Below are 72,089 nucleotides of genomic sequence, written 5' to 3'. Positions count from 1 at the left end.
GCGCCTCCTCCCCTGTCATAAGAAGTGCAGCCCCGTGCGCCCGCGCCCCCCTTCCCTTCCCATCACAAGTGCGGCCCCGTGCGGCTCCGTCCGCGCCCCCCCCCCCCTGTCAGAAGTGTGGCCCCGTGCGCCCACGCCCCCCCTGTCATCAGAAGTGCGGTCCATGCGCCAGCGCCCCCCCTCCTCATCAGAACTGCGGCCCCGTGAATGACAGCATCTCCTGATAATAATACCGAAACGTTGATCGTGAATGAGACTCTTGTGTTCAGTTATTTCAATTGAATGTCAGTCCTGTGCGGGCCACCCGCACTGCTGATATATTCCTAGAATGAGAGATACTGTATATATATATTAGTTCTTAGAGGGCCCCCTTCGGCACTTCTGCGCATGCGTATGCGGTGCAATGCGCACGCGCGACGTACTTTCACAACAGCCGATGCAGTTTCACACAAGGTCTTGCGACGCTTTTCAGTCGCACTGCTGGCCGCAGAGTGATTGACAGGAAGTGGGTGTTTCTGGGAGGTAACTGACCGTTTTCGGGGAGTGTGTGCAAAAATGCAGGCGTGACAGATACAAACGCAGGCGTGCCTGGGGAAACGCAGGCGTGGCTGGCCGAGCGCAGGGCGTGTTTGTGACGTCAAATCAGGAACTAAATAGTCTGCAGTGATCGCAAGGTAGGAGTAGGTCTGGAGCTACTCTGAAACTACACAATCTTTTTTTGTAGCCGCGCTGCGATCCTTTCGTTCGCACTTCTGCTAAGCTAAGAAACACTCCCAGAGGGCGGCGGCTTAGCATTTGCACGGCTGCTAAAAGCAGCTAGCGAGCGAACAACTCGGAAAGACCACCTAAACCCCCATGTTTTCTTCTGTCAACTTCATAGCGCGGCACCCACGGCGACCCCTACACATTTTGTACATACACTAGCCAGTGCCTCACCAGACATTGACCTCACCGCACGCCACTGAATTTATCTAACCCATTCTTAAAGGGTTAATCGGCCATTACAACTCCCTCAGACAGGGAATTCCAAACACGTATCGTCCTTACCGTAAAAAAGCCTTTACGCCGTATTGTGCAGAATCTCCTCTCCTCTAACCTGAGCGAGTGTCCACGAGTTCTCTGTGTTGATCTCTCCAAAAACAGGTCCTGCGCAAGATCTGTATATTGTCCCCTTATATATTTGTAAATGTTGATCATGTCCCCTCTTAATCTCCTCTTTTCCAGTGTAAACATGCCTAGTCTTGCAAGCCTTTCCTCGTATTCCAGCGTCTCCATACCCTTAATTAGTTTGGGCGCCCACCTCTGAACCTTTTCTAGCTCCAGGATATCCTTTTTGTAGTAAGATGCCCAGAATTGTACACAGTATTCAAGGTGTGACCTCACAAGTGATTTATATAATGGGAGTATAATACTCTCGTCCCTAGCATCAATTCCCCGTTTTATGCATGCTAATATCTTATTAGCCTTCTTTGCTGCAGCCCTACTTTGGGTACTACTGCTTAGTTTGCTATCTATGAGGACACCTAAGTCCTTTTCCAGTACAGAATCCCCTAATTTTACCCCATTTAGTAGGTAGGTGTTATTTTTGTTCTTGTTACCACAGTGCATTACCTTACACTTGTCTGTATTGAAGCGCATTCTCCATTTTGCTGCCCTAGCTTCTAATTTAACTAAGTCATTCTGAAGCGACTCAGCATCCCCCTCCGCATTTATAACTTTACACAATTTGGTATCATCTGCAAAAATTGACACCATGCTCTCTAGACCTTCTGTTAGGTCGTTAATGAAAATATTGAACAATAGCGGTCCTAATACTGAGCCTTGCGGCACACCACTTAGCACTTCAGTCCAAGTTGAAAAAGATCCATTAACCACAACGCGCTGCTCCCTATTATCTAACCAGTTTTTGACCCAAGTGCATATTGTGCTTCCTAGCCCTGATTCTTGTAGCTTGTAGATAAGTCTCATGTGTGGTACAGTATCGAATGCTTTGGCAAAATCTAAAAAGATTACATCCACCTCTTTACCCTGATCTAGGTTTGCGCTTACTGTTTCATAAAAGCCAAGTAAGTTGGTTTGACAGGATCTGTCCTTCATAAACCCATGTTGATTCCTTTTAATGACCTTATTGACTTCAAGGAACTTCTGAATACTATCTCTTAGAATACCTTCCAATACTTTCCCCACTATAGATGTAAGACTAACTGGTCTATAATTACCTGGTTCAGCTTTACTTCCCTTTTTGAATATAGGCACTACTTCCGCTATACGCCAGTCTTTGGGAACCATACCTGATATTACTGAATCCTTAAAGATCAGAAATAGCGGTTTTGCAAGTTCAGAGTGAAGCTCCATTAGAACCGTTGGGTGAATACCATCGGGACCTGGTGACTTATTAATCTTTAAATGTTTTAATCGGTCACAGACTACTTCCTCGCTTAAATAAGTACCTATCAGTGGGATATTCTCATTATTGGGATTATGTGTTAGTCCCTGAATTGGGTCCTCTCTAGTAAATACTGTTGAAAAAAACTCATTTAGTGTGTCCGCTATGTCATTAGCATTTTTGCTTAAGACTCCCAACTTGTCTTTTAAAGGGCCTATACTCTCCTTCTTTAATCTCTTGCTATTAATTTATTAAAAGATTTTTTGGGGATTCGCTTTGCTTTCCTTTGCTACTAGTTTTTCAGTTTCTACTTTAGCCGCTCTTATTTCCTTTTTGCATATTTTGTTACATTCCTTATAGTGCTGAAATGACTCTGCTTCCCCGTCAGATTTGTATTTTTTAAATGCTCGCCTTTTCTTGCCCATAAGTTCCTTTATCTTTTTGTTAAGCCACATCGGTTTATGATTTTTATTCCTTTTTTTGCTGCTCGTAGGAATACATTTGAGAGTATTTTTAGCTAGCAGGAATTTTAGTACCTCCCATTTCTCCATAGTATTATTCCTAAAAACAAACCTTCCCACTCAATATCCCTGAAAAATACCCTCATCTGTTCGTGTATTGGGGGTAATTCCAAGTTGATCGCAGCAGGAATTTTGTTAGCAGTTGGGCAAAACCATGGGGGTCATTCTGAGTTGTTCGCTCGTTGCCGATTTTCGCAACGGAGCAATTAAGGCAAAAATGCGCATGCGCATGGTTCGCAGAGCGCATGCGGTTAGTATTTTAGCACAAAACTTAGTACATTTACTCACGTCCGAACGAAGATTTTTCATCGTTGAAGTGATCGGAGTGTGATTGACAGGAAGTGGGTGTTTCTGGGCAGAAACTGGCCATTTTCTGGAAGTGTGTGGAAAAACGCAGGCGTTTCAGGGAAAAACACGGGAGTGTCTGGAGAAACGGGGGAGTGGCTGGGCGAACGCTGGGCGTGTGTGTGACGTCAAACCAGGAACGAAACTGACTGAACTGATCACTATTTGTGAGTAGGTTTGGAGCTACTCAGAAACTGCTAAGAAATTTCTATTCGCAATTCTGCTAATCTTTCGTTCGCAATTCTGCTAAGCTAAGATACACTCCCAGAGGGCGGCGGCTTAGCATGTGCAATGCTGCTAAAAGCAGCTAGCGAGCGAACAACTCGGAATCACCCCCCATTTGCACTGCAGGGGAGGCAGATTTAACATGTGCAGAGAGAGTTAGATTTGGGTGTGGTGTGTTCAATCTGCAATCTAATTTGCAGTGTAAAAATAAAGCAGCCAGTATTTACCCTGCACAGAAATAAAATAACCCACCCAAATCTAACTCTTTCTGCACATGTTATATCTGCCTCCCCTGCAGTGCACATGGTTTCGCCCAACTGCTAACAAAATTCCTGCTGCGATCAACTTAGAATTACCCACATTGTGTTTTACAAGAGGTTCCATATACTTTAAGTGGGTATCATTATGCCTTATAACCAATGCAGGGAAATGGCGTTGATGAGCCCATTTGAATGTATGCATCTCTGATTTCTTTTTTCCCCCCAAGAATGTAATAGCTACATAAAGGGGATGAGGTGCAATCAGGGAGATTACTGGTCTACTCAGGGAGTGAGGGAGATTACTGCTATTTCAAGGAGTCTCCTGCAGAATGAGGGAGGGTAGGCAACTATGACATACAGTAGGCTCCGCATGAAAAAAAACCCACACACATTAGCTCCCACATGAAAATAAAACACATAGGCTTTGCAGAAAAGAAACACACATATAGGCCCCCACGTGAGAAAAACACACACACACACACACACACACACACACACACACACATTAGCACCCACATAAAAGTAATAAAACACATGGTATTTGCATGAAAAAAAAGAACACGTACATAGGGCCCCCACGTGAAAATATTAAAACCCCCAGACTAGTGACAGCCTCGGGCTGGTGTGACTCACAGTGAGTCAGACTGTGCCGACCTCCTGAGTCCTCTCATAAAAAGCCGCAGGCTGCCAGACACAGGCAGTAAGAGAGGAGGGCTGGATCAGAGGTTGTCTTGTAGAGGTCACACAATTGGACTTTGAATAATCCTGAAAAGTTTTCAATTGTGTGTTTCTGATCATTCAGATCAGGCCCCCGGTATTAGGCAACTCCATTTCATTACCCTCTTATTGAGCACATCTAAAGTTTTATCATACAATAAAGCACTGGCGTATTTATCATGGGTGCAGTGAGTGTAGTGTACACAGGCCCCCAGGGGCCAGGGGGGCCCAGACCACACACACTGGCCCCCGGTGTTTTGCGCATGCGCAGTAAGAAAATTACTGGGAAAATGTCCGCCATGCCATTTTACCAGAGACCTGCTCATGCTCACTAGACTCTGGGACAGCGTTAGGGTCCCCTATTGACCCTAGTGCCTGGAGTCTACAGGCTTGGCTAACCATTAGAGACCGGGGGTTTCCTCTGTGGGCCAGTCCAACCCTGGACGAGCCTCCTCCTCTCTAGAAGCGCCCCTGCAATAAAGTGTTATATTTAATATAGCTTTGTTTTATACTTGGTTTATATGAAGCTTGGCACACACTAGGAAGCACTGGGCATTTTTTCACTGTATTCTATTTGATATAACCCAGACAGAGTGCCCTGTCCTCCATAGCTGCTACTGTTATATATACAGATTGTTATAGCACAGCCCACTTTATTTTTCCCTTCTCTCTTTTCTTTCTTATTTCTTCTTTCTTTTTTCACAACAGTCACAGTGACTATGTCTGTGGGCCCCGGCTGATGGCTGTGCCTGCCACCTGTGTCCTCTCTTCCTGTGAAAAACTGCGTCTGGATCAGAATACCTGCCGACTTTGCTGCCCGCTCCTCCAGATGGGGGCAACCCAGTTGGTACATAGGGGGAGTGGTGAGCGCAAAAGTGGGGTTGCAAGCAGCTGGATGGAGGTGCAGGAGACTTACCCTCCTTTTCGGGAGGGTGGGGGTGCCACCTGATTTTCAGGAGCTTCCCAGCCATTCCAGGAGAGTAGGCAAGTATGGTCAGCAGGGATCTGGAGGCGCAGCCGGGCAGGCATGCAGCCACGGGTTGAACTGTCTGACAGGTCAGTGAAGCGGGCAGTGGCAGGAAATGGGGGCATGGTGTCCTTACAGCTTGGCGCCGTATGCTGCTGTGTACCTTGCGTAATGGGCCACCCTGTTTATCTCTCTCCTAGGCTTAGTTATTAGACCCCAAAGTACCAACCAATCATCTCCTGTCGTTTTTCAAACACAGCTTCTAGGATGGCAGTTAGGAGATGATTTGCTGGTATTTCATCACTCCCCGATAATCTCTATCCAAACTTTAATAAGTCTCCCCTGCTGTCCTTTATGAGAACCAGTCAGCTATGCACACCAGTCAGCTATGTCACCATTTTGTGGGCCAAACCAATAGTCTTGACATTGCAGCTCATTAATTCAATGAGGAACCAGTGACATTACTGACTATTAAACTGCCTTGGGGCTCATCTCGAGGTAGATGAATATGTCTGTGCACAGGATGTACAGTACATAAGGCGCATGTATAAAGACACGGGGTTCTATGCATGTGCGCTCGGGTATCTCACAATGGTGGTGTCACAACTGAGGGCCTGAGCTGACGGGAGGCAGCCTCAGTTGTAGGGGCTGAGATGTACCGGAACCTGGGAGGTTGTATCAGACCCCTGGACATGTAAGTAACATGAATAATAACTGCCCGAAGGCGTGACCACGACAACTTGGATAAAAGTCAATGATGTTTATTATGACAACTCCGCAACACAGCAGCAGTTAAAGAAAACGTAAAAGTCAGCAAAGAATAAATACAGTTCCTGGGTACTACAGGATGGCAGGAGCCACAGGGCACTGGTAGTGTGAGATAGTTCTTATGATCTTCTAGATGGAAAGTCCTTACCAGGCCCGACTGTAGCAATGGAGATAACCCAGGATTGTGCCAGCTGGTGTTCCAGGAAAAGCTGGGTTGCTGAAGATAAAACAGCTGCTGTGGATACTGGCTGGAACCAGACTGTTGTTAGCACGGAGTGGATACTGGCTGGAACCAGTTAAATAATAAATGAACTTGGGAGCGATGAAATATGAACTGAAATGTAGAACTTGAGAGCGGAGAAATAATAATACCGGTGGAGAGTGGTAAAGTGTAGAAAGGACACCGGCCCTTTAAGGGAAGCTGTACTCTGCTGGAAGCTGAGCTGGAAGCAGGTAATGTTGTAGCTGGAAACAGATGAATCCACAATGGATTGGAGAGTCAGGCTACACCGCAGGTGGAATGCTGGTGCGGGTCTCTATGGTGGAAGTCTTGAGACAGGAGCTGGAACCTGGAAGACAATCACAGGAGAGAGACAAACAGGAACTAGGTTTGACAACCAAAGCACTGACGCCTTCCTTGCTCAGGCACAGTGTATTTATACCTGCAGCAAGGAAGGGATTGGCTAGGCAATTATGCAGATTATCAATACTGAGAACAGATTGGTGGAAATGATCAGCTGACAGAATCCAAGATGGCTGCGCCCATGCAGACACTTGGAGGGAAGTTTGGTTTGTAATCCATGTGGTAATAAAAACAGTAATGGCGGCGCCGGCCACCGGAGACAGGAGGCGCCAGGCTGACAGATGCACATCCAACCACGCGGACACAGCGGAGGCCGCGGCTGACGTAATCGCCACCCAGATACTCTGCATGCAGAAGTTCAGGGACGGCGGCGGAGGCCGCGGGAGACGCCATGCCAGGTGTAATATGGCGTTTACTGTGACAGCGTCCCAGAGTGACAGGAGAGGATACAGGAATGTACACATCAGGATAACAGATGGAATCCGGTCCTGGAGCGCTGAGCCAGCCTTAGGAGGCATCTGATGGGTAAGAAATAGCGTCCAGATACCCGGATCGTGACAGCACCCCCCCCCCCTTTAGGAGTGGCCCCAGGACACTTCTTTGGCTTTTGAGGAAACTTGGAATGGAATCTCCGGACCAAGGCAGGAGCATGGACATCAGAAGCATTGGTCCATGAACGTTCCTCAGGACCATAACCTTTCCAGTCAATAAGATATTGTAGTTGACCGTAACGGTGACGTGAGTCCAGGATCTTGGCCACTTCATACTCAACGCCTCGTTGAGTTTGGACTTTCGGAGTTGGAGGAAGTGAGGAATGAAACCGATTCAAGATCAGCGGTTTCAACAGGGAAACATGGAATGTCCTGGGTATTTTTAAGAATGGAGGCAACTGGAGTCTGTAAGCAACAGGATTGATGACTTGTTCAATCTTGAAAGGACCGATATAGCGAGGTGCAAACTTCATACTGGGAACTCTTAACCTCAAATTCTTCGTGGATAACCATACCCGATCACCCACCTTGAGAGCAGGAACTGCTCGACGCTTCTTATCCGCAAACTTCTTGTACCTGAACGATGCCTTGAGCAGAGCTGATCGTACGCTCTTCCAGATATTGGCAAACTGATGCAAGGTGATATCCACTGCGGGAACAGAAGTTGCTGGAAGCGGTTGGAACTCAGGGACTTTAGGGTGGAATCCAAAGTTAGTGAAGAATGGTGTTGAAGCAGATGAAGAATGATACTGGTTGTTATGACAGAACTCGGCCCAGGGAAGTAATTGAACCCAGTCATCTTGAGAGGAGGACACATAGATGCGGAGGAAGGCCTCCAAGTCCTGATTCACCCTCTCGGTTTGACCATTGGTCTGAGGATGGTAAGCCGTGGAAAACTTTAGCTTGACTTGGAGGACTTGACATAAACTTCGCCAGAATTTGGCTGTGAATTGAACTCCTCGATCTGAGATAATTTCTTCAGGAAGACCGTGGAGTCGGAAGATCTCTTGTATGAATACTTGAGCCAACTTGGAAGCTGACGGAAGACCGGTGAGAGGAATGAAGTGTGCCATCTTGGTGAACCGGTCAACTACCACCCAGATGGTATTGAACTTGTTGCACATGGGTAAGTCTGTAATGAAATCCATCGACAAGTGAGTCCATGGTCGACGGGGAACGGATAGTGGAACCAGTTGCCCCGCAGGCGACTGGCGGGATACTTTATGTTGGGCACACTTTGGGCAAGATGCAATAAACTCCAAGACGTCCTTTTTCAGAGTTGGCCACCAATAGGACCTAGAGATAAACTCCAGGGTTTTTTGGATACCTGTATGTCCGGCAAAACGGGAAGCATGGGCCCAATGCATGAGCTTCTTCCTTAGCATCGGCTTCACAAAACTTTTCCCTGATGGGGGCGTAGAGTCCATCCCTACCGTGGAGAATGCCAACGGATTTATAATAGGATGCTTGTCTGAAGACTCTGACTCATTTTCTTGCTCCCATGAGCGGGAAAGGGCATCGGCCTTGCGATTCTGAGAGCCCGGACAGAACTGGAGTTTAAAGTCGAACCTGGAAAAGAAAAGTGCCCATCTGGCCTGACAAGGGTTGAGACATTGTGCGCCCTTCAGGTATAAAAGGTTCTTGTGATCTGTAAGTATGGTGATTGAATGAGAAGCTCCCTCCAACAGATACCTCCACTCTTCTAGAGCGAGCTTGATGGCTAGCAACTCCTGGTCGCCAATGGCATAGTTGCGCTCAGCTGGGGAGAACTTCCGGGAGAAGAAACTGCAAGGGTGTAAATGGCCATCTTTAGCCCTCTGAGATAACACCGCTCCTACTCCAACGGAGGAGGCATCCACCTCTAAGATGAAAGGAGAGTCGATGTCAGGCTGTTTCAGAACAGGCGCAGAGATGAACCTTTGTTTTAAAAGATGAAATGCTTGCATGGCTTCTTCAGACCACTTGGACGGGTTAGCACCCTTCTTAGTGAAAGCAGTAATAGGCGCCACAATGGTGGAAAAGTCTCGTATAAACTTTCGGTAATAGTTGGCGAACCCTAAGAACCTCTGAACCCCTTTGAGGGTTAAGGGTACCGGCCAATTTTGGATTGCTTGTAGTTTCTCAGGATCCATCTCTAGTCCGGAACCGGACACAATGTACCCTAGAAACGGAATGGACTTGACTTCAAAGACGCATTTTTCTAATTTGCAATAGAGATGATTGACACGGAGACGGGACAGAACCTCTTTAACCCAAAAACGATGTTCCTCTAAATCGTTGGCAAAAATGAGGATATCGTCTAGATAGACCACGACATGACGGTATAGAATGTCTCTGAAGATCTCATTGACAAAATGCTGGAAGACAGCTGGAGCATTGCTCAATCCGAAGGGCATGACGAGGTACTCATAATGTCCGTCACGGGTGTTAAAGGCGGTCTTCCACTCGTCACCCTCACGGATCCGGATGAGATTGTATGCACCTCGCAAGTCCAGCTTTGTAAAGATGGTAGCTCCGCTAACTCTGTCAAAGAGCTCAGTAATCAGGGGTAAAGGATAACGGTTCTTGATGGTAATGTCGTTCAAACCTCTGTAGTCGATGCACGGCCGCAGACCACCATCTTTCTTTTTTACAAAAAAGAAGCCTGCGCCGGCTGGAGAAGAAGAAGGTCGAATGAACCCCTTTGCTAGGTTCTCTTTAATATATTCCTCCATAGAATGCGTCTCAGGCAGAGACAACGGATAAGTTCGGCCTCGAGGTGGAACCTTCCCTGGAACGAGATCAATCGGACAGTCCCATTCTCTATGAGGAGGAAGGATATCAGCAGAAGCTTTACTGAACACATCCGTGAAATCTTGATATGGAGGAGGTGGAACATCAGACGACCTGGGGGAGGAAGAACAGACAGGCAATACTTTAAACAAACATGTCTCAGCACAGGAGGAACCCCATGCCAGGATTTGCGTAGTCGTCCAATCAATTGTAGGATTGTGAAGACGGAGCCATTGAAGGCCCAGGACCACAGGATGTGTGGCTCTTGGAATCACTAAAAAAGAAATAAGTTCGGAATGAAGAACTCCCACTCTCAGACGAACTGGTAGAGTCCTTAAAGAAATAACTGCATCAAAAATTTTGCTGCCATCCACGGCAGTTAAAGAAATGGACGAAGGAAGTCTCTCGGTGGGTAGGGACCACCGTTTAACATAGGCTTCGGTAATAAAGTTCCCAGCCGCTCCGGAATCAAGGAGGGCAATGACGTTCCGATAACGTTGAGCAACTTGAAGCGAGACTGGGAGATTACAATCTTGAGAAGATGGAGAGGAGATCATTACTCCTAGCCGGCCCTCTCCTTGGCGAGCTAGGATTTGGAGTTTCCCGGACGTTTGGGACAGGCATTAATGGTGTGAGACGGAGCTGCACAATAGAGACAGAGAAACTCAGAGAGACGTCTTCGGCGCTCAGCAGGAGTTAAACGGGAACGGCCAAGTTGCATGGGCTCATCTTTAGATGGTGACAGTTGACGAGGAGGAGGAGCAGAAGATTTTGGAGCAGATGATCTTCCACGCTCAGTTGCTCTCTCTCTGAAGCGTAAATCAACTTTCGTGCAGAGTGAGATTAGCTCATCTAACTTAGAAGGTAAGTCTCTGGTAGCTAACTCATCTTTAATACGCTCAGATAAGCCATGCCAGAATGCAGCATACAGGGCCTCGTCGTTCCATGCCAGTTCGGATGCCAGGATCTGGAACTGTATCAGATATTGTCCTACAGTACGTGACCCCTGGCGTAAACGGAGAATCTCGGATGAAGCTGAGGTTACCCGGCCTGGCTCGTCGAAGATGCGCCTGAATGTTGACACGAAGGCAGTGTAGGAAGATAGCAGGGTGTCGGACCTCTCCCATAACGGTGATGCCCAATCAAGGGCTGAGCCACTGAGAAGAGAAATAATGTAGGCAATTTTTGTACGGTCACTGGGAAAATTGCCAGGTTGTAGCTCAAACTGAATCTCACACTGGTTGAGAAATCCCCTGCAGAATCTTGGAGATCCGTCAAATTTTGCTGGCGTTGGAAGATGAAGACGTGGAGCAGAAGTGGGTAAGGTGGGTGGGGTTATAGCTGGAGTCACTGTGGTTGACGCACCAGACGCGCCTGATCCACGGAGAGTTGTCTGAATCCCATCCAGCCGAGTAGAGAGATCCTGGAGACAGCGGATGATGTGGCCCTGTGCAGCCTCCTGATGTTCTAGTCGGGCTGCCAGTTCTTGCATCGGCCTGGCCGCTTGATCCTGGTCTCCGGCTGGATTCATTAGGTCAGTGCTTACTGTCACAACTGAGGGCCTGAGCTGACGGGAGGCAGCCTCAGTTGTAGGGGCTGAGATGTACCGGAACCTGGGAGGTTGTATCAGACCCCTGGACATGTAAGTAACATGAATAATAACTGCCCGAAGGCGTGACCACGACAACTTGGATAAAAGTCAATGATGTTTATTATGACAACTCCGCAACACAGCAGCAGTAAAAGAAAACGTAAAAGTCAGCAAAGAATAAATACAGTTCCTGGGTACTACAGGATGGCAGGAGCCACAGGGCACTGGTAGTGTGAGATAGTTCTTATGATCTTCTAGATGGAAAGTCCTTACCAGGCCCGACTGTAGCAATGGAGATAACCCAGGATTGTGCCAGCTGGTGTTCCAGGAAAAGCTGGGTTGCTGAAGATAAAACAGCTGCTGTGGATACTGGCTGGAACCAGACTGTTGTTAGCACGGAGTGGATACTGGCTGGAACCAGTTAAATAATAAATGAACTTGGGAGCGATGAAATATGAACTGAAATGTAGAACTTGAGAGCGGAGAAATAATAATACCGGTGGAGAGTGGTAAAGTGTAGAAAGGACACCGGCCCTTTAAGGGAAGCTGTACTCTGCTGGAAGCTGAGCTGGAAGCAGGTAATGTTGTAGCTGGAAACAGATGAATCCACAATGGATTGGAGAGTCAGGCTACACCGCAGGTGGAATGCTGGTGCGGGTCTCTATGGTGGAAGTCTTGAGACAGGAGCTGGAACCTGGAAGACAATCACAGGAGAGAGACAAACAGGAACTAGGTTTGACAACCAAAGCACTGACGCCTTCCTTGCTCAGGCACAGTGTATTTATACCTGCAGCAAGGAAGGGATTGGCTAGGCAATTATGCAGATTATCAATACTGAGAACAGATTGGTGGAAATGATCAGCTGACAGAATCCAAGATGGCTGCGCCCATGCAGACACTTGGAGGGAAGTTTGGTTTGTAATCCATGTGGTAATAAAAACAGTAATGGCGGCGCCGGCCACCGGAGACAGGAGGCGCCAGGCTGACAGATGCACATCCAACCACGCGGACACAGCGGAGGCCGCGGCTGACGTAATCGCCACTCAGATACTCTGCATGCAGAAGTTCAGGGACGGCGGCGGAGGCCGCGGGAGACGCCATGCCAGGTGTAATATGGCGTTTACTGTGACAGCGTCCCAGAGTGACAGGAGAGGATACAGGAATGTACACATCAGGATAACAGATGGAATCCGGTCCTGGAGCGCTGAGCCAGCCTTAGGAGGCATCTGATGGGTAAGAAATAGCGTCCAGATACCCGGATCGTGACAGGTGGAAATTTACTAAGGTCCCGAATCCATTCGAGTTTGCTTTTTTTTTTTTAAGTGGCATCTCAGGAATTTACTAAACACAAATCTCGTCACCGTTGGGGCTATTCGTTTTGAGATACACTGCCGACCACACAAATACGACTCAATAGACCAGTGATATTCAACCTTTTTTTACTCGTGGCACACCGAACAATATTTTAAAATTGCCATGGCACACCATCAGTTCCCCACAGAAGAAAAACAAACACGCACATTGGCCCTCACAATAAAAACAAAAATCCACACATACATTGGCCTACACAGAAAAAACAATCACATTGCTCCCCATATAAATCCTATTGCTCCCCACATGAATTATTCACATTGCTCCCCCCATAAATCCATAAATACTTATACTCCCCACATAAATCCTATTGTTCCCCACAGGAGAAATAAAATAACAAATATCAGCCCATACCAGTCAGCTGTTCTCCTTCCTGTCCCTCATTGGCGGGGGTTGTTCATACTGGAGTGCTGAGAATACCGAACAGCGGGCGGTTGGGCAGGTGTGGATGTGGGTGGGAAAAGAAAGCTGTGTATGCAGGCGGGAACTGGAAGATGTGTATGTAGGCGGGTGGGCTGGCTGGGTGGTGAGACGCGGCAGCCGTGACCTATGATGTCACACCGCCACATCATCAAGGCATAGGTCACGGCGAGAGCACGACTGATCCTCTAAGAAGAGCCCGGGCTAACAGTTCACTCTGAAGGTGCAGGAAGCTGCTCTGGCTCCGCGGCACACCTTGCAACTGGTCGCGGCACACTGGTTGAAAAAGCCTGCAATAGACCATCGGTCAAACGCGGCTGTTATTTTATACAACACGGTAATTTACGAAGAATTCATATTCTTATTCACTGCCGACAATCACCGAACACTGCAGGTGAAAGCTTAGAATTCGTACAAAAATAGAACTTTCAAATAGAACCGCTTTTGGCTGGGGTGTTTGGAGAGTCATGCACGGATCAGTGATATCCGTGCATGCTTCCCTGTGTAAAAGTGTCTGAAATAATAAAAAATAAAAAAATAAAATTGTGTGGGGTCCACCCTCCTAAGTATAACCAGCCTTGGGCTCCTTGAGCCGGTCTTGGTTGTTAAAAGACCGGGGGGGAAATGCGTAGGGGTCCCCAGTATTTATACAACCAGCACCGGGCTCTTGGTCCAGTCCTGGTTCCAAAAATATGCGGGACAAAAGACGTAGGGGTCCCCCATATTTTTAAAACCAGCACCGATCTACACTAGCCAGGGACATAATGCCACAGCCGGGGGACACTTTTATATCGGTCCCTGCGGCCGTGGCATTACTCCCCTCCCCACAACTAGTCACCCCTGGCCGGGGTTCCCTGGGGGAGTGGGGACCCCTTAAATCAAGGGGTCCCCCCCTCCAGGCATCCAAGGGCCAGGGGTGAAGCCCGAGGATGTCCCCAGTACCCCTGGGCGGTGAGTGCTGGGTTGATAGCCATTAAAAGTGTAAAAAATATATATATATTGTCTTTTGCTGTGGAACTACAAGTCCCAGCAAACCTCCTCCGCATACTGGTACTTGGAGAACCACAAGTACCAGCATGTGGAGAATTAATGGGCCCGCTGGTACCTGCAGTTCCACAACAAAAGAAATACCCCAAAAATAACAACACACACGCCATGTCCACGCCACTTAAGGGGATCCATGTTTACACATGGATCCCCTTTCCCCAAATGCCAGGACCCCCCGTGACTGCTGTCTCTAGAGCAGCAGTGGCCAACCCGCGGCTCTCGAGCCGCATGCAGCTCTTTCATCATCCGCATGCGGCTCAGCCAGCTCCCTGCTCCCGCCTCCTGCTGCCCGACAGCCCGACACACTGTTTCTAACGACGGCAGCCCGTGAGCCAATCAGAGCTCGTGGACTGCCAGCTAACGCTTCTGATTGGCTGCTGGACCGCAAGCTTTGATTGGCCCATGGACTAGCACCTAATTGAAGATAGACACCTCCGCCGGAGATGCGCACACTGCGCTCTCCTCCCTGCCCTCAGCACGGTGAGCAGCACTTGGGGGGGCACTGTAGGGACATGTCTATCTGGCACTGGGGGCATATCTGGCCCTGTGGGGACGTGTGTATCTGGCACTGGGGGCATATCTGGCACTGTGGGGACGTGTGTATCTGGCACTGGGGGCATATCTGGCCCTGTGGGGACGTGTGTATCTGGCACTGGGGGCATATCTGGCACTGTGGGGACGTTTGTATCTGGTACTGGGGGCATATCTGGCACTGTGGGGACCTGTGTATCTGAAACTGGGGGCATATCTGGTACTTTGGGGATGTGTGTATCTGGCACTGGGGGCATATCTGGCACTGTGGGGACCTGTGTATCTGAAACTGGGGGCATTATCTGGCCCTGTGGGGATGTGTGTATCTGGCACTGGGGGCATATCTGATACTGTGGGGACATGTGTATCTGGCACTAGGAGCATATCTGGCTCTGTTAGGACATGCGTATCTGGCACTGTGGGGCATAAATGTATCTAGCACTATAGGGACGTGTGTATCTGGCTCTGGGGGCATATCTGGCATTGTGGGGACATGTGTATCTGGCACTGTGGGGCATATATGTATCTGGCACTGTGGGGACATGTGTATCTGGCACTGTGGGGCATATATGTATCTGGCACTGTGGGGACATGTGTATCTGGCACTGTGGGGCATGTATGTATCTGGCACTGTGGGGCATGTGTGTACCTGGCACTGTGGGGGCATATATGTATCTGCCACTGTGGAGGCACCCATTTTTTGGCATTTTTATATGTATGTGGCAATGTTCTGGGGCATTATATGTATGTGGCACTGTACAACATGACTAATAACAGGGTTATGAAACAATGTCACACTCCTACAAACATCATACCAATAGGTGTGCGCACAAAATGGGGTGTGGCTTTGTGGCAAGTAGGTCACGCCCCCATTTTTTGCGAAGGCGCGCACGATAGTAACATAGTAATTAAGGTTGAATAGAGGCAAAATGCCCATCTTGTTCAACCTGCATTCTGTATTAAGTTGAGTTGATTATAATGTACCTGCTGAAGTAATGTTTTATGACTAGTTAACAACTATAAATCATATTACACCCGGATTATGAACGTCAGTATTTTAAATGTTATAACCTTGGATATCATTTTCAATCAGAAATGTATCCAATCCATTTTTAAATGCATTTACAGAGTCCGCCATTACCACCTTCCCTGGCGGGAATTCCAAATCCTTATTGCCTTAACAGTGAAGAAGCCTTTCCTCTGTTGCGTACGGAATTTTCTCTCCTCCAGTCGCAGCGAGTGCCCACGTGTCCTAAACAGAGTTCTTTTAATAAATAATTCCTCTAATAAGTCTTTGTAATGTCCCTTTACAAATTTGAAGATATTAATAATGTCTCCTCTTAGATGCCTCTTTTCCAGTGTATACATATTCAACCTAGTAAGCCTTTCCTCGTAATCCAGTCCCTCTAGCCCTTTAATCAATTTAGTAGCACGCATTTGAACCCTTTCGAGTTCACCGATATCTTTTTTATACAGTAATGCCCAAAACTGAACACAATATTCCAGGTGCGGACGTACCAATGATTTGTACACCGGCAGGATTACATCCTCGTCCCTTGTCTCAATACCCCATTTTATGCACGCTAGCATCTTATTTGCCTTCTTTACTGAGCTTTGACATTGTATACAGTTATTAAGCCTATTATCAATGAGTACCCCCAAATCTTTTTCCAATACTGTTACCTCTAGACTTTCCCCATTTAATATATAGGATGCAAGTTTGTTTTTAGTTCCGAAATGCATAATCTTGCACATCTATTTCCAAATGAATTACCCTATACAGTTTAGTATCATCTGCAAAGATTGACACTGTGCTTTCCAGGCCTATTTCTAGGTCACTGATAAATATGTTGAACAGTAGTGGCCCTTGTGGTATTCCGCTGACTACTGGTGTCCAGCTTGAGGACTTCCCGTTGGCCACTACTCGCTGTACCCTGTTATCCAGCCAGTTACTTATCCATGTATGAACAGTTTTTCCTAGGCCAAGCTCCTTTAATTTGATGATCAGTCTCCTGTGAGGCACTGTATCGAAGGCTTTTGCAAAATCTAAGTAGACCACATCCACTGCTTTTCTCTGGTCAAGATTATCGCTCACTTCCTCGTAGAAGCTAATTAAGTTAGTTTGACATGATCTATCCCTACAAACCCATGCTGGTTCTTGCTAATAATCTAAGCGGTCTGTAGATACTCCTGTATGCTATCCCTTAGAATTCCTTCCAATATTTTCCCCACTATGGACGTCAAACTAACCGGTCTGTAGTTACCTGGATGATTTTTGGATCCCTTTTTAAATAATGGCACTACCCCAGCTATACACCAATCCTTTGGTACCATGCCTTATCTAATTGAACTATTGAAAATTAAGTATAGGGTCTTGCTAGTTGTGACCTAAGCTCCATAAGAACCCTTGGGTGAAGTCCATCAGGACCAGGTTATTTATTAATCTTAATTTTGCTTAGTCTCTCCCAGACTACTTCATCACGTAAACAAGTATCTAACCACGAATCATTACTGTCACTATCATTATGCAATACTCCCACCATCAGTTCTTCTCTGGTGAACACTGATGAAAAAAATTTGTTCAGTATTTCCGCTTTTATTTTGTCATCATTTATCAATGCTCCAAATTCATCTTTTATTGGACCTATGTTCTCCTTTTTTAACCTTTTACTGTTTATGTATTTAAAAAACTTTTTAGGATTGGTTTTACTCTCTATAGCGATTTGCTTTTCATTTTCCATTTTAGCTGCTCTTATTGCTTTTTTGCATTTTTATTGCATTCCTTGTAATACTGGAATGACTCCTCCTTTCCATTAGATTTAAATGCTTTGAAAGCACGCTTCTTTTTATCCATTTCTGCCTTCACCTTCTTGTTAAGCCACATCGGTTTGAGTTTAGTACTCCTGCGTTTACTGCCCATGGGAATAAATTTGTGAATATTGTTATCTAGCAACCCTTTTAAGGCATCCCACATTTCCGAAGTGTTCTTGCTATGAAACAAAACTTCCCATTCAATGTCGTTAAGTGCACATCTCAGCATACTGAAATTAGCCTTCCTAAAGTTAAATGTTTTGGTTGAACCCTTATAGCTATGTTTCCTGAAACTGATGTCGAATGTGATCATATAGTGATCACTGTTACCCAAAGTCTCCCCAACTTTAGTGTTTGATATAATGTCCACATTATTAGTAATTACTAGATCCAGAGTAGTTTTACCCCTAGTTGGGTCCTCGACTAATTGAGTCAAGTAGTGATCGTTTAACATATTTAAGAACCTGCTGCCCCTAGCTTTAACACATGAATCGTTACTCCAATTTATATCAGGGTAATTAAAATCCCCAATCATTAGGATGTCCCCCAATCCCGCAGCCCTTTCGATTTGCTGCAAGAGTTGTTCTTCCTCATGTTTGCTAATATCTGGCTGTTTGTAGCACGTGCCTGTGACTAGTTTTTTTGCATCAATACCCCGACTTGAGATTTCAACCCATAGTGACTCCACATTATCACCAGTCCCCTCATAAATAACCTCCTTTAAGTATGGTTTAAGAGATGGTTTAACATAAAGACCTAGACCTCCTCCTCTTTTGCTTGCCCTGTCCCTCCAAGTTTGCAACCCAGTCGTGAGAGTCATCCCACTATGTTTCCGTAATACCTATAATGTCATACTCAGCCTTTGATGCTAACAATTCCAATTCCCCCATTTTACCTGCTAGGCTTCTTGCGTTTGCAAGCATACATTTTAGATAAAGTTACAATAGTGTAGCTTGCACTGGCGCTCAGTTTTAAAGATGTATCCCTTAATTTCAATAAGGGATATGTGAACCAACAGGGAATTTATAACAAATAATTTGTTACAAAAAGAGTGTGTTTATTAAAACGCACAAAATCACTGACATTTACATACATAAAGTGCATAGGTGAATCTGGACCAGTTTAAAGTGACTGTGCAATAGCTGTAAATCTCTCACCATATTGTGGGATTGCGGTGGGCTAGCTTAAAGAAGCAACATGGGTCCAAGGCTGAAAATAGCCTAGGCACCACCGCAGAGGGTTTATTCAGCGTATCAGTCCTTTTGCTTACTTCACTGGTCCTTGCCACCCGGTTCCTCCGTCCAAGAACAACGCGTTTCGGTCATGTAGCTATGACCTTTCTCAAGTTTTGGATGGAGACTACCTCTTCCTAGGGGTGTATTTATACCCCTTCAGAGAGGTGAGGTTCCTGGCAGCGCTGCTCACATCAAACGCCTAGAGAAAAAGCAATTAGGAGCTACGGGGAAATGTTTAGACGCAGGAGCTGGAGGATGGTCTCTGTGCAGGCAGTCTGACTCTGATCATCAGATCATACATTTTAGTCAAGGACAAGATAGTGGATCTTGTCCTTGACTCAGATCTTTTCTGGCTCTTTGCCTCTGACTGGTTGGCCAACCCTGCACATGAGGACCCGGCAGCCAATCAAGAAGTGCTACATTATAGCACTCTCTGGCTGGTTGTGCGCTCCTGGCCTGTCAATCAGGTGGAACGCACCGGCTATAATGGAGGATCACAGTCCTCCATTATAGTCTATGGTGGGAAAATTGCGGTCTACGCCTACCTGCGAGGTTAATTAAGGTCACTCTTGTGAGTGACCTCTATTAACCTTGCGGTTAGCCGCAGACCGCAATTTTCCCACCATAGACTATCATGAACGACTGCGATCCTCCATTATAGCCAGTGCACTCCGCCTGATTGACAGACCAGGAGAGCACAGCCAATCGGGAGAGCACTATAATGTGGCGCTCCCTGATTGGCTGCCGGGTCCTCTAGTGACCGCAATCACGGGCGGTCCTGGCATTCGGAGAAAGGGGATCCATGTGTTAACATTAGTGGAGATAACCGGGTTTTTTGCAGTTTGTGTTTTTTCACCCTGTGGATGCCTACATGAACAGAAGAGGACCGATCAACACAGGATAATAAGTGAGTATATTGTGTTTCTCGGACGTCCTAAGTGGATGCTGGGACTCCGTAAGGACCATGGGGAATAGCGGCTCCGCAGGAGACTGGGCACAACTAAAGAAAGCTTTAGGACTACCTGGTGTGCACTGGCTCCTCCCACTATGACCCTCCTCCAGACCTCAGTTAGATTCTTGTGCCCGGCTGAGCTGGATGCACACTAGGGGCTCTCCTGAGCTCCTAGAAAGAAAGTATATTTTAGGTTTTTTATTTTACAGTGAGATCTGCTGGCAACAGACTCACTGCAGCGAGGGACTAAGGGGAGAAGAAGCGAACCTACCTAACTGGTGGTAGCTTGGGCTTCTTAGGCTACTGAACACCATTAGCTCCAGAGGGATCGACCGCATGGAACCGGCCATTGATGTTCGGTCCCGGAGCCGCGCCGCCGGCCCCCTTACAGAGCCAGAAGCAAGAAGAGTCCGGAAAATCGGCGGCAGAAGACATCAGTCTTCACCAAGGTAGCGCACAGCACTGCAGCTGTGCGCCATTGCTCCTCATACACACTTCACACTCCGGTCACTGAGGGTGCAGGGCGCTGGGGGGGGGGGAGGGGGGGGGGCGCCCTGAGCAGCAATAAAAACACCTTGGCTGGCAAATATATCACAATATATAGCCCCAGAGGCTATATATGTGATAAATACCCCTGCCAGAATTCATTAAAAAGCGGGAGAAAAGTCCGTGAAAAAGGGGCGGAGCTATCTCCCTTAGCACACTGGCGCCATTTTCTCTTCACAGTGCAGCTGGAAGACAGCTCCCCAGGCTCTCCCCTGTAGTTTTCAGGCTCAAAGGGTTAAAAAGAGAGGGGGGGCACTAAATTTAGGCGCAATATTGTTTATACAAGCAGCTATTGGGGGAAAAATCACTCAGTTATAGTGTTAATCCCTGCATTATATAGCGCTCTGGTGTGTGCTGGCATACTCTCTCTCTGTCTCCCCAAAGGACTTTGTGGGGTCCTGTCCTCAGTCAGAGCATTCCCTGTGTGTGTGCTGTGTGTCGGTACGGCTGTGTCGACATGTGGGATGAGGAAGGTTACGTGGAGGTGGAGCAGAGGCCGATAAATGGGATGTCGCCCCCTGTGGGGCCGACACCAGAGTGGATGGATAGGTGGAAGGTATTAACCGACAATGTCAACTCCTTACATAGAAGGCTGGATGACGTAAAACAGCTGTGGGACAGCCGGCTTCTCAGCCCGCGCCTGCCCAGGCGTCTCAAAGGCCATCAGGGGCTCAAAAAAAAAAAACGCCCGTTACCTCAGATGGCAGACACAGATGTCGACACGGAGTCTGGCTCCAGTGTCGACGAGGTTGAGATATATACACAATCCACTAGGAACATCCGTTACATGATCTCGGCAGTGAAAGATGTGTAACACATTTCTGATATGAACCCAAGTACCACATAAAAGGGGTTTTATTTTTGGGGAGAAAAAGCAGCCAGTGTTTTGTTCCCCCATCAGATGAGTGAATGAAGTGTGTGAAGAAGCGTGGGTTCCCCCAATAAGAAACTGGTAATTTCTAAAAAGTTACTGATGGCGTACCCTTTCCCGCCAGAGGATAGGTCACGTTGGGAGATATCCCCTAGGGTGGATAAGACGCTCACACGTTTGTCAAAAAAGGTGGCACTGCTGTCTTAGGATACGGCCACCTTGAAGGAGCCTGCTGATAAAAAGCAGGAGGCTATCCTGAAGTCTGTATATACACACTCAGGTTCTATACTGAGACCTGCAATTGCCTCAGCATAAATAGTGCTGCTGCAGCGTGGTCTGATACCCTGTCAGATAATATTAATACCCTAGACAGGGATAATATTTTGCTAACATAGAGCATATTAAAGACGTCGTCTTATATATGAAGGATGCACAGAGGGATATTTGCCGGCTGGCATCCAGAATTAATGCAATGTCCATTCTGCCAGGAGGGTATTAGAAACCCGGCAGTGGTCAGGTGATGCTGCCTTTAAAAGTAGGGATGTGCACCTGAAATTTTTCGGGTTTTGTGTTTTGGTTTTGGGTTCGGTTCCGTGGCCGTGTTTTGGGTTCGAACGCGTTTTGGCAAAACCTCACCTAATTTTTTTTGTCGGATTCGGGTGTGTTTTGGATTCGGGTGTTTTTTTAAAAAAACCCTAAAAAACAGCTTAAATCATAGAATTTGGGGGTCATTTTGATCCCATAGTATTATTAACCTCAATAACCATAATTTCCACTCATTTTCAGTCTATTCTGAACACCTCACAATATTATTTTTAGTCCTAAAATTTGCACTGAGGTCGCTGGATGGCTAAGTTAAGCGACCCTAGTGGCCGACACAAACACCTGGCCCATCTAGGAGTGGCACTGCAGTGTCACGCAGGATGGCCCTTCCAAAAAATACTCCCCAAACAGCACATGACGCAAAGAAGAAAAAAAAGAGGCGCAATGAGGTAGCTGTGTGAGTAAGCTAAGCGATCCTAGTGGCCGACACAAACACCTGGCCCATCTAGGAGTGGCACTGCAGTGTCACGCAGGATGGCCCTTCCAAAAAATACTCCCCAAACAGCACATGACGCAAAGAAGAAAAAAAAGAGGCGCAATGAGGTAGCTGTGTGAGTAAGCTAAGCGACCCTAGTGGCCGACACAAACACCTGGCCCATCTAGGAGTGGCACTGCAGTGTCACGCAGGATGGCCCTTCCAAAAAATACTCCCCAAACAGCACATGACGCAAAGAAGAAAAAAAAGAGGCGCAATGAGGTAGCTGTGTGAGTAAGCTAAGCGACCCTAGTGGCCGACACAAACACCTGGCCCATCTAGGAGTGGCAATGCAGTGTCACGCAGGATGGCCCTTCCAAAAAATACTCCCCAAACAGCACATGACGCAAAGAAGAAAAAAAGAAAAAAGAGGTGCAAGATGGAATTGTCCTTGGGCCCTCCCACCCACCCTTATGTTGTATAAACAGGACATGCACACTTTAACCAACCCATCATTTCAGCGACAGGGTCTGCCACACGACTGTGACTGAAATGACTGGTTGGTTTGGGCCCCCACCAAAAAAGAAGCAATCAATCTCTCCTTGCACAAACTGGCTCTACAGAGGCAAGATGTCCACCTCATCATCATCGTCCGATTCATCACCCCTTTCACTGTGTACATCCCCCTCCTCACAGATTATTAATTCGTCCCCACTGGAATCCACCATCTCAGATCCCCGTGTACTTTCTGGAGGCAATTGCTGCTGGTGAATGTCTCCATGGAGTAATTGATTATAATTCATTTTAATGAACATCATCTTCTCCACATTTTCTGGAAGTAAGTAACCTCGTACGCCGATTGCTGACAAGGTGAGCGGCGGCACTAAACACTCTTTCGGAGTACACACTGGAGGGAGGGCAACTTAGGTAGAATAAAGACAGTTTGTGCAAGGGCCTCCAAATTGCCTCTTTTCCCTGCCAGTATACGTACGGACTGTCTGACGTGCCTACTTGGATGCGGTCACTCATATAATCCTCCACCATTCTTTCAATGGTGAGAGAATCATATGCAGTGACAGTAGACGACATGTCAGTAATCGTTGGCAGGTCCTTCAGTCCGGACCAGATGTCAGCATCAGCAGTCGCTCCAGACTGCCCTGCATCACCGCCAGCGGGTGGGCTCGGAATTCGTAGCCTTTTCCTCGCACCCCCAGTTGCGGGAGAATGTGTAGGAGGAGATGTTGACAGGTCGCGTTCCGCTTGACTTGACAATTTTCTCACCAGCAGTTCTTTGAACCCCTGCAGACTTGTGTCTGCCGGAAAGAGAGATCCAACGTAGATTTTAAATCTAGGATCGAGCACGGTGGCCAAAATGTAGTGCTCTGATTTCAACAGATTGACCACACGTGAATCCTGGTTAAGCGAATGAAGGACTCCATCCACAAGTCCCACATGCCTAGCGGAATCGCTCTGTTTTAGCTCCTCCTTCAATGCCTCCAGCTTCTTCTGCAAAAGCCTGATGAGGGGAATGACCTGACTCAGGCTGGCAGTGTCTGAACTGACTTCACGTGTGGCAAGTTCAAAGGGCAGCAGAACCTTGCACAACGTTGAAATCATTCTCCACTGCGCTTGAGACAGGTGCATTCCACCTCCTTTGCCTATATCGTGGGCAGATGTATAGGCTTGAATGGCCTTTTGCTGCTCCTCCATCCTCTGAAGCATATAGAGGGTTGAATTCCCATATAGAGGTGGTACTCTTGCTTCAGATGATGGCAGGGCAGGTTCAGGTTTTTTTGGTGGTGCTCCAGTCTTCTGTACGCGGTGCCTGCACGCCGAAAGTGGCCCGCAATTCTTCTGGCCACCGACAGCATCTCTTGCACGCCCCTTTCGTTTTTTAAATAATTCTGCACCACCAAATTCAAGGTATGTGCAAAACATGGGACGTGCTGGAATTTGCCCAGATGTAATGCACGCACAATATTGCTGGCGTTGTCCGATGCCACAAATCCCCAGGAGAGTCCAATTGGGGTAAGCCATTCTGCGATGATCTTCCTCAGTTGCCGTAAGAGGTTTTCAGCTGTGTGCGTATTCTGGAAAGCGGTGATACAAAGCGTAGCCTGCCTAGGAACGAGTTGGCGTTTGCGAGATGCCGCTACTGGTGCCGCCGCTGCTGTTCTTGCAGCGGGAGGCAATACATCTACCCAGTGGGCTGTCACAGTCATGTAGTCCTGAGTCTGCCCTGCTCCACTTGTCCACATGTCCGTGGTTAAGTGGACATTGGGTACAACTGCATTTTTTAGGACACTGTGGAGTCTTTTTCTGACGTCCGTGTACATTCTCGGTATCGCCTGCCTAGAGAAGTGGAACCTAGATGGTATTTGGTAACGGGGGCACACTCCCTCAAGAAATTGTCTAGTTCCCTGTGAACTAACGGCGGATACCGGACACACGTCTAACACCAACATAGTTGTCAAGGCCTCAATTATCCGCTTTGCAACAGGATGACTGCTGTGATATTTCATCTTCCTCGCAAAGGACTGTTGGACAGTCAATTGCTTACTGGAAGTAGTACAAGTGGTCTTCCGACTTCCCCTCTGGGATGACGATCGACTCCCAGCAGCAACAACAGCAGCGCCAGCAGCAGTAGGCGTTACACTCAAGGATGCATCGGAGGAATCCCAGGCAGGAGAGGACTCGTCAGACTTGCCAGTGACATGGCCTGCAGGACTATTGGCTTTCCTGGGTAAGGAGGAAATTGACACTGAGGGAGTTGGTGGTGTGGTTTGCGCGAGCTTGGTAACAAGAGGAAGGGATTTACTGGTCAGTGGACTGCTTCCGCTGTCGCCCAAAGTTTTTGAACTTGTCACTGACTTATTATGAATGCGCTGCAGGTGACGTATAAGGGAGGATGTTCCGAGGTGGTTAACATCCTTACCCCTACTTATTACAGCTTGACAAAGGCAACACACGGCTTGACACCTGTTGTCCTCATTTCTGTTGAAATACTTCCACACTGAAGAGCTGATTTTTTTGGTATTTTCACCAGGCATGTCAATGGCCATATTCCTCCCACGGACAACAGGTGTCTCCCCGGGTGCCTGACTTAAACAAACCACCTCACCATCAGAATCCTCCTTGTCAATTTCCTCCCCAGCGCCAGCAACACCCATATCCTCATCCTGGTGTACTTCAACACTGACAACTTCAATTTCTCTATCAGGAACTGGACTGCGGGTGCTCCTTTCAACACTTGCAGGGGGCGTGCAAATGGTGGAAGGCGCAAGCTCTTCCCGTCCAGTGTTGGGAAGGTCAGGCATCGCAACCGACACAATTGGACTCTCCTTTGGGATTTGGGATTTCGAAGAACGCACAGTTCTTTGCTGTGCTTTTGCCGCAAGTCTTTTCTTTTTTCTAGCGAGAGGATGAGTGCTTCCATCCTCATGTGAAGCTGAACCACTAGCCATGAACATAGGCCAGGGCCTCAGCCGTTCCTTGCCACTCCGTGTCGTAAATGGCATATTGGCAAGTTTACGCTTCTCCTCAGACACTTTTAATTTTGATTTTTGGGTCATTTTTTTACTGATCTTTTGTGTTATGGATTTTACATGCTCTGTACTATGACATTGGGCATCGGCCTTGGCAGACGACGTTGATGGCATTTCATCGTCTCGGCCATGACTAGTGGCAGCAGCTTCAGCACGAGGTGGAAGTGGATCTTGATCTTTCCCTATTTTTTTAACCTCCACATTTTTGTTCTCCATATTTTGCGCACAACTAAAAGCCACCACAGGTATACAATGTAGATGGATGGATAGTATAGTATTACTTATACTTATGGACGACGAGTGACGACACAGAGGTAGGTACAGCCGTGGTCTACCGTACTGCTGCTTAGTGCTTATATATAAATATAATATACTGTATAACGGACCTGGTGGACAGTGTCAGCAGACTGCTAAACTAGTATGAAGAAAGAAAAAAAAACCACCACAGGTATACAATGTAGATGGATGGATAGTATAGTATTACTTATACTTATGGACGACGAGTGACGACACAGAGGTAGGTACAGCCGTGGCCTACCGTACTGCTGCTTAGTGCTTATATATAAATATAATATACTGTATAACGGACCTGGTGGACAGTGTCAGCAGACTGCTAAACTAGTATGAAGAAAGAAAAAGAAACCACCACAGGTATACAATGTAGATGGATGGATAGTATAGTATTACTTATACTTATGGACGACGAGTGACGACACAGAGGTAGGCACAGCCGTGACCTACCGTACTGCTGCTTAGTGCTTATATATAAATATAATATACTGTATAACGGACCTGGTGGACAGTGTCAGCAGACTGCTAAACTAGTATGAAGAAAGAAAAAAAAACCACCACAGGTATACAATGTAGATGGATGGATAGTATAGTATTACTTATACTTATGGACGACGAGTGACGACACTGAGGTAGGTAGAGCAGTGGCCTACCGTACTGCTGCTTAGTGCTTATATATAAATATAATATACTGTATAACGGACCTGGTGGACAGTGTCAGCAGACTGCCAAACTAGTATGAAGAAAGAAAAAAAAACCACCACAGGTATACAATGTAGATGGATGGATAGTATAGTATTACTTATACTTATGGACGACGAGTGCACTGACGACACAGAGGTAGGTACAGCCGTGGCCTACCGTACTGCTGCTTAGTGCTTATATATAAATATAATATACTGTGTGTATAACGGACCTGGTGGACAGTGTCAGCAGACTGCTAAACTAGTATGAAGAAAGAAAAAAAAAAACACCACAGGTATACAATGTAGATGGATGGATAGTATAGTATTACTTATACTTATGGACGACGAGTGACGACACAGAGGTAGGTACAGCCGTTGCCTACCGTACTGCTGCTTAGTGCTTATATATAAATATAATATACTGTATAACGGACCTGGTGGACAGTGTCAGCAGCAGACTGCAAAACTAGTATGAAGAAAGAAAAAAAAACACCACAGGTATGCAATGTAGATGGATGGATAGTATTACTTATACTTATGGACGACGAGTGACGAGTCGACACAGAGGTACTGTAGGTACAGCCGTGGCCTACCGTACTGCTGCTTAGTGCTTAATTATATATATAATATACTGTATAACGGACCTGGTGGACACTGCAGTGTCAGCAGACTGCTAAACAAACTAGCATGAAGAAAGAAAAAAAAAATACACCACAGTGTTTTTCAGGCAGACAAACGTATACTGGACTGGTGGTCACTGTCAGCAAAACTGTGCACTGTACTCCTGCTATAACTGCTCCAAAGGTCCCCACAATTAGGCAGTGTGAGCAGTGCACTCAGCACAGATATATCAAGCAGCAGTGCAGCACACTGAGTGAGCACAGATATGGTGGAGCGTTTTTTTTCAGGCAGAGAAACAACGGATTAAAAGCAAAACCCTGCACTGTACTCCCTAACAGCTGCTCCCCGTCCCCAATCCTCCCACAATTATAACTAACTAAGTTCTAATATAATACAACGGACTCGGAGAGGACGCCAGCCACGTCCTCTCCCTATCAATCTCAATGCACGTGTGAAAATGGCGGCGACGCGCGGCTCCTTATATAGAATCCGAGTCTCGCGAGAATCCGACAGCGGGATGATGACGTTCGGGCGCGCTCGGGTTAACCGAGTAAGGCGGGAGGATCCGAGTCGCTCGGACCCGTGTAAAAAAAAGGTGAAGAAGTTCGGGCGGGTTCGGATTCCGAGGAACCGAACCCGCTCATCACTATTTAAAAGGCACATGGAGATTCTGCCTTATAAGGGTGAGGAATTGTTTGGGGATGGTCTCTGGGACCTCGTATCCACAGCAACAGCTGGGAAGAAAAATTTTTACCTCAGGTTTCCTCACAGCCTAAGAAAGTACCATATTTTCAGGTACAGTCCTTTCGGCTTCAGAAAAGCAAGCGGGTCAAAGGCGCTTCCTTTCTGCACAGAGGCAAGGGAAGAAGGAAAATGCTGCACCAGACAGCCAGTTTCCAGGATCAAAAATCTTCCCCCGCTTCCTCTGAGTCCACCGCATGACGCTGGGGCTCCACACGTGGAGACAGGTGCGGTGGGGGCGCGTCTCGGGAACTTCAGGGACCAGTGGGCTTGCCCACAGGTGGATCCCTAGGTTCTGCAAGTAGTATCACAGGGATACAGGCTGGAGTTCGAGGCGACTCCCCCTCGCCGTTACCTCACATCAGCCTTGCCTGCTGCCCTCGGAGAAAGGTAGTACTGGCGGCAATTCACAAGCTGTACTTCCAGCAGGTGAAATCAAGGTACCCCTCCTTCAACAAGGCCGGGGTTACTATTCCAAAATGTTGTGGTACCGAAACCAGACGGTTCGGTGAGACCCATTCTAAAATTGAAATCCTTGAACACTTATATACGAAGGTTCAAGTTCAAAATGGAATCGCTCAGGGCGATTATTGCAAGCCTGGAGAATTTCATGGTATCACTGGACATCAAGGATGCTTACCTGCATGTCCTTATTTACCCTCTTCACCAGGAGTACCTCAAAATTGTGGTACAGGATTGTCATTACCAATTCCAGACGTTGCCATTAGAGATGAGCGGGTTCGGTTTCTCTGAATCCGAACCCGCCAGAACTTCATGTTTTTTTTCACGGGTCCGAGCGACTCGGATCTTCCCGCCTTGCTCGGTTAACCCGAGCGCGCCCGAACGTCATCATGACGCTGTCGGATTCTCGCGAGGCTCGGATTCTATCGCGAGACTCGGATTCTATATAAGGAGCCGCGCGTCGCCGCCATTTTCACACGTGCAGTGAGATTGATAGGGAGAGGACGTGGCTGGCGTCCTCTCCGTTTAGACACTTGATTTACTAATTTTGGGGAGCATTAGGAGTACTCAGTAGTGTACAGTGCAGAGTTTTGCTGATAGTGACCAGTGACTGACCACCACTTTTATTTATAATCCGTTCTCTGCCTGAAAAAAGCGATACACAGCACACAGTGACTCAGTCACATACCATATCTGTGTGCACTGCTCAGGCTCAGGCCAGTGTGCTGCATCATCTATTATCTATATATAATATTATATATATCTGTCTGACTGCTCAGCTCACACAGCTTATAATTGTGGGGGAGACTGGGGAGCACTACTGCAGTGCCAGTTATAGGTTATAGCAGGAGCCAGGAGTACATAATATATTATATAGTGAGTGACCACCAGACACACAGTGCAGTTTATTTAATATATCCGTTCTCTGCCTGAAAAAAGCGATACACACAGTGACTCAGTCAGTCACATACCATATCTGTGTGCACTGCTCAGGCTCAGGCCAGTGTGCTGCATCATCTATATATATATTATATATCTGTCTGACTGCTCAGCTCACACAGCTTATAATTGTGGGGGAGACTGGGGAGCACTACTGCAGTGCCAGTTATAGGTTATAGCAGGAGCCAGGAGTACATAATATTATATTAAAATTAAACAGTGCACACTTTTGCTGCAGGAGTGCCACTGCCAGTGTGACTAGTGACCAGTGACCTGACCACCAGTATATAATATTAGTAGTATACTATCTCTTTATCAACCAGTCTATATTAGCAGCAGACACAGTACAGTGCGGTAGTTCACGGCTGTGGCTACCTCTGTGTCGGCACTCGGCAGCCCGTCCATAATTGTATATACCACCTAACCGTGGTTTTTTTTTCTTTCTTTATACATACATACTAGTTACGAGTATACTATCTCTTTATCAACCAGTCTATATATTAGCAGCAGACACAGTACAGTGCGGTAGTTCACGGCTGTGGCTACCTCTGTGTCGGCACTCGGCAGCCCGTCCATAATTGTATATACCACCTAACCGTGGTTTTTTTTTCTTTCTTTATACATACATACTAGTTACGAGTATACTATCTCTTTATCAACCAGTCTATATATTAGCAGCAGACACAGTACAGTGCGGTAGTTCACGGCTGTGGCTACCTCTGTGTCGGCACTCGGCAGCCCGTCCATAATTGTATATACCACCTAACCGTGGTTTTTTTTCTTTCTTTATACATACATACTAGTTACGAGTATACTATCTCTTTATCAACCAGTCTATATATTAGCAGCAGACACAGTACAGTGCGGTAGTTCACGGCTGTGGCTACCTCTGTGTCGGCACTCGGCAGCCCGTCCATAATTGTATATACCACCTAACCGTGTTTTTTTTTTCTTTCTTTATACATACATACTAGTTACGAGTATACTATCTCTTTATCAACCAGTCTATATATTAGCAGCAGACACGGTACAGTGCGGTAGTTCACGGCTGTGGCTACCTCTGTGTCGGCACTCGGCAGCCCGTCCATAATTGTATATACCACCTAACCGTGGTTTTTTTTTTCTTTCTTTATACATACATACTAGTTACGAGTATACTATCTCTTTATCAACCAGTCTATATATTAGCAGCAGACACAGTACAGTGCGGTAGTTCACGGCTGTGGCTACCTCTGTGTCGGCACTCGGCAGCCCGTCCATAATTGTATATACCACCTAACCGTGGTTTTTTTTTCTTTCTTTATACATACATACTAGTTACGAGTATACTATCTCTTTATCAACCAGTCTATATATTAGCAGCAGACACAGTACAGTGCGGTAGTTCACGGCTGTGGCTACCTCTGTGTCGGCACTCGGCAGCCCGTCCATAATTGTATACTAGTATCCAATCCATCCATCTCCATTGTTTACCTGAGGTGCCTTTTAGTTGTGCCTATTAAAATATGGAGAACAAAAATGTTGAGGTTCCAAAATTAGGGAAAGATCAAGATCCACTTCCACCTCGTGCTGAAGCTGCTGCCACTAGTCATGGCCGAGACGATGAAATGCCAGCAACGTCGTCTGCCAAGGCCGATGCCCAATGTCATAGTACAGAGCATGTCAAATCCAAAACACCAAATATCAGTAAAAAGCCTCTTTTTTTCTTTGCGTCATGTGCTGTTTGGGGAGGGTTTTTTGGAAGGGACATCCTGCGTGACACTGCAGTGCCACTCCTAGATGGGCCCGGTGTTTGTGTCGGCCACTAGGGTCGCTAATCTTACTCACACAGCTACCTCATTGCGCCTCTTTTTTTCTTTGCGTCATGTGCTGTTTGGGGAGGGTTTTTTGGAAGGGCCATCCTGCGTGACACTGCAGTTCCACTCCTAGATGGGCCCGGTGTTTGTGTCGGCCACTAGGGTCGCTAATCTTACTCACACAGCTACCTCATTGCGCCTCTATTTTTCTTTGCATCATGTGCTGTTTGGGGAGGGTTTTTTGGAAGGGACATCCTGCGTGACACTGCAGTGCCACTCCTAGATGGGCCCGGTGTTTGTGTCGGCCACTAGGGTCGCTTATCTTACTCACACAGCGACCTCGGTGCAAATTTTAGGACTAAAAATAATATTGTGAGGTGTGAGGTATTCAGAATAGACTGAAAATGAGTGTAAATTATGGTTTTTGAGGTTAATAATACTTTGGGATCAAAATGACCCCCAAATTCTATGATTTAAGCTGTTTTTTAGTGTTTTTGGAAAAAAACACCCGAATCCAAAACACACCCGAATCCGACAAAAAAAATTCGGTGAGGTTTTGCCAAACGCGTTCGAACCCAAAACACGGCCGCGGAACCGAACCCAAAACCAAAACACAAAACCCGAAAAATTTCAGGCGCTCATCTCTAGTTGCCATTGGTCTGTCCCCGGCACTGAGGTATTTACCAAGGTAATGGCCGAAGTAATTATCCCGTACTTGGACGATCTCCTTATAAATGCGAGGTCCAGGGAGCAGTTGTTCGTCGGAGTAGCACTATCTCGGGAAGTGCTACACCAGCACGGCTGGATTCTGATTATTCCTAAGTCGCAGCTGGTTCCTACGACGCGTCTACTGTTCCTGGGTATGGTTCTGGACACAGAACAGGATAAAAATGTGTTTCTCCCTGGGGAGAAGTCCAAGGAGTTGTCGTCTCTAGACAGAGACCTCCTAATACAAATACAGGTGTCGGTGCATCAATGCACGCGAGCCCTGGGAAAGATGGTAGCTTCTTACGAAGAAATTCCATTCGCCAGGTCCCATGCAAGAATATTCCAATGGGATCTGTGGGACAAGTGGTCCGGGTCGCATCTTCAGATGCATCGGCGGATAACCCTGTCTCCAAGGGCCAGGGTGTTGCTGTTGTGGTGGCTGCAGAGTGCTCATCTTCTAGGGGGCCGCAGATTCGGCATACAGGACTGGGTCCTGGTGACCACGGATGCCAGCCTTCGAGGCTGGGGGGGCAGTCACACAGGGAAGAAACTTCCAAGGCTATGGAAAAGTCAGGAGACTTCCCTACACATAAATATTCTGGAACTAAGGGCCATTTACAATGCCCTAAGTCAGGCTCGACCCCTGCTTCAACACCGGCCGGTGCTGATCCAGTCAGACAACATCACGGCGGTCGCTCATGTAAACAGACAGGGCGGCACAAGAAGCAGGATGGCGATGGCAGAAGCCACAAGGATTCTCCGATGGGCGGAAAATCATGTGTTAGCACTGTCAGCAGTGTTCGTTCCCAGAGTGGACAACTGAGAAGCAGACTTTCTCAGAAGACACGACCTCCACCCGGGAGAGTGGGGACTTCATCCAGAAGTCTTCCAAATGATTGTACACCGTTGGGAAAGGCCACAAGTGGACATGATGGCGTCCCGCCTCAACAAACAGTTACAAAGATATTGCGCCAGGTCAAGGGACCCTCAGGCGATAGCTGTGGACGCTCTGGTAACACCGTGGGTGTACCAGTCGGTGTATGTGTTCCCTTCTCTGCCTCTCTTACCCAGGGTAATGAGAATAATAAGAAGGAGAGGAGTAAGAACTATACTCATTGTTCCGGGTTGGCCAAGAAGAGCTTGGTACCCAGAACTCCAAGAAATGATCTCAGAGGACCTATGGCCTCTGCCGCTCAGACAGGACCTGCTGCAGCAGGGGGCCTGTCTGTTCCAAGATGTACCGCGGCTGCGTTTGACGGCATGACGGTTGAACGTCGGATCCTGAAGGAAATGGGCATTCCGGAGGAAGTTATCCCTACGCTATTTAAAGCTAGGACAGAAGTGAACGCAAACCATTATCACCGCATATGGCGGAAATATGTTGCGTGCTGTGAGGCCAGGAAGGCCCCAAAGGAGAAATTTCAGCTAGGTCGATTTCTGCACTTCCTACAGTCAGAGGTGACTATGGGCCTAAAATTGGGTTCCATGAAGGTCCAGATTTCGGCTCTATCGATTGTCTTCCAAAATAGAACTGGCTTCACTGCCTGAAGTTCAGACTTTTGTTAAGGGGGTGCTGCATAGTCAGCCCCCGTTTGTGCCTCAAGTGGCACTGTGGGATCTCAACGTGGTGTTGGATTTCCTGAAGTCGCATTGGGTTGAGCCACTTAAATCCGTGGAGCTACAATACCTCACGTGGAAAGTGGTCATGCTGTGGGCCTTGGCGTCGGCCAGGCGTGTATCAGAATTGGCGGCTTTGTCATACAAAAGCCCTTATCTGTATTTTATATGGATAAGGCGGAATTGAGGACTCGTTCCCAATTCCTTCCTAAGGTGGTATCAGTTTTCATGTGAACCAACCTATTGTGGTGCCTGCGGCTACTTGGGACTTGGAGGATTCCAAGTTACTGGACGTAGTCAGGGCCCTGAAAAGTATATGTTCCAGGACGGCTGGAGTCAGGAAAACTGACTCGCTATTTATCCTGTATGCACCCAACAAGCTGGGTGCTCCTGCTTCTAAGCAGACTATTGCTCGCTGGATCTGTAGCACGATTCAACTTGCACATGCTGCGGCTGGACTGCCGCACCCTAAATCTGTAAAAGCCCATTCCACGAGGAAAGTGGGCTCTTCTTGGGCGGCTGCCCGAGGGGTCTCGGCTTTACAACTTTGCCGAGCTGTTACTTGGTCGGGTTCAAACATTTTTGCAACAGTCTACAAGTTTGATACCCTGGCTGAGGAGGACCTAGAGTTTGCTCATTCGGTGCTGCAGAGTCATCCGCACTCTCCCGCCCGTTTGGGAGCTTTGGTATAATCCCCATGGTCCTTACGGAGTCGCAGCATCCACTTAGGACGTCAGAGAAAATAAGATTTTACTCACCGGTAAATCTATTTCTCGTAGTCCATAGTGGATGCTGGGCGCCCATCCCAAGTGCGGATTGTCTGCAATACTTGTTTATAGTTATTGCCTAACTAAAGGGTTATTGTTGAGCCATCTGTTGAGAGGCTCAGTTATATTTCATACTGTTAACTGGGTATAGTATCACGAGTTATACGGTGTGATTGGTGTGGCTGGTATGAGTCTTACCCGGGATTCAAAATCCTTCCTTATTGTGTCAGCTCTTCTGGGCACAGTATCCTAACTGAGGTCTGGAGGAGGGTCATAGTGGGAGGAGCCAGTGCACACCAGGTAGTCCTAAAGCTTTCTTTAGTTGTGCCCAGTCTCCTGCGGAGCCACTATTCCCCATGGTCCTTACGGAGTCCCAGCATCCACTACGGACTACGAGAAATAGATTTACCGGTGAGTAAAATCTTATTTTTTATTTACAGGTACTCCATGGATTCTACATTGACAAGGGGACCGATGGGCTCTGTGGGACACTAGGTAAGCAAGTGTGAGTGTGCAAGAGTGAATGTTTGTGTAAATAAACTTGTACTATCACGGTGTGAGTGTTGTGTTTTTTTGGAGGGTATTTCTTTTGTTGTGGAACTACAGGTACCAGCGGGCCCGCTAATTCCCTGCATGCTGGTACTTGTGGTTCTCCAAGTACCAGCATGTGGTGGGAGGCTTGCTGGGACTTGTAGTTCCACAGCAAAAGACAAAATTCTTTTTTTTACACTTTTAATGGCTGTCAGCCTGGCACCCACCGCCCAGGGGTGCTGGGGGCAGCCTTGGGCTTCACCACTCCCCCAGGGAATGCCGGCCAGTGGTGACTAGTTGGGGGGGTAATGCCACGGTCGCAGGGACCAATATTAATGTGTCCCATGGCTGTAGCATTATCTCCCTGGCTAGTGGAGCTCGGTGCTGGTTTAAAAAATACGGGGGACACCTACGTCTCTTGTCCTCCGTATTTTTGGAACCAGGACTGGACCAAGAGCCTGATCCTGGTTGCATAAATGCTGGGGAACCCTACAAATCCCCCCCCCTGGTATTTTAACAACAAGGACTGGCTTACAGAGCCCAGGGCTGGTTATGCTCAGGAGGGGGACCCCACACAATTTTTGTTTTGATTTTTAAGTGTTTCACAAACTGTACACAATGAATCCCTGCACAGATCTCACTGATTCAGCCGGGCATCATTGTGTTAAGTCCGGCAGTGTTTTACTATTCTCTCCCATAAAACACTGCCCGACAATACGAATTACTTCGACATCAGTGGACTCGAATTGAAAAACCACGGTAGTTTTGTAAATTACTGTGTGTTTTTTTTACAAAAAGATTGATCTCGGCTGAAATCGGCAGAAATACGAATCTTAGTAAATATACCCCAATGTGTCAGGCTCAAATAGGGTGGTCTGCAGTATGCCGACTGACAGGATCCCGCACGCGCCACCGTGCCCGTAGCGTGGCGAGCTCAGCGAGCCCGCAAGGGGCTCATTTGCGCTCGCCACACTGTCGGTAAGCCGGCGGTCGGGCTCCCGGCGCCGGTATTCTGGGCGCCGGGAGCCCGACCGCCGGCATATCGTAGTGAACCCCTCAAATACACCAGGAGAGAGTAGCTACAGCGTGACTGTGCTAGTTGTGAACGCTAAAGTCGCATAAACCTCATTATACACAATAATGTAACTGAAGTGTCAAAAACACAAGAAAATGATCACCAATATTAATATAATTATTTCAAGAAATAAGTTTTATTAAAAATATAATTTAGAGCATATTCATCAATGTAGCAAAATGAACACCATAAAGAAAAGAACATATATACACTAACAATACAGTATGTATCCAGGTAAAATATTTAAACAAAAAAACAAACAAAACAAATCTAATTCTTCATTTAACTATTGTCTGAAACAAAATTTATTTCATTTCAAATAAAGATAACTTCACACTGGAGAGGTTGTGCCTGCTAGGACATACTCCCAGGCAGCAAAACAGGTACGTTTAATCCCATATTTATATAGTAAAAAAATATGAATGGATATCTACAGTATATGTATATATAGCACCTACATACAGCGCTGTAACAGGGCTCAAATGTGCCCCGTGATGGCCCGCCCTCTGAGCACCTGACTTCATGATGCACAAAAGGGGCGGTGCCAACAGCACTTGTAAGTGCAGGGCTGACCGGAGCGTCCTGGAGACACACTGATTGGCTGTACTGGCTGCAGGGTGCCTGTCTGAAGCGACTAGAGGAACGCTCTTGGTGGTGCTGCAGCAGACATGAGGTGGCAACGTTGACTCCCATAAAGCCCTGCGCTCTGTGTGGCGGAACCGGTCGCACACACCTACTTATAGCTCTGTCTACCCATGAGCCATACCAAGCAGTCTTTCAAGGAGGTGTTGATGGCAGATTTTCTAAATATATTTCCAAATAATGGCATTAGTAAACAGAAATCAATATTTACACTTTACACATTTAAAGGGATCGCTCCAGGGAATTATTGTGGTGTGTTTAAGCCTGAAGTTTAAAAGGCCAATGCATTTAATAGTGGAACACCCCATGGGCAATATGTAAGAGCCTGCAATGTGCAGGCTGTGCGGGAAGTTCTGCGAGTATGCCCGTATTTTTAAAGCGGCAGTCGTTTACAAGGCAAAACCAGGTCGGTTTTGCCTTGTAAATGATTACCGCTTTAAAAATACTTCCCGCACCTCTCACACTATTACATGTTGGCCCGTGTGGGCCCATGTTTCCTGTTAAAAGCATTGACCTTTTAAATTTAGGACTTAGGAGTCTGAACCCTTAAGAGTGATGTAATACCTTCCCATAATAGACAACTCTAAAGCAGCAGGCAAAAAAATAAAAACATAAAACATGGAAGACCCAATACTACATCTGGTATTACATAGTGTTCGCATGGCTTTCAGAGAGGGGTTCCAGGAGGCACTTGTTAAACTAAATTTGTGAAGTCCAATAGCAAAATAGACCGAGCTGACAAAGAAGGTATGTCTATATCAAGGTGTTATCAGACATTAAAAAAAAAATCACCGTATGCGTTAACGTTGGAAGTCCCCATCGTAACATTTTTTCCTATCGTTGTCTTAAAATGCTTTTAAAAAAATAAATAAAAAACTTGCTTGGGAAATTCATATCCCAAAATTTGGGATTAAAGAAAGACCATGTAAGACGCACTCCTCCTCTCTATTTTATATTTTTCCTTCATCGTTACTCCATATATGTCCAAGATTCCCACTGCGTCTTCTCAGTAATCATCTGAATCCTAAAACCAAAAGGGTAAAGGTTTTAAGTTAACGTGGCCAATAAACAGGAACTACAGCAGTATAAGAACAACAAAAAGTGTCATTTTCCAAAACATTCGATACGGCTGCCTTGAATATTGTATATTCAATAAACAGTGGACTTATTTAACATGCGCTCATGGGTGTGGTATGTCAGATCGACAGGTATCATGTTGACACGAGAATGTCATCATGTCTACACACTTGACATGTCAACATAACATTCCCGGTGGCCCAGCGGTTCCTTGTGGCTGCAGTGGCCCTCGGGTCCCGGCAGACAGTTGACCGTCACGTCCTGTGCAGATGTAAGACGGAGCAGGGGATTGGATGAGTATTTTCTGCCTATCCCTATCTTTAATTCATATCCCTACCCCTACTGCCTAACCCTAACCTCCCAATCCCCATCCCATTCACCCAACCCTCCACCTACTGCTAAATCCTAATCCTCCAGGCGGCGCCTAAACATAACCGTCAGCATTTTGAGAATGTTGATATTTCACATTGCAATATTTCAGAACCATGTCGAAAATCTGGTGTTGACACTCTGAATGTTGATGTGGTAACTGCCGACAATGTGACTGGATCCCGCTCTAATATACTTCCAAAATGCAGGCCCTATTTATTAACCTTTACAAATATATCACTGGCATGCTCTAAGCAAAGTAATAAATCAAGACTGACGGGGACATTTACTAAGCAGCGATAAGAGGAGAAAATTGAGCCACTGGAGAAGTTGCCCATGGCAACCAATCAGTACTAAAGTAACATCTGTCATTTGCATACTATAAAATGATACAGAGCTGCTGATTGGTTGATGGGGCAGCTCCACTGGCTCACTTCTCCGCTCTTATCACTGCTTAGTAAATGTCCCCCTGAGTATTACTAACAGGCAAACGGGCAACGTAGAGTTTAACAAATCAGTTTTGCCTACATATCTTGCACGTGGTCCAGGGATCAGTGAATGCCAACTATGGGCAATGCCACCTCGTGCACAGCTCAGTAGCAGATGAAGAGGTGTAACCGGGTGGTAATGGCGCATTCACATGTATGCAGTGTTTACAGACAGTATGTTGGTGGAGTGTGAACAGTGTTACGCCACTTTCCAGACTCATCTTGCGATGGTGCCTCTGATGCACTAGTGGTGATGTTGATGGTAACTGTCATGAAACCAAGCGTACAGATACAACCAGTCCAGCAACAAAGATGCGTACCAACGTGCATACGGGCGAATATACACATTTAGTTCCATGGATGCACTGCGGGTGCAATTCTGCATCCACTCCAGGCAAGGGCATAGCAAGAACTTTGTGGGCCCCATAGCAACATTTTGATGGGGTCAAGTTGTTAATTTTCAAGTTGTTAATTTTCTGCCCCATAGTAGCCTCTTTCCCCATGACTCAGAATCCAGACACGTCAGTGCAGCACTGGATGAAAGATGCAAGGGTCTTTCAGGAGTCCAGAAACTCACTGACCTTTTATACACACACACTGATTACAAGCAAACAGATCACAGGGGAGGATGGTTACCTTTAGTAGCCATTCAAACCCGTTTGTGTCAACTTGTGTGCATGTTATCAGGCCAAAATCTCCAGGGTATGTAAACTTTTGCTCAGGGTCATTTGGGTAGTTTCTGTTGTCACTATGATTTCAAAAGAGTAAACACAGTTGTTTGACAATAAATGGCTTCACCCAACCACTAACCACGAGTGAAAGAAAAGTTTGTGAGTTATCATTCATATTCTCTGACAAATGGCCAGAAATCCCAAATTCTCCTAGGGTATGTAAACTTATAAGCACAACTGTACATGCGGTCACACCAAGTCCTAGGAATTGCCCACTAAGCAACTGTGTCTAGCCCATTGCCTGAAAGAAAACTGAAAAGGGGCACTCGCTAGCACTCATATAGATGGCAGTGTGTGTGTGCGTGCGTGCGTGCGTGCGTGCGCGCGCGCGCACACACACACACACGTAGAACAATGGAAAATGTGAAATTTTAAGCAAATATCATTTAGTTAACTTACATCATCACATTTCCGGCAAAGACGCATTAAACATCCGTCGTGTTGCTTCACAGATGAATCGCGGTGCAGAGGAGTGGTAATGTTCTCATCATAAATACAACTGCAAGAACAAAAGCACCACATTATACAGCATAACAAAAAATGTAATAAAAAGGTATTCGTGAGAAAAAAAACAAAAAACACATTCATAATAAACACCACATTTTGGCTAGTTTCAGTACTGTAAAGGTACAAGAGAGGAAGAAAACTGGGAGCAGCAAAGGTAAAGGCACAGAAATCCATAATGTGACAGGACCAGGCTGCAGATAAGCAAAAACGGTCATTCAAAATGCAGTCACATCATGTGGTTATATAGGGGGTCATTCCGAGTTGATCGCTCGCTGGCTAGTTTTAGCAGCCGCGCAAACGCTATGCCGCCGCCCTCTGGGGAGTGTATTTTAGCTTAGCAGAAGTGCAAACGCATGTGCAGCCGAGATCTGCAAAAACAGTGTGTGCAGTTTCTGAGTAGCTCTGAACCTACTCAGCACTTGCGATCACTTCAGCTTATTTGTGTCCGGATTTGACGTCATACACCCGCCCAGCGAACGCCCAGCCACGCCTGTGTTTTTTCAGACACGCCTGCGTTTTTGCAAACACTCCCTGAAAACGGTCAGTTGACATCCAGAAGCGCCCCTTTCCTGTCAATCTTCTTGCGGCCGCCAGTGCGAATGAAAACGTTGCTAGAACCTGTGTAAAACCACAAAGGACTTTGTACCCGTATGTCGCGCGTGCGCATTGCGGAGCATACGCATGCGCAGAAATGCCGATTTTTAGCCTGATCGCTGCGAACAACGGCAGCTAGCGAACAACTCGGAATGACCCCCATAGTTCAAAACTGAAATCAGGAAGAAATAACATGTGTACTACAAGCAGTCCAAGTGGAAATGTATGAACCACATGTTAGGCGCACTGGTCGCAATATTTATAACAAAAAATCTAATATTGTTTCCTACTGCAACCTATGATGCTGAATTCAACCCTGTGACAGGTTAGTATGTGACTAAACAATAAAAATGTTCAATACAGTAAATATTATAAAACAAGCATTGCACTTAAACAAATGCAATTAATTGAGCCAAAGGGAATACAAATGTTTTTCTGTAGCTCCATTTGGGCACGATGGCTGCCAGTGCCTGCATTTCAGCTCGCCACCCCTGGGCAAAAAGTGACTCGTTTGGGCGACCAAACTGCATTTTTAGCGAACGCGCCCAGCGCATTGGTCAGGTTTAGCTGCTTTACGTGGCTAAACCCAGCCTCTATTGGCGCAAGCAGCGCGATAAAGACATACCATTTAATATATATCGCCCCAGTGATCTCCCGTCACTTTAGATGGGAGATCGGGCGCAATAATCACTTGAATTGTGCCCAAAATATCCATGTTTGAGATACATTGTTAAGAACTCAACATTGTGGGCAGTAGTAGCACTGAAGTCCTAGGTATGAGGCTCACCAAGGCTCTATGGCTGTGGCATTGTATGCTTCAGTTCTCTATCTGTGCTTATACAAACCTCTGTTAATAAATAATGTTAAAGTTTATTGTTTTAACACTGATAAGACTGACAGAACTGTAACATATAGATAATAAATGGAGAGAAACAGAGGGGCATATTCATCATCCTTTAAAAGTCACAATTTCTACATTGTGACATTCATCAAACTCGGAGTTTGAACGTGAAACTGTTCACCATCCTGAGATGAGGGGTATGGGGATGAGGGGAGGAGGGGGGGGGGGCGATGCTACAGCGCAATCTCTGCAGCCGGGCCGCCCCGGTACTAAAGTGCCGGCGGTGTGGATGGGTGGGAAGGTCACAGTGAGACACATATACATATGTCCCCGCGGTGGGTACTATGATGTCGGCGGCAGTGGGGAGGAGGGGAGGCCTCAGCTGCAGAGAGACCTATGTCCCAACGGTGAGGAGGCGGGGTGCCGCAGCTGCAGAGCGATTTCTCTTACGAAGATGCTGGGGTCCACATTAGTACCATGGGGTATAGGCGGGTCCACTAGGAGCCATGGGCACTTTTAGAGTTTAATAGTGTGGGCTGGCTCTTCCCTCTATGCCCCTCCTACCAGACTCAGTTTAGAAAATGTGCCCGGAGGAGCCGGTCACAGCTAAGGGAACTCCATAGGAGTTTTTCTAGTTTTATTTTTTTCATTAGAGTTTAGGTACATGGAGGCTGCTGGCAATAGCCTCCCTGCTTTGTGGGACTTAGAGGGGGAATAGTGTCCAACCCTGAGAGGTTAATGGCCATTATCTCCGCTGACAGGACACTGAGCTCCTGAGGGTGATGATCGTTAGCTGCCCGAGGCGACCGCTCACTCCCGCAGCATGCCGCCACCCCCTAACAGAGTCAGAAGATTCCGGTAGCGAGTGAGTCACCGGTGACCCGACAAGCGGGGAGCCGATGTGAATGGTGGACACAGGGTAGTAGCGCAGTACTAACTGCGCTCCGGAGAGCTCAGCGGTACATAGTGCGGCGCTATGAGGGGCACCCTGATTCAGCGCAGATACCCTACACTGGTCACTCAAGGCTATCAGGGACCTCGGTAACGCTGCTATCAAAATCCTCAGGCCAGTATAATCTTTTGCGGGAAGAGGCGCCATTTCCAGGGGGCGGAGCTTCTCCGCAGAGCGGACCCAGCAGCGTTCAGCACTTTTTCTCCCTGCAGATACAGCATCAGAGACGCTGACAGGGAGTGCTGTCCCTCCAGACGACTCCAACTATCCTGTGCGGTACCAGGGGGTTGTAGAGGGGGAAGGGGGGGAGGCTGTGTATTATCTGTGTAGTCTATTAAGGTACACAGTCAGCGTTAGGTTAGTTATACAGCCTACTTGAGCGCCGTGTGTGTGCTGGCTCCAAACTCTGTGTTTCTCTGAAGGTACTTGGGGGGGAAACTGTGTCTGACATTTTCCTGTGTGAGTGTGGTGTATGTTTTCTCACATAGTCCAGGGACTCTGTGTCTTATGCTGCAGAGGACGTTTCATCCCCAGAGGAATCCATTCCATGTACTCAGGAATGTAATGTATTGTCTCAGATTCCTATTACTGAGCCAGAATGGCTGACTTCTATTAAGGGAATGATCTCTCAGATCTCTACTAGGGTAGCTCATACAGAGACTAAAACTCAGGTTTTAAAGAAATCTATGGCAGTTTGGTCAGGTTCTATTTCTATTCCTTCTAAACCCACTAGCATATACCCGAAGAAACATGCACTTGCCCAGATAATGCAAGATGAAACGGATACCGACTCTGACATGGCAGACGGTGACGGGGATGTGCTGAGGGGGGCGGCATCCCTGGCTAAGGGGGTGCAGCTCATGACTGAGGCCATTAGAGACGTGTTTAACATTACTGACATACCACCTGAGCAGGTTGAGGAGGCTTACTTCACAGACAATAAGAAAGCCTCGCTAACCTTCCCTGCGTCTAAAGAATTAAATGTTTTATTTGAAAAATCCTGGGAATCCCTGGAGAAAAAATTCCAGATCCCCAAGAGGGTTCTGGTTGCTTTTCCCTTCCCTGAGGAGGATAGAAAAAGATGGGAAAACCCACCCATAGTTGACGCATCTGTCTCCAGACTGTCAAAAAAGGTAGTTTTACCTATCCCTGGATCTACCGCGTTAAAAGAACCAGCTGATTGTAAGATTGACACTACGCTCAAATCCATATACACTGCTTCAGGGGTGGCGTTAAGGCCTACTATTGCCTGTGCATGGATCTCAAAAGCTATAGTAAAGTGGTCAGGCACGTTACTAGAGAACTTAGATACAATGGATTGAAGTGACATTGAACTGTTTTTACGTAACATACAGGACTCTGTGGGATTCATGGTGGAATCCATGAAGGACCTGGGCACGTTGAATGCAAGGATATCTTCCATGTCTGTCTCAGCTCGCAGGGGATTCTGGCTACGCCAATGGTCGGCATATCCAGGAGAAGTGTGGAGAACCTACCCTACACAGGTCAGGCTCTATTTGGGCAAGCGTTGGATGCGTGGATTTCCATGGCAACAGCGGGTAAGTCACCTTTTCTTCCCTCAGCTACGCCGTCTATGAAGAAACCTTTTTCTTCATCTGCATCGCAGTCCTTTCGGACCGCTAAGACAGAAAAGTCCAAGCCTCCTACCACCTTCTTTAGAGGTGGGCGTGCAAAATCCAAAAAGCCTGCACCTGCAGGCTCCCAGGACCAGAAGTCTGCTTCTGGTTCCTCAAAAGCCTCAGCATGACGGTGGACCGCACAGCCTGGAGGACGGACTGGTGGATGCGAGGCTCAGACGTTTCAGCCACGTCTGGGTGTCGTCCGGCCTCGCATCCACCAGTCTGTACCCCTGGGTATAGGATATTGTGTCCCAGGGGTACAGACTGGAATTTCAAGAACTCCCGCCTCACCGGTTCTTCAAATCAGGCTTGCCAGCTCTACTGACAGACAGGGCTATTCTACAGGAAGCCATCCAAGAATTGGAAAAGTCAGAGGTCATTGTTCTAGTTCCATCTCATACGCAACACATGGGTTACTATTCAAACATTTTCGTGGTACCGAAACCGGATGGTTCGGTCAGACCGAATTTGAACTTGAAATCGTTAAACCCTTATCTGAGGGAGTTCAAATTCAAAATGGAGTCTCTGAGAGCGGTGATCTCAGGTCTGGAAGAGGGAGAGTTTCTGGTATCCCTGGATATCAAGGATGCGTACCTCCACATTCCGATTTGGTCCCCGCACCAGGCTTATCTCAGATTTGCACTGTTAGACAGTCACTAGCAGTTTCAGGCACTACTATTCAGTCTCTCAACGGCACCGAGGGTATTCACCAAGGTGATGGCAGAGATGATGGTTCTCCTCCGCAGACAGGGAGTGAACATAATTCCATATCTGGACGATCTGCTGATAGAGACGTTGTTGCAGTCCATTGCTCTCACGACTCGTCTGCTCAGGGAACATGGTTGGATCCTGAATTTTCCAAAGTCACATTTGGAGCCGACAAGGAGATTGTCTTTCCTGGGGATGATCCTCGACACAGAGGGTGTTTCTACCAGAGGAGAAAGCGTTGGTAATACAAACAATGGTCGGGATGTCCTGAAGCCAGCCCGGGTTTCGGTTCATCAGTGCATTCGCCTTCTGGGGAAGATGGTTGCCTCCTATAAGGCTCTACAATACAGAAGATTTCATGCTCGATCCTTCCAACTGGATCTCCTAGACAAGTGGTCGGGTTCTCATCTACATATGCACCTGAGGATACGTCTGTCGCCGAATGCAAGGATTTCACTCCTCTGGTGGCTGCAAATACCTCACCTTCTGGAGGGCCGCAGGTTTGGGATTCAGGAACGGATCCTTCTAACCATGGATGCAAGTCTCTGGGGATGGGGCGCAGTCACTCAAGGGGAAACCTTCCAAATCAGGTGGTCAAGTCTGGAATCCAGTCTTCCAATAAACATTCTGGAACTAAGAGCCCTGTACAACAGTCTTCTCCAAGCGGCACATCTTCTGTGAGATCGAGCCATTCAAGTACAGTCGGACAATGTAACGACGGTGGCATACATAAACCGATAGGGCGGAACGAAGAGCACAGCTGCAATGTCAGAGGTAACAAGAATCATCCTCTGGGCAGAAAGACACGCGCTGGCGCTGTCAGCAATCTTCATTCCGGGAGTGGACAACTGGGAAGTGGACTTCCTCAGCAGACACGATCTCCATCTAGAGGTGTTCACAGAGTTGACAATTCTTTGGGGGGTTCCCAAATAGACATGATGGTCTCCCGCCTCAACAAGAAGCTTCGGAGGTATTGTTCTAGGTCAAAAGACCTGCAAGCAATGGCGGTGGACGCCCTGGTGACTCCGTGGGTGTTCCAGTCATTGTACGGGTTTCCTCCACTTCCACTCATTCCAAGGATTCTAAAGCTCATAAGGAGGACAAGAGTTCAGGCAATCCTCATTCCTCCGGACTGCCCAAGAAGGGCTTGGTACGCGGATCTTCTGGGTCTACTGTTGGAAGATCCGAGGCCTCTTCCTCTTCGGGAAAACCTGCTACAACAGGAGCCGTTGGCTTATCAAGACTTACCGCGGCTACGTTTGACGGCATGGAGGTTGAACGCCAGATATTAGCTCGGAAGGGCATTCCGAACAAGGTTATTCCTACCCTGATACAGGCTAGGAAGAGAGTAATATCTAAACATTACCATCGCATTTGGAAGAAGTATACATCTTGGTGTGAATCCAAGAGGTTTCCTATGGTTGAGTTTCAACTGGGACGGTTTCTCCTCTTCCTGCAAGCAGGTGTGAATATGGGCCTGAGGTTGGAATCCGTAAAGGTCCAGATTTTGTCATTATCCATTTTCTTCCAGAAACAGCTGGCTTCCCTCCCTGAGGTCTAGACTTTTTTGAAAGGGGTTCTGCACATCCAGCCTCCCTTTGTGCCGCTACAGCACCCTGGGATCTTAATGTGGTGTTGCAGTTCCTCCAATCGGACTGGTTCGAACCTCTACAGGAGGTTGAGGTCAAGTTTCTCACGTGGAAGGCTGTCACTCTGTTGGCCTTAGCTTCTGGTAGACGTGTGTCGGAGCTGGGAGCTTTGTTTTGTAAAAGCCCCTACTTGATCTTCCATAAAGATAGAGCTGAGCTCCGGACACGTCAGCAGTTTCTTTCAAAGGTTGTGTCGGCTTTTCATATCAACCAACCTATTGTGGTGCCAGTTGCTACTGACTCCTCAATTCCATCAAAGTCCTTGGATGTTGTAAGGGCTCTGAAAATTTATGTGAAGAGGACTGCTCGTCACAGAAAATCGGACTCTCTGTTTGTCCTGTATGATCCCGAGAAACTTGGGTGTCCTGCTTCTAAGCAGACGATCTCTCGCTGGATTAGGTTTACTATCCAGCATGCGTATTCTACGGCAGGATTGCAGTGTTCAAAATCTGTTAAGGCCCACTCTACTCGTAAGGTGGGTTCTTCCTCGGCGGCTGCCCGGGGTGTCTCGGCTTTACAGCTTTGCCGAGTGGCTACTTGGTCGGGGTCGAACACGTTTGCAAAATTCTACAGGTTCAATACTTTGGCCTCTAAGGACCTTAAGTTTGGTCAATCAGTTATGCAGGAGCCTCCGCGCTCTCCCTCCCATTCTGGGAGCTTTGGTACATCCCCATGGTACTAATGTGGACCCCAGCATCCTCTAGGACATAAGAGAAAATAGGGTTTTAATTACCTACCGGTATATCCTTTTCTCGTAGTCCGTAGAGGATGCTGGGTGCCCGCCCAGCGCTTCGTTATCCTGCAGTGGTTACTTGATTCAGTACTGCTTTGTTACTAGTTAAGTACTGCGTTATTACTTGGTTCAGTAATGTTTCAGCTGTTGCTGAGTTTTCAGGCTGGTTAGCTTGGTTTGCCTTGTCTGTGTGAGCTGGTGTGAATCTCACCACTATCTGTGTAAAATCCTTCTCTCGAAGTTGTCCGTCTCCTCGGGCACAGTTTCTAGACTGAGTCTGGTAGGAGGGGCATAGAGGGAGGAGCCAGCCCACACCATTAAGCTCTTAAAGTGCCAGTGGCTTCTAGTGGACCCGTCTATACCCCATGGTACTAATGTGGACCCCAGCATCCTCTACGGACTACGAGAAAAGGATTTACCGGTAGGTAATTAAAATCCTATTTCCTGCAGCCGGGCAGCCCCGGTGCTAAGATGCCGGCGGTGGGGGCAGAGGAGGTAGCGGCTGTGGCTGATATCCCGACATGGGAGAGAATCCATAGCAGGCACAGGGGCAGAGGCTGTGGAGGGAGCGGAGACACGGCAGAGGCTGACATCTGCCTCAGTGACCTCTGCTGCCGGGACCTTCGGTGCCCGCTGCCCTCTTCTGTGTGGGGGAGGATGTAGGAGAGAGGCGGTGTCCTTTGCTCCAGGTGCAGGATGCGGGTACGGGGGAGAGGGGGGGGGGGGTTCAGAGGCTGTGGGAGATGTGAGGGGGATGCAGGAACACTAAGGAGAGGCTGCAGGGAGGAAAGCAGACACCCGGTGGCAGTGTCGGACTGGGGCAAGAAGGGCCCACCGCAGTAATGCAGTGGTAGGGGCCCATGCATAAGGGTGTGGCCAGGCAATAGTGGAGGTGTGGCCAACCACCACAGAGGCCCGGCTAACTGTAAGGGAGTGCATGGGCTGGGCCCATAGTCCTGTGCAGTATAAGGGAACATACTGTATGTATAATGTATAATTAAAGTGCACTAGAATACAGTTTGGAACCTAATCCCTAGAGGAGGAGGTGAGCCCACAGGCAGTGGGGCCCACTGGTGGTTTCCCCTGTTCCCCTGTGGGCCAGTCCAACCCTGCCCGGTGGTGAGAATGTGGAGAGGGAGTGCAGACGGGTAGTGGAGCTGCACAAAAAAAAAACAGTTTTTTGGAAGTGATCATTTTATGATGGGGGCATGATGAATACTGAAAAAACTGTGAGAGAATACAATGAGAATTGAAAATTCTCATTCTCATTGCACAATTTTTTCATAATGAATATACCCCACAGTGAGCTGAAAAAAAGAAAGAAAAAACTATGGTCTCCTACAGCATAACAGAGTGTTCTGATAAGCCTTATACAAATAGATTTAACATGAGGCTACGTTAAATATTGACCCATGTCCCAACCCAGCCAGCACTCCTGGAGAGACCTCTTCCCCTCCCAACACGTGCTGTCCATTCAGCCATGACGTGAGAACCAGTCACTCTATTCAGTATGCGGAAATATAAGAAGAGATTGGTTTTATTTTTAGGGTTCATTTACATATTACTCATGAAGTGCCCTATATATGCTTTGCAGGTTACCTGCGCACCGTATGCGATTGGATTTTTCATTGAAAGCAAAAAAAAAAAAAAAGGAAGGCAAATAACTTTGTATCTGGAACAAAGCCTGTTGCAATGCGGGTGAAAGGTGCGAATTGCCATGGCGTTTAAATTCCAGCAATAGCAGCGCTTCTCGCACCCTTCGTCCGGCTGATTCACTATGGGGTAGGGAACACCTCTGAGCAAGATCCTGCTGCGGTAACACATGGCAGCTGCCGCGCATATTTGGTCGGGTGAATGGATTCGGCCTTATTTGAATTCCCCCCTTTAAATCTCCCCCACCTGCTGAGCAATACGGGTTTGTTAACTAGGTGAAAGTTCAAGAACTGAAGATATCAAAATTGGACATACATTGGCGCCAGATATAACTCACCTGTGTGTAGGTAGGTAACATGATTTGGTGCACTTGGTTAGATTTGGCTGGCCTGGCATACAGCAAATTTGATTCAGTATGGTCATTAAGGGGTCTATTTACTAAGCCATGGAAAGAGATAAAGTGGGCGGAGATAAAGTACCAACCAACCAGCTCCTGTCATTTTTCCAACACAGCAGTTAGGAGCTGATTGGATGGTACTTTATCTCTCTCCAATGTTTAGTAAATAGACCCCTAAGTGATCGAACCAACAAGAAGTACAGTATAACAAATTGTTACATGCATGTGTACTAAAACGGTTTGCCTTCCAAAACCTCTATAGAAGACATAACAGAAGTAAAAGTAAGACCAGCACCACTGTCTTTGTTTGCCATATTTTGAGCCATATTTTGAAGAGTATAAGAACTGTTTAAGTGCTAATGGACCTGAAACATGAACTTTTGCTATGGTCTACTCTAAAGGCAGCCAAACTGAGTAATACAACACGGACACACCGCCGGTGGGATCCCGGCCTTTAGATGACCAGCGGGAGGGGAGGGTGGCGAGAGCAACAAAGCTCCTTGAGGGCTCGGTGGCTCATACAGGTTCTCTTCCAACTCTATGGGTGTTGTGGACAATAGTCCCTGTTGCCGACCGTCGGACTAGTCATCGTTCGGGATCCCGGCGTCGGAATAGTGACCAAACCACATCCCAAATCAAGGACTATATACAAGACTGTCACTGGAAATCTCAGTCACACTCACTCCTGGGAGTCTTCAATAGGCGACTTTTGCATCTTCTGGTGCCTGAGTCTGTCCCTCTTGATCGCCCTCCTCATCCTTATCAGTAGTATCAAGGAGACCACAGCAGAAGGAATGAACACCAGAGCCGACAGCAAGAGGACCGTGTTGAATCTAAAGGAGAGGCCTGACAAGAAAATATTGGAGTTACACAATGACAATGATACTTCCCAAGCAGGGTCCCTGAAGTGACAACATGTGCACATGAGGACAACGGGTTAATATTCTTAGGAAATAAATTAATGTTAAACCACGGTTTCAATGTATCTCTGTAACAAACAATCATTAGCCTACAAAAAATATAGGGGCAGATGTATTAAGCCTGGAGAAGGAATAAGGAAGTGATAAACCAGTGATAAGTTGGGACTCAGGTGATAACACATGAACCATCAGCTTCAATATGTAAATTGACAGTTAGGAGCTAATTGGCTGGTGCGTTATCACCTTGCACTTATCACTGCTTTATCACTTCTTTATCCCTGCTCCAGACATAATACATCTGCCCTATAACTCTTGGGAGGCTAACTATGCAGCTTTCATAGCAGGCTGCAGTCTCAGCTAAAAACGTTTTGGGTATGACATGCCGGCGGTCAAATAACAGAGTGTGGCATCCAGACACTGGACGGGGGTAAGTATTTTACCCCTTCCCTAACCCTCCGGGGGTGTCGGCTAGGGCTAACCCTTCGGGAGTGCCGGGCTAACCCCCCCCCCTTCTACTGTCTAACCCACCCCAGGCCCTAACCCCCACCCCAATACTCACCTTCGGGATGTTGGCTCTCGGTGTCCCGGTGGGGTGTCGGGATTCTGGCATCAGTCACATGACCGCCGGCATCCCAACCGACGGGATGCCAAACGCATCCGCTAAAAAAGCCATTCTATATTAGAATGAAAGAGTGGAACTACACTAGTAATATTGCTGCTAGCAATGAGAACTACCCCTCTCCTCCCCACCGTGCCCTCCCATGGCCTGTATAGTCTGCAGGCTCCTACACACCGCTTCAGTATAATGTGACGCATTCTTACTTTCCAGAGTGACTGTCAGCTTCGTCTGAGGCACATTGCCATGGACATCGACGGGCAGGTTCTTCACTTGACAGGACAGGGTGCCATTGTCTGTCAGCCTTAGGTTCTCCAGCAAAATGGAGGCATCTCCGCCTCTGGCATCCCCATCCCACTTTACGCGGTCCTTGAAGGGATCATTTGGAAAGGGGTAGGCCTCTGCCTGGTAGTGCATGAGCTGGGGATTGTGCGGAATAGAACAGACATATTAGAGCACAGGTTCTCAAACTCGGTCCTCAGGACCCCACACGGTTCATGTTTTGCAGGTCACCTGTAGATTTTTGAAATGTGACAGTTGGTGATACACAGTGCAGCTGCTGGGTGACATGGAAAACGTGAACCGTGTGGGGTCCTGAGGACCGAGTTTGAGAACCACTGTATTAGAGGAATCCGAGTACGTAGTAAGACAAGAAAAGAACACGGTGTCTCACTTTATACCACTTTCCAACACTTGATTACAACCTGTATTTACTATACATTTATCACTGTGCAATTTATCACTCTCCAAGGCTTGATAAATCTTAGTGGACAGATAGATAGATAGATAGATAGATAGATAGATAGATAGATAGATAGATAGATAGATAGATAGATAGATAGATAGATAAACATTCACATGCAGTATCCATTCAGTGGTGTCACTGTAGAGGGATTGATGTAAAATATAGAAGATAGTACTTCAATATTTGACATCAATACATACATAATAATAAGGCTAATTGGTTGCTATGGGTAACATCTGCACTGGTCCACTTCTCCACTCTTTACACTGCTTGATATATCAGCCCTCATATCTTGCACAGTCTTGTAATTTTAGGTTGCAAATTAGGCTATTACAGATGGCTTTGTATTCCTAGGCATTATATACGTAGCCTTGTAGTCCACTCGCTAGATATTTTATTATTAACAGTTTCTTATATAGCGCAGCAAATTCCGTTGCGCTTTATACTGGACACAATGAGAAGACAAAACTGGGTAATAACAGTCATAGAGGTAGGAGGGCCCTGCTCGCAAGCTTACAATCTATGGGGAAAATATCTGACCTATAAAGGAGGAGCAAGGAAAGACAACTCTATGGAGATTAAGAAATTAGAAACTCAGGAGAGACAGACTAAATAAAAGGGGTGGAGGGGTGTGTCTTTACGTAAAACCATTTTTAAAACCTGATATACGGGAAGATATGCAGGAGGGGACTGTAGACACTGTCGAGTTGTTATGGGTAGAAATTGCATGCAGCAAAAAGGGAATAAAAAAGTTAGTATTGGGTGTATGCTACAGGCCGCCTGGTATTAACGTATCTGATGAGGAATTGTTACTAAAGCAAATTGAAAGAGCAGCAGGAGTAGGTGACATAGTAGTGATGGGAGATTTTAACTATCCAGAGATAAATTGGAAAAACGATTCATGTGATACTGCTAGGGGCAATATGTTTATAAACACACTTAATGATAACTAATTAGTTCAACTAATTGAGGAACCAACTAGGTACAATGCAATCTTAGACCTGGTATTAACAAACAATAGGGAATTGGTATCAGATATTATAGTAGGGGAGCCCATAGGAAACAGCGACCACAATATGGTCACATCCACAGTCCTATACTAGCTCAACTTTGAAAGGATGAGGGGAACTTTAAGGGATATTGAGTGGGAAGGTTTGTTTCTAGGAACAAATACTACAGAGAAATGGGAGGTACTAAAATCACTGCTAGCTAAAAATACTCTCATATTTATTCCTACGAGCAGCAAAAAAAGGATTAAAAATCATAAACCGATGTGGCTTAATATAAAGATTATGGAATTTATGGGCAAGAAAAGGCGAGCATTTAAAAAATACAAATCTGATGGGAATGCGGAATCATTTCAGCACTATAAGGAATGTAACAAAATATGCAAAAAATAAATAAGAGCGGCTAAAGTAGAAACTGAAAAACTAGTGGCAAAGGAAAGCAAAGCGAAGCCCAAAAAATTATTTAAATACATTAATAGCAAGAGATTAAAGAAGGAGAGTACAGGCCCTTTAAAACACAAGCTGGGAGTCTTAATCAAAAATGATAATGACATAGCAGACACACTAAATTTGTTTTTTTTCAACAGTATTTACTAGAGAGGACCCAATTCAGGGACTAACACAATATCAATAATAAGAATATCCCACTGATAGGTACTTATTTAAGTGAGGAGGTAGTCTGTGACCGATTAAAACATTTAAAGATTAATAAGTCACCGGGGCCTGATGGAATTCACCCAAGGGTTCTAATGGAGCTTCACTCTTGCAAAACCCCTATTTATGATCTTTAAGGATTCAGTTATATCAGGTATGATTCCCAAAGACTGGCATATAGCGGAAGTAGTGCCTATATTCAAAAAGGGAAGTAAAGCTGAACCGGGTAATTATAGACCAGTTAGTCTTACATCTATAGTGGGGAAAGTACTGGAAGGTATTCTAAGGGATAGTATTCAGAAGTTCCTTGAAGCCAATAAGGTCATTAAAAGGAATCAACATGGATTTGTGAAGGACAGATCCTGTCAAACAAACTTACTTGGTTTTTATGAAACAGTAAGTGCAAACCTCGATCAAGGTAAAGAGGTGGATGTAATCTTTTTAGACTTTGCCAAAGCTTTCGACACAGTACCACACATGCGACTTCTCTTCAAGCTACAAGAAATAGGGCTAGGAAGCGCAATATGCACTTGGGTCAAAAATTGGTTAGATAATAGGGAGTAGCGCGCTGCGATTAATGGATCGCTTTCAAATTGTGGTGTGCCACAAGGCTCAGTATTAGGACCGCTATTGTTCAACATTTTCATTAACGACCTAACAGAAGGTCTAGAGAGCATGGTGTCAATTTTTGCAGATGAACCAAATTGTGTAAGGCTATAAATACAGAGGAGGATGCTGAGTCTCCTCAGAATGACTTAGTTAAATTAGAAGCATGGGCAGCCAAATGGAGAATGCGCTTCAACACAGACAAGTGTAAGGTAATGCACTGTGGTAGCAGGAACAAAAATAACACCTACATACTGAATGGGGTAAAATTAGGGGATACTGTACTGGAAAAGGACTTAGGTGTTCTAATAGATAGCAAGCTAGGCAGCAGTACCCAAAGTAGGATTGCAGCAAAGAAGGCTAATAAAATATTAGCATGCATAAAATGGGGAATTGATGCAAGGAACTAGGGTGTTATACTCCCGTTATATAAATCACTGGTGAGGCCACAACTTGAATACTGTGTACAACTCTGGGCTCCCTACTACAAAAAGGATATCATGGAGCTAGAAAAGGTTCAGAGGCGGGCGACCAAACTAATTAAAGGCATGGAGACGCTGGAATACGAGGAAAGGCTTGAAAGACTAGGCATGTTTACACTGGAAAAGAGGAGACTAAGAGGGGACATGATCAATATCTACAAATATATAAGGGGACAATACACCGAGCTTGCGCGGGACCTGTTTCTGGTTAGATCAACACAGAGGACTCGTGGACACTCGCTCAGGTTAGAGAAGAGGAGATTCCGCACAATACGGCATAAAGGCTTTTTCACGGTAAGGACAGTACGTGTATGGAATTCCCTGCCTGAGGGAGTTGTAATAGCGGACTCTGTCAACACCTTTAAGAATGGGTTAGCTAAATTCCTAATGGATAAGGATATCCAGGGTTATGGTGCATAGTCATGCACTATAGTTACTATAAAAAGGGATATAATGCAACGGCTGACAGCAGCATCAGTCATAAAATTTTAGATAAAATAATCCTGCATAGGAGACTACAAACAGGTTGAACTCGATGGACAATTGTCTTTTTTCAACCATAGATACTATGTAACTATGTTAAAAATTAAATAACTGTGACCCCAGAGCCAGGGGCGTTTCTACAGAGGAGGGGGCCCATGTGCACCTCCGGGTGGGCCCCCTCCTCTTAACGGCGCTGTAGACTCTGGCAATGTGCCGGAGTCTACTGTGCATGCGCAGGTCTCCAGAAACATGGCCCCCGCCATGATCCGGAGACCAATTTGGCTACCGCACATGCGCAGCAGCCATTTTGGCAGCGATTTCCGCAGCGGACGCTGCTTCCGCCACTGGACTCTGGTAAGGCAAGTATATAAATGTGTGCGATGTGGGCTTCCCTGGACCCAGGGGCCCGTGTGCACCGCACACATTGCACCCATTATAGAAACGCCAATGCCCAGAGCACTGAGGTGCAGCAAAATGAGCATCACTCAATTTTTTTACATCATCACAATAAGATATAATATTATGTCTTGACTTATTGTGCCCATAGTACCACACATTGATCTGTCCCCAGGTAAGTCCTCAGCGGCTGTTATGAAACACATGATAAATGCATTACTAGCACCTCTACGTCAGGCAGTGGTATTTCTTAATGACCCTACACACTGAAAGATCTAACTGAACGATATGATGGTTCTCGTTCATTAATGAACAAGAACTCGCTCATATCATTCAGTGCGTAGGCACCAACTATGATCGATGCGCACGTTCATCGTTGGTACCGGGTCGCTTATACATGCATGCCAATATGGACAATCTCGTCCATATGAGCATGCAGGGTTATGGATTCGGGTGACGGGGGGGGGGGGGGAGGGAAGAAACGTCACCACCTCCCCGCACTAGGTCGGCCGTCGGGCACCTCGGCGGGTGTGTAGGGCCTATTACCCTTTTACATTTGCTGTACATTAGCTATAGTGACTGCAGACAGTACCCACAGCGGCTATAAATGCCATCCCCAGCCTTCAGCTTTTCATATTTTCCTGTTCCAATGTAGAACTATCAAAGATTTAATTGAAATTTACTCCCAAAGTGGCCGGACGCCAATCAAAAACGCAGATCAGCAGACATTGATGATCCATCATGGAATAGGCAAAAAAACTTCATGTTAAAAATCCTGGCTCGCCGATCCCGATCATCTCAGAATTGGAGAATCAAGGATTTCCAACATGTTGGATTTCCCTGATACCGCGACCCCGCCGTCGGCTGAACGGGAAATTGCCCCGATGATGTATGGACCCCTTAAGATGGAATCCTCTGTCTATCACATCTGGGAGACCATAAGTATCCATAACACAAGCTATGTTCATTGTATAGAATGGGGGTGAGCTGTAGAAAATTAGAAACCCAAAATGTGTGGTGCCCACAACCTGCACTCTTGACACTCATGAAATGAGGATGAGCGAGTTGTGAATAGTCCCTGCAGCAGGCCAGGCCCTGTTTTACAGTCAATAGACAGAGGTTGGGCTGCCCAGTCATAATACATAGGCAAATGCAGGGGGGGTTTCCAGTTGCCCAGTCATAACACACTGGGAAAATGCCACTACTTGCTAATATACAGTAAGGGCAACCACCTCAGGCTCTGGGAAAGCATGGCACCATTTATCTTTTTGATACCTGCAAATGACATGATGGGCGGTATGTAATGAAGTCCAAGTTCAGCGGCCTCCCGGGATGCCGGCCAAACGCGGATGTTTTTTATAAAGGGGCAATCATTTACAAGGCATGGTTTAGCCTTGTAAATGATTGCCCCTTTAAAAAAAACGTCCGAGATCAGCCGGCATCCCGCACGGCCACTGAACTTGGACTTCATTACATCCCACCCGAGAAGTGTTCTCACGTAGGAACAATATGTTATTTAGGTACAGATGGAGCCACGCTCATCTAGCCTTCTCTGCTGCACCTAGGCGCACCAAGGTTTATTAGCATAAGCCCTTCATCTATTGTTCTCAGGTGCAATACAATACAGAGAGAACAATTCAACAGGGGATTAAGTCCGACTGCCCAGTCTCAGTTAATCCTATTAAAGGGATAGATGAGCAGGGCTCCATCTGTATATGGCTCATTAAAATACTCTTATTTATAAAAGTAATACAGCTCATACTCACAGTGATGGTTGAACCTCCTTTTTCAGGACGGTAGGTCCAGGTTATAGATACAGAGTCAGATAGGGGGTAATTGGAGGAGAAGGTACACCATAACCTAACGGACTCTCCTACCACCCCATATACTGCGGAGCCTGCCCGGACATCTATGGGAAGCACGCTTGGGGCGCCTAGAGACAGACAGACAAAGAAGCATCCATTACACTGTAGTCACATAGAAATAAATAAATAAATAAATATATATGTGAGGGTGTGTAATATAATATTATATATATATATATATATATATATATATATATATATATATACATACACACACACACACACACACACACACAAACACACATATTATACTAATATATAAAGGATGTACTTATCTATCTATATTTTAAATATATCTAAATATATTACATCCCTCTATATATACACACAGGATAGATACTAAGATGGGAGTTCTATTTAAAATGGGATGTTACCCATAGCAACCAATCAGATTCTACTTCTCATTTATGTGGGGTAACATCTACACAATGCGCCAGGGAAGGGTAACATGTGCACAACGCACCAGGAGAGGGTAACATGTACACAACGCGCCAGGAGAGGGTAACATGTACACAACGCACCAGGAGAGGGTAACATGTACACAACGCGTCAGGAAAGGGTAACATGTACACAATGCGCCAGGAAAGGGTAACATGTATGCAACACACCAGGGAAAGGTAACATGTACAGTAACAACGTGCCAGGGAAAGGTAACATGTACAATAACAACGTGCCAGGGAATGGTAACATGTATGCACACAAAGGAAGGGTTGCATGTACACGGCGTCAGGAGAGGGTAACATGTACACAACGCGTCAGGAGAGGGTAACATGTACACAATGCACCAGGAAAGGGTAACATGTACACAACACGCCAGGGAAGGGTAACATGTACACAACGCACCAATGAGGGGTAACATATACACAATGCGCCAGGGAAGGGTAACATGTACACAATGCACCAGGAAAGGGTAACATGTACACAATGCACCAGGAAAGGGTAACGTAAAAAATGCGCCAATGAGGGGTAACATGTACACAACGCACCAGGGAAGGGTAACATGTACACAACGTGCCAGGGAAGGGTAACATGTACACAATGTGCCAGGGAAGGGTAACATGTACACAACGCGCCAGGGAAGGGCAACATGTACACAACGCGCCAGGTAAGGTTAACATGTATACAATGCGCCAGGGAAGGGGAACATGTACACAATGCGCCAGGAGAGAGTAAAATGTACACAATGCGCCAGGGAAGGGTAACATGTATACAACACGCCAGGGAAGGGTAACATGTACACAACGCGCCAGGGAAAGGTAACATGCACACAGTGCACCAATGAGGGGTAACATGTACACAATGCGCCAGGGAAGGGTAACATGTACACAATGCACCAGGGAAGGGTAACATGTACACAATGCGCCAATGAGGGATAACATGTACACAATGCACCAGGAAAGGGTAACATGTACACAATGCACAGGGAAGGGTAACATGTACACAACGTGCCAGGGAAGGGTAACATGTACACAATGTGCCAGGGAAGGGTAACATGTACACAACGCGCCAGGGAAGGGTAACATGTACACAACGCGCCAGGGAAGGGTAACATGTACACAACGCGCCAGGGAAGGGTAACGTGTACACAACGCGCCAGGGAAGGTTAACATGTACACAACGCGCCAGGAGAGAGTAACATGTTCACAATACGCCAGGGAAGGGTAACATGTACACAATGCGCCAAGGAAGGGTACATGTATACAACACTCCAGGGAATGGTAACATGTACACAACGCGCCAGGGAAAGGTAACATGCACACAGTGCGCCAATGAGGGGTAACATGTACACAATGCGCCAGGGAAGGGTAACATGTACACAATGCACCAGGAAGGGTAACATGTACACAATGCGCCAATGACGGGTAACATGTACACAATGCGCCAGGGAAGGGTAACATGTACACAATGCACCAGGAAAGGGTAACATGTACACAATGCACCAGGAAAGGGTAACATGTACACAACGCGCCAATGAGGGGTAACATGTACACAATGCACCAGGGAAGGGTAACATGTACACAATGTGCCAGGGAAGGGTAACATATACACAACGCGCCAGGGAAGGGTAACATATACACAACGCGCCAGGGAAGGTTAACATGTACACAACGCGCCAGGAAATGGTAACATGTACAAAACGCGCCAGGGAAAGGTAACATGTACAAAACGCGCCAATGAGGGGTAACATGTACGCAATGCGCCAGGGAAGAGTAACATGTACACAACGCACCAGGGAGGGGTAACATGTACACAACGCACCAGGGAAGAGTAACATGTACACACTGCGCCAGGGTAGGGTAACATGTACACACTGCGCAAGGGAAGGGTAAAATGTACACACTGTGCCAGGGAAGGGTAACATGTACACACTGCGCAAGGGAAGGGTAACATGTACACACTGTGCCAGGGAAGGGTAATATGTACACACTGTGCCAGGGAAGGGTAACATGTACACAATGCGCCAAGGAAGGGTACCATGTATACAACGCGCCAGGGAAGGGTAACATGTACACAACGCCCCAGGGAAGGGTAACATGTACACACTATGCCAGGGAAGGGTAACATGTACACACTGTGCCAGGGAAGGGTAATATGTACACACTGTGCCAGGGAAGGGTAACATGTACACACTGTGCCAGGGGAGGGTAACATGTACACACTGTGCCAGGGAAGGGTAACATGTACACACTATGCCAGGTAAGGGTAACATGTACACACTATACCAGGTAAGGGTAACATGTACACACTGTGCCAGGTAAGGGTAACATGTACACACTGTGCCAGGTAAGGGTAACATGTACACACTGTGCCAGGTAAGGGTAACATGTACACACTGTGCCAGGTAAGGGTAACATGTACACACTGTGCCAGGTAAGGGTAACATGTACACACTGTGCCAGGGAAGGGTAACATGTTCCTCTGCGGGTAATGTCTGTATACAGAGGAGTTAAACTATTTTACTGGGTTAGTAAATGTAATAATCCCCCGTTTCCGCAGATAGCAATACTAAAAACGTGACCTGTTGGGACCACCTGAGGATGGGATTGTAGAGACACTGGGAATGTGTATCCTTACAGACTGGAGATACAGATGTCTGGGACATAAGGGTACTAGGAGCTTCCTGGTATATACCGAGGTGCCTGTGACTTTAAATATATCAGATATAAATGAACAGAGAACCAGAAGGGTCTCATTATGTCTGAGCCACTTACCCACTATCAGCAGCAGCAGCCGGCTCAGGAGCCCTCTCTCCCAGTGCAGCTCCATCTTTCTGTTCCCCTCTCTCAGCAGACCTGTCGGACAGGTGAGACAGGTGTGTAAGCGGATGTGATGCAGGTGACACCAGACCTGTGCACAGGTGAGTCACTCCACAGCCGGCCCCCACTGCCCTGAGTGTCCTGCCTCCATTCACTAATAATATAACAGCAGATCTCCCCAGGATATCACACAGAGCTGGGTGAGCTGCCTTGGCTTCTCAACTTTCTGCTTTCAGTCACCTTGTTAAAGAGATTATAAGGTTTTGTATTTCCTATTCTTTGCATTTAACAGGTAACCTATTAACAGATTATTTACCGAGCTGCTGTTACATCACACGGTGCTCTCTCCGCCCTGTCCTCCCTCTGCTAATTACTGCACCACAAACAGGTCCTGCCACTTCACTATGGTGCAAACTGACATCACACCATTACAGCTGAATACCCAAATTATCCACTCATTAGAGGCAGTAATATCACTGTTTTATGATGAAATAAGATAGCGAATGCTTCAATTAGTGCGCAGAACCGGTCCTGCGTCTGCGCAGTTTCCCGATAATCGGGGAAACTCCACAGGAGATCGCTTATATGTGATCCATCCTGAATAACCGCCTATGCTAATATAATATAAAAATAAACTACTAACTCTTCAATTTTTTAAAAGCATTCATACTTTGCAGCATTTTTTCCACACCTGCGTAAAACTTTGCACAGTACTGTGCGTATACAGGGTGATTCAAAAATCTTGAATCTAAGTCAGTTTTTTCAAATGGAAAGGGAGTCGTGTAACTGGGTGCCGGTTGTTAAAATCTGCAGCTATGACACGGAAACTTTGTTCTCCAGACATCAAAATGACCTAAATTCTCTCCTCTTTTGTCAAAGCCATCTTCAGTCACCTGCAACAAAACAAGTGTTGTGACCTTTGAACCATAACTGCTATTTCAAATCTGTTTGCAGCAATAAACTTTTCAGCAAATTTTGATGTTGTTTGACATGTTACATGATTATATGACCCCCTCCCCATTTAAAAAAACTGTCTTAGATTCAAGATGGCCGATTTCAAGATGGCGCCCATGTTCGGTGCATACCCTAAAAGATAACCCACCTCACCCATACCTTACTAGAGTATTCAGTTTTCCCATTTCCTGCACTGTTTTTGAAACAAAAGGGTGTACTGCAACTTTTGAATATGTGTGTGTGTGTATGTATGTATGTATGTATGTATATATATATATATATATATATATATATATATATATATATATATATATATATATATATAATATAATTTATTTTAGAGATGTGCGGCGGGCATTTTTTGTATTTTGGTTTTGGTTCTAATTCCCCGCTTGTGTTTTGGTTTTGGCTTGATTTTACCAAAACCACCCTTTCGTGTTTTGGTTTTACTTTTGGTTTTGGATCTGAATGATTTTTGGGGAAAAAAACATAAAAACAGCTAAAATCACAGAATTTGGGGGTAATTTTGCTCCGACGGTATTATTAACCTCAATAACATTAATTTTCACTCATTTCGAGTCTATTCTGTACACCTCACACTATTGTTTTTAGGCCTCAAAGTTGCACCGAGGTGGCTGTATGACTAAGCTAAGCGACACAAGTATGCAGCACAAACACCTGGCCCATCTAAGAGTGGCACTGCAGTGGCAGACAGGATTGTAGATTTAAAAATATAGGCCCCAAACAGCACATCATGCAAAGAAGTAAAAGCAATGCAATGAGGTAGCTATATGACTAAGCTAAGCGACACAAGTGTGCGGCACAAACATGGGACGTGCTGGAATTCGCCCAGATGTAATACAAGCACAATATTGGTGGCACAGGATAAACCAAACACACACTCGGCAAAGTCTGTAAAATTAATTTGGATAATATTAAAAACCCTTTTATTTGAAGCTATTATAATAATATGCAGCACAGGTGAGCGTACCCCTACACCACACAGGGCAAACCCTGTAAAAATTATTTGGAAAATAATATAAGTAATGTATATAACCCTATAATTTGGAGTACATAATATACAGCACAGGACACCACCACTGGACTTATGGCAGCACAAGACACCACCACTGGACTGATGCAGCACAAGACGGCAGCACTCCTGGACTTATACGGCAGTACCAGGGGCGTCACTGCCCCTGGTGACACCCGGTGGGGAGGTCGCGAAACGGGGATGTGGCCTCGCGAGCGGACCCCCGTTTTCGGCACTCCAGGGGGTTAAGAAGATGTTGGCTGCCCCCCCGGGAAGTGCCTCTATCCCTCATACATGCCGACTCTGTCCCTTCCTCCCCCATCCCGCCCCTTTCCCCTCCTAAGCCTGCAGCCTGAGTCTCTCACCTGTGTCCGGTCTGCATGTGAGTGTGTGGCGCTGCCGGCGGGTGAAGCTGCGGCAAGTCTCTCGTGCACAGGCTGAATGCGGAATGCAGTGCCGGATCCTACACAGGGACAGGAGCCAGGTGCTGCACGTATTGTTACAGTGCAGCACCCGGCTCCTTTCACTGAGCAGGAGCCGGCATTTTGGTGTCACCCCTCGGCGGGTGACGCCCGGGTGCGGGCCGCACTCCCCGCACCCACGTTGTGACGCCACTGGGCAGTACCCCTGGAGTTTTACGGCAGTGTCAGACAGGATGGCACTTTAAAAAACTAGTCCTCAAACAACACATGATATAAAGAAGAAAAAGAGGTGCAAGATGGAATTGTCCTTGGGCCCTCCCACCCACCCTTATGTTGTATAAACAGGACATGCACACTTTAACAAACCAATCATTTCAGTGACAGGGTCTACCACATGACTGTGGCTGAAATGACTGGTTGGTTTGGGCCCCCACCAAAAAAAGATGCAATCAATTTCTCCTTGCACAAACTACAGAGGCAAGATGTCCACCTCATCCTCATCCTCTGATTCCTCACCCCTTTCACTGTATACATCCTACTCCTCCTCCTCACAAAGTATTCATTTGTCCACACTGGAATCCACCATCACAGGTCCCTGTGTACTTTCTGTAGGCAATTGCTGGTAAAGGTCTTCCTGGAGGAATTTATAATTCATTTTGATGAACATCATCTTCTCCACATTTTCTGGAAGTAACCTCCTACTCCGATCGCTGACAAGGTGACCGGCTGCACTAAACTCTTTCGGAGTACACACTGGAGGGGGGGCAACTTAGGTAAAATAAATCCAGTTTTGTGCAAGGGCCTCCAAATTGCCTCTTTTTCCTGCCAGTATACGTACGTACTGTCTGACGTGCCTACTTGGATGCTGTCACTCATATAATCCACCACCATTCTTTCAATGGTGACAGAATCATATGCAGTGACAGTAGACATGTCAGTAATCCTTGGCAGGTCCTTCAGTCCGGACCAGATGTCGGCACTCGCTCCTGACTGCCCTGTATCACTGCTAGTGGGTGGGCTAGGAAATCTTATCCTTATCCTCGCAGCCCCAGTTGCGGGAGAAAGTGATGGAGGAGCTGTTGATGGGTCACGTTCTGCTTGAGTTGACAATTTACTCACCAGCAGGTCTTTGAACCTCTGCAGACTTGTGTCTGCCGGAAAGAGAGATACAATGTAGGCTGTAAACCTAGGATCCAGCATGGTGGCCAAAATGTAGTGCTCTGATTTCAACAGATTGACCATCCTTGAATCCTGGCACAGTGAATGAAGGGCTCCAAACACAAGTCCCACATACTTTGCGGAATCGCTCCGTCTTAGTTCCTCCTTCAATTTCTCCAGCTGCTTCTGCAAAAGCCTGATGAGGGGAATGACCTGACTCAAGCTGGCAGTGTCTGAACGGACTTCACGTGTGGCAAGTTTGAAGGGTTAGAGAACCTTGCACAAGACGGAAATCATTCTCCACTGCGCTTGAGTCAGGTGCATTCCCCCTCCTTTGCCTATATCGTAGGTGGATGTATAGGCTTGAATGGCCTTTTGCTGCTCCTCCATCCTCTGATGCATATAGAGTGTTGAATTCCACCTCATTACCACCTCTTGCTTCAGGTGATGGCAGGGCAGGTTCAGACGTGTTTGATGGTGCTCCAGTCTTCGGCACGTGGTGGATGAATGCCGAAAGTGGCCCGCAATTTTTCGGGCCACCGACAGCATCTCCTGCACGCCCCTGTCATTTTTCAAAAAATTCTGTACCACCAAATTAATTATATGTGCAAAGCATGGGACGTGCTGGAATTTGCCCAGATGTAATGCACGCACAATATTGGTGGCATAGTCCGATATCCCAAATCCCCAGGAGAGTCTAATTGGGGTAAGACATTGAGCGATGATGTCCCTCAGTTTCTGTAAGAGGTTGTCAGCGGTGTGCCTCTTACGGAAAGCGGTGATACATAGCGTAGCCTGCCTAGGAACGAGTTGGCGCTTGCGAGATGCTGCTACTGGTGCCGCTGCTGTTGTTGCTGCGGGAGGCCATACATCTACCCAGTGAGCTGTCACAGTCATATAGTCCTTAGACTGCCTTGTTCCACTTGTCCACATGCCCATGATTAAGTGGACAGTGGGTACAACTGCATTTTTTAGGACACTGAGAACACTTTTTCTGACGTCTCTGTAAATTCTCGGTATCGCCTGCTTAGTGAAGTGGAACCTAGATGGGATTTGATACCGGGGACACAGTACCTCAAACAATTGTCTAAGTCCCACTGAACTAATTGCGGTTACCGGATGCACGTGTAACACCAACATAGCTGTCAAGGCCTCAGTTATCCGTTTTGCAAAAGGATGACTGCTGTCATAGTTTATCTCCCTCACAATGGACTGTTGCACAGTCAATTGCTTAATTGAAGTAGTACAAGTGGTCTTCCGACTTCCCCTCTGGGATGATGATTGACTTCCAGCAGCAACAGCAGGCGTACCACTCAAGGATTCTCCGGAGGAATCCCGGTTAGGAGAGGACTCCTCAGTCTTGCCAGTGACCAGTGGCGTAACTACTGCCCCCGCAGTCCTCGCGGTGGCTTGGGGGCGAGGGGCTGCGGGGGCGCCACTGATTTAGAACAGATTGACATGCGGGCTCGTCCGCATGTCAATCTGCGATCTCCTCTCCCTCCTTGCTGCGGTGCCTGCTCCCCCGGCTCTCCCCCCCCCCCATGTGTTGGAGGGACACGAGCGCATCGCGCGTCTCTCCTGTGTCCCTCCTGGCTCTCCCCCGGCCGGTCTAAGGAAGCAAGTGCCGTTCGTGAGCTCTGATTGGCTCACGAACGGCACTTCCTTTATTAGACAGCTGGGGGAGAGCCAGGAGGGACACAGGAGAGACGCGCGATGCGCTCGTGTCCCTCCAACACATAGGGGGGGGGGCCGGAGGAGCAGGCACTGGGGACATATACCTGGCACTGGGGGGGCATATACCTGGCACTGAGGGCATGTACCTGGCACTGGGGGGCATGTACCTGGCACTGGGGGGCATATACCCGGCACTGGGGGGCATGTACCCGGCACTGGGGGGCATATACCCGGCACTGGGGGGCATATACCTGGCACTGGGGGGGCATATACCCGGCACTGGAGGCATATACCTGGCACTGGGGGGGAAGCAGGCACTAGGGGGGAATATCTGGCACTGGGGGCATGTACCTGGCACTGGGGGCATATACCCGGCACTGGGGGGGCATATACCCGGCACTGGGGGGGCATATACCTGGCACTGGGGGGGCCTATACCCGGCACTGGGGGCATATACCTGGCACTGGGGGGGAAGCAGGCACTGGGGGGGAATATCTGGCACTGGGGGCATATACCTGGCACTGGGGGCATATAACTGACACTGGGGGGGCATGTACTGGGCACTGGGGGCATATACCTGGCACTGGGGGGGAATATCTGGCACTGGGAGAATATCTGGCACTGGGGGGGCATATACCTGGCACTGGGGGCATATACCTGGCACTGGGGGGGCATATACCTGGCACTGGGGGAATATACCTGGCACTGGGGGGCATATACCTGGCACTGGGGGCATATACCCGTGACTGGGGGGGCATATACCTGGCACTGGGGGGGGAAGCAGGCACTGGGAGGGAATATCTGGCACTGGGGGCATATGCCTGGCACTGTGGGGGAATATCTGGCACTGGGGGCATATACCTGGCACTGGGGGGGGGGAATATCTGGCACTGGGGGGTCATATACCTGGCACTGGGGGCATATACCTGGCACTGGAGGGGGGGATATCTGGCACTGGGGGCATATACCTGGCACTGGGGGGGAATATCTGGCACTGGGGGGGAAGCAGGCACTGTGGGGGAATATCTGGCACTGGGGGGGGGGGGGCATATACCTGGCACTGTGGGGGAATATCTGGCACTGGGTGCATATACCTGGCACTGTGGGGGAATATCTGGCACTGGGAGCATATGTGGCACTGGGAGCACGGCCCTAGCAACAAGCACTACCCCCTAGCAACGAGCAGGACACCCAGTGCATGAAACCCCTGGCAACGAGCATGACACCCTGAGCATGAAAACCCCTGGCACCGTGCATGGAACCAAGAGCATGAAACCCCTGGCAACGAGGAGGTAATTTAAAAGTAATTGGAAGCCTTACTGTAGAACTTAATGTGTAATGGGCATTACGGTGTGTGGCATAATGTATCACGGACATTGCGGTGTGTGTCATAATGTATCAGGCATTACGGTGTGTTGTATACTATATCACGGGCATTGTGGTATGTGGTATAATGTCTCAGGATCATTGTGGTGTGTGTCATACTGTGTCACAGACATTGTGTGTGCTATAATGTATCAGGGGCATTGCAGTGTGTAGCATAATGTATAACTGGCATTGCGATTCCTGTCATAATGTGTCACAGGCATTACGGTGTGTGGCATAATGTGTCGGGGGCATTACGGTGTGTGGCATAATGTGTCGGGGGCATTACGGTGTGTGGCATAATGTGTAGGGGGCATTACGGTGTGTGCATATTGTGTCATGTGCATTATTGTCAGTGATCGCAAAAACGCGCCATGGCGCGTATTTTACCCAGAAACAGCCGCCCGGGACTCACATTTAGAAGATGAGCGGGTCCCACAGGACGCGCTCATCTGAATATGTGTTTGCATGTGTTAAGCCTGTCAGCGGAATGCAGGAGGTGACTGGCTGTTTCCTCGGCCAATCACCTCCTGTAGTCTCCATCCAATCACAGCCTGCAGCATCTCCCGCTTTGAATCCTGCTCCCCGCCAGCACATGAATCTGTGCTGCAGGGCTGACAGACTGGCCCCGCTCATCCGGCTCCACTGCCGCTCTGCCGCCAGCACCCTCCTCTGCGACTGGGAGTACAGCTCCGAATCTGCCCGCCGCCAACCCCCCTACCCGGGACCCGCTCAACGCCCCACCGAGACCCGACAACTACCTTCCAGCAGGAGCCGTCCGGGCTGCGCAGCTCCCGCTGTAGGTAAGCAGTAGACAGTGCTGCATCGCCCCGCTTCACCTGGAGTAGCTGGTGCAGATGCGGGATGTCCGGGGGCTGCAAGCTCCGTGTGTGCAATGTGAGGCCGCTCAGAGTGTCAGGGCCTCACTGACACCTTTTTTCTGACTGCACAGTGCAGTGAGTGCACTGGCACAAGTAGCCAGCCGGCGCCGCAGCATGAAGGAGCTATCTGTGAAATCGCAAGCAGAGGCTGGCAAGAAGGAGCTCCTCCGATCGCTTCCCCTGACGGGCTGGCCACTGCTAAATATACCAGTATATCAGTACAACTGTGCAGTGACACTGACTTTCCCATTGCACCTGGGGCTCCACTACTTTGACACAGTTGGAACTGATTATCGGTATATTTAGCAGTGGCCAGCCCGTCAGGGGAAGCGATTGGACGAGCTCCTTCTTGCCAGAGAACAGCCTCTGCTTGCGATTTCACATAGAGCTCCTCCAGGCTGCGGCTACTACAGGCGCAGGCTGGCTACTTGTGCCAGTGCACTCACTGCACTGTGCTGTCAGAAAAAATGGTGAGTGTCAGTGAGTTGCTGCTGGGGGCGGAACCACTTGTGTCAAACGGCCCCTTCGTGCAACTGGAGGTGATAAGTGAGTGGTTACTGCAATGTGCCTCAGTGCTCTACCAGGCGCATTGTGTATAATAACGTGTTCTACCTGGCGCAATGTGTATAATAACGTGTTCTACCTGGCGCAATGTGTATAATAACGTGTTCTACCTGGCGCAATGTGTATGATAATGTGCTCTACCTGGCGCAATGTGTATGATAACGTATTCTACCTGGCGCAATGTGTATGATAACGTGTTCTACCTGGCGCAATGTGTATGATAACGTGTTCTACCTGGCGCAATGTGTATGATAACGTGCTCTACCTGGTGCAATGTGTATAATAACGTGCTCTACCAGGCGCAATGTGTATGGTAACGTGCTCTACCTAGTGCAATGTGTATAATAACGTGCTCTACCAGGCGCATTGTGTATAATAACGTGTTCTACCTAGTGCAATGTGTATTATAACGTGCTCTACCAGGCGCATTGTGTATAATAACGTGTTCTACCTGGCGCAATGTGTATGATAACGTGCTCTACCTGGCGCAATGTGTATGATAACGTGTTCTACCTGGCGCAATGTGTATGATAACGTGTTCTACCTGGCGCAATGTGTATGATAACGTGCTCTACCTAGTGCAATGTGTATTATAACGTGCTCTACCAGGCGCATTGTGTATAATAACGTGTTCTACCTGGCGCAATGTGTATGATAATGTGCTCTACCAGGCGCATTGTGTATAATAACGTGTTCTACCTGGCGCAATGTGGCTGATAACGTGCTCTACCAGGCGCATTGTGTATAATAACGTGCTCTACCTGGCGCAATGTGTATAATAACGTGTTCTACCTGACGCAATGTGTATGATAACTTGCTCTACCTAGCGGCAATGTGTATGATAACTTGCTCTACCTAGCGGCAATGTGTATGATAACATGCTCTACCTGATGCAATGTGTATGATAACTTGCTCTACCTAGCGGCAATGTGTATGATAACATGCTCTACCTGGCGCAATGTGTATGATAACGTGCTCTACCTGGCGCAGTGTGTGTATAACGTGTTCTACCTGGCGCACTGTGTATGATAACGTGCTCTACCTAGCGGCAATGTGTATGATAACGTGCTCTACCTGGTGCAAAGTGTATGACGTGCTGTACCTGGTGCAAAGTGTATGACGTGCTGTACCTGGTGCAAAGTGTATGACGTGCTGTACCTGGAGCAAAGTGTATGACGTGATCTACCTGGATCAGTGTGCATAGGAGGTTCTACCTGGTGCAATGTGTATAAGCGCCACTACTGTGTGGTGTAATGTGAATTGACACTATTATGTGGCCACGCCCCTTCCCTATGAAGCCATGCCCCTAAAATTTTGCAGCGCGCCTACGGCGCGCACTACCTGTGCTTTTTGGTCTGAGTGGTCTAACACCAATTCACTTTCTGCCTAAGGGCACCAAAATGTCTAGTTACAGCTCTGGTGCAGGGTGTCCTGCATGCTACACAGCCCAGCAGCATTGTCACCCCATCCCCCCCATCTTGCAACACTTTTGTAGTGTCCAAACAAGATTAAAATTAATAAGAACCTTCATTCCGATGGGACCCAGAAAAAGACCGGTAGGACCCCAATTTTTAAAAGTGAAGGGTCCCTGGGACCCACTTTTTTTTTGGCTCAGCGCGATCACTGATTGTGTGTGGAATAATGTCTAAGGGCCATTGCAGTATGTGGAATAATGTATACTGGGCATTACTATAAGGAGGAAAAATGACAAATAATGTAAGGGGCATGAATCAGGATTATTTTTCTTTCCTGTGGTGGCCAACGTCTGGGCGTGCAGGTTGCAAAACTGGGGTATAAGGTAGTCTTTTCCTGCAATGCCACGCCCTCCACGCAAAGCCACGCCCATTTCGACAAAGCCACACACCCTTTTTGCCAGCGCGCGCCGCAGGCAATTACGGGGTGTATGGGGGGGGGGGGGGCGCCGAAGGATTTTTTGGCTTGGGGGAGAAAAATTTCTAGTTACGCCACTGCCAGTGACATGGCCTGCAGGTCTACTGACGCTCCTGACTGAGAAGGAAGTTGACGTTGAGGGAGTTGGGGGTGTGGCTTGCAGGAGCTTGGGTACAAGAGGAAGAAGGGATTTAGGTGTCAGTGGACTGCTTACGCTCTTACCCAAAGTTTCACAACTTGACACTGACTTCTGATGAATGCGCTGCAGGTGACGTATAAGGGAGGATGTTCCTAGGTGGTTAACGTCCTTACCCCTAGTTATTACAGATTGACAGAGGCAACACATGGCTTGACACCTGTTGTCCGGATTTGTGGAGAAATAATTCCACACTGAAGAGGTGGCTTTTTTGGTATTTTGCCCAGGCATCACAATGGGCTTATTCATCCCACGGACAACAGGTGTCTCCCCTGGTGCCTGATTTAAACAAACCACATCACCATCAGAATCCTCAACGTCAACTTCCTCCTCAGCGCCAGCAACACCCATATCCTCATCCTGCTGTACTTCAACAGTGACATCTTTAATTTGAATATCAGAAACTGGACTGTGGGTGCTCCTTCCACACTTGCAGAGGGCGTGCAAATGGCGGAAGGAGCCACCTCTTCCCGTCCAGTGTTGGAAAGGTCAGGCATCGCAACCGCCGACACACTTGGACTCTCCTTGGGGATTTGTGATACCATCTTAGAACGCACAATTCTTTGCTGTGCTTTTGCCAGCTTAACTCTTATAATTTTTCTAGCAGGAGGGTGAGGGCTTCCATCGTCATGTGAAGCTGAACCACTAGTCATGAACATAGGCCAGGGCCTTAGCTGTTCCTTGCCACTCCGTGTCGTAAATGCCATATTGGCAAGTTTACATTTCACCTCAGATCATTTTTAAATTCTTTTTTTTGGGTCTTTTTACTGAACTTTGGCTTTTTGGATTTTACATGCCCTCTACGATCACATTGAGCATCGGCCTTGGCAGACAACGTTGATGGCATTTCATCATCTATGTTATGACTAGTGGCTGCAGCTTCAGCACTAGGAGGAAGTGGTTCTTGATCTTTCCCTATTTTATCCTCCAAATTTTTGTTCTCCAGGATCACTGGAATTATACGGCAGTACCTCTGGACTTGTACGCCAGTACCACTGGACTTGTACGCCAGTACCACTGGACTTGTACGCCAGTACCACTGGACTTGTACGGAGGGATCACTGGATTTATAAGCCAGTACCGCTGGACATATACGGCAGTATCAATGGACATATACAGCAGGCCGGCAGCACAGGGACACCACCACTGGACTGGACTTATACAGCAGCACTGGATATATGGCAGCAGAGGACACAACCACTGTGACTGGACTGATGCAGCACAAGACAGTAAGACACTACCCCTGAACTGATGCAGGACACTGAGGACGGAGACACGTCCTCTCTCTACACTCTCCAATGTCAGAGTGAAAATGGCGGCGATGTGCGGCTGCTTATATGGAATCCAAACCCCGCGAGAATCCGGCAGCGGTATGATGACGTTTTGCCTTGTTCTGGTTTCTGAGTCAGGTGGGAAAACCCGAGCCTGACTCTGATCCCGGCTCGTGATGCGAAGTCCGGTAGGGTTCGGTGTTATGTATATAATAATAAAATATATATATATATATATATATATATATATATATATATATATATGTATATATTATGTTAGTGTGTGTGTGTGTGTGTGTGTGTGTGTGTAATTCTACAAAGACTGTCACACATCAGACTTGGACATTGGGCCATCCCTTTCTCCTGCTAGTGGCTGCCATCCCATTGGGAGAAGGCTCCACATGGTCGACCACCATCGAGAGCTGCATCAGGCCAGGACCATGGTCAGTTTCCGGAGCAGCA

The 72,089-nt window shown here is 47.2% G+C and overlaps 1 protein-coding gene across 2 annotated transcripts; it reads right to left on the bottom strand.

The window, feature by feature from the left end:
- Positions 1-36,368: 36,368 nt before the first annotated feature.
- Positions 36,369-60,634, bottom strand: MPZL3 (myelin protein zero like 3). 2 transcript variants are annotated; one of them, XM_063943590.1, is made up of 7 exons: positions 60,536-60,634; positions 60,175-60,255; positions 56,864-57,030; positions 50,931-51,144; positions 49,872-50,034; positions 39,914-40,013; positions 36,369-37,873 (listed from the first exon to the last, which is right to left on the bottom strand). In XM_063943590.1, exons 2-7 carry the CDS (start codon positions 60,227-60,229, stop codon positions 37,856-37,858), a joined length of 717 nt encoding a protein of 238 aa, XP_063799660.1. In that variant the 5' UTR covers positions 60,230-60,255; positions 60,536-60,634; the 3' UTR covers positions 36,369-37,855. The 2 variants fall into 2 exon arrangements, with proteins under 2 accessions (XP_063799660.1, XP_063799659.1); XM_063943589.1 differs by lacking the exon at positions 60,536-60,634 and having other exon boundaries at positions 60,175-60,513.
- Positions 60,635-72,089: the final 11,455 nt, after the last annotated feature.

The sequence above is a fragment of the Pseudophryne corroboree genome, chromosome 10 (genome assembly GCF_028390025.1).
Source record: "Pseudophryne corroboree isolate aPseCor3 chromosome 10, aPseCor3.hap2, whole genome shotgun sequence".
In the NCBI taxonomy this organism is placed as follows: domain Eukaryota; kingdom Metazoa; phylum Chordata; class Amphibia; order Anura; family Myobatrachidae; genus Pseudophryne; species Pseudophryne corroboree.
The sequence above is the reverse complement of the archived record's forward strand: the minus strand, read 5'-3'. Positions and strand labels throughout refer to the sequence as shown.

Bases quoted from the DNA above. Each gene is read 5' to 3' on its own strand.
- MPZL3 (XM_063943590.1), bottom strand. From the start codon at position 60,229: ATGGAGCTGCACTGGGAGAGAGGGCTCCTGAGCCGGCTGCTGCTGCTG. The intron at 51,145-56,863 runs GTGAGTATGAGC...CACAATCCCCAG, and splicing joins AAGGAGGTTCAACCATCACT to CTCATGCACTACCAGGCAGA. The intron at 40,014-49,871 runs GTGAGTGTGACT...TTGTTCTTGCAG, and splicing joins CCTATTGAAGACTCCCAGGA to TTGTATTTATGATGAGAACA.